The following is a 72,089-nucleotide window of genomic DNA, read 5'->3' as shown; positions in this document are numbered from 1 at the left end:
TCCGGGATGTGAGACAGCTGGAGTGATCCTTGAGATTGCTGGAATCTAGAGACATAGTGCTAATTGGGCAGAGAAAATGCAGAGCCAAGCAGAGACTGTTTGAGAGCTGAAATTAACCCGTTGATGCCTTGGAAATAGCATTAAGACCATACATGTATCCAAATGCCAAAGTAGTTCATTAAAACCATTTGCCACCAATTAATTCTAGTATCAAAACCATTCTATTTGCCCCACCAAGCTGCATGCATGTATATGTGCATATAGAAGCAAATTTTCTCATTTCTAGATCTATCATATAGATTTCACTTAAAAAGGATATACTTCATATTATTAAAAAGTAGTACAAAATAATTTGGTAATGAAAATAAGCCTAAATCTAATTTCATTGATAATTATTGGAACAATAACCCAACCTCAGAAAAAATTCAACAATTTTATCAAACAAATTAATTTTCAGCTTAATATAATTAGCAATGTCTGTCTTACTGAAAGTGGACTTTGATAGGGTACAATATATTGCAGAAACATCATTCGATCAACATGTAAGAAACACAAGATGAAACTGGTATACTCTAGCACCAAGGAAAGATAATTTACTGAAAAATGTGAAAGAAATCAAGGTAAGCTGTGGGTAATGATGAGCTTCATTCTAAGCAATAGTGCAGCTAAGTTAAGTGTGTGTTGGCTGTAACAGTATTTGTTAACCCGAGAGATGTTGCTATTGTTCCCTGGAGCTTCGGCCATAATGACTGCTGATGTTATGATGCTCACTTGGACATTATTTTTCTTTTAACCCTTTCAAATTATACTATCCCACATTCTAGTATCACAAACTGTTTCACAAGACAGTGATGACACCACTCTAGGTAAATGTGGGAGTAAAAAAATGTACTCTTATTTGAGGGGACATCTGATGAATGGAAATGGACAAAAATAGCTCAACCATTAACATATCACAGGAAACATCATCAGAAGTACTTGGTGCTTGCTATTATGCTACTGTATATATATGAAATGGTGGATGCTTGACTGTAAATAATTTCAGACTTCACAAGCATATACAAATTCCCAGTGGGTTAATAAAACAAAAGTGAATTTCTTACCCCTGTAACTGTCTAAGGCTGGAAGGAAGGAAGTTGGGGACTTGTTTGTGATGTCATCCAGTGACAAATTTTCTCCCTTATCACCTTTCCAATCCCTTTGTCCTGCACAGTGTTCTACTGAATACTCTCCAATTAGAGAAAAATGATTTCACTCAATTCTAAACTGGCAAACCAATGTGTTTATTTGAACTGCTTACAGGAGCATGGATGAGTCAGAGGCTACTGCATCCTCAAAAAGGTCATCACGGCATAGGTGATGATTCACAGAAGTTGCATTCTGGAGCTCCCTGCTCACCTTGGAGACAACTCCACTAAAGATAGCTTTCTCTTCTCAGCAATTGTTCCCTACTCATGTAGACTCAAGGAGAAGGTTTCATGCTTTCATCCTTTCTGAGCTTCCCAAGTATTCTAAGCTTCCTTAGCTTCCCCAGTCTCTAAGTTGCATTAGTACCTGGGTCTTATGAGACCTCTACATATATGAAGAAAGCTGTAATTCAGAGAAAATAGCTGTGATATTGCACCCATTCTCCAGCTTATACATTCTTCCACATCCTCTTCTGTGATATTCCCTGAACCTTGAGGGGTTAACATACATGTCTATTTCCTTCCATTTATGTCTGGGCATTGGGCCACCATGTCTCAGGAGGAATAATGTATTCTCTAAAGTTTAAATACTTATGAATACCAAGCAGTAACTGCCATCCACTCCAATTTATTTTTCTTTCCATGACCTTTGCTGACAACCATAATATTCTATGGACAGAAACACAAATGTTCAGAATGCAGTTTGACAGGCACATTGCATCTGTTTAACAAAATAATAGCAGTTGCTTCTCCTAGCCATAGGTTTGAATTCAAGAAGTGAATTCTTTCCTGTAGAGGGGGCTTTGAATCCAATAGGAAAGTCGTAGAGTGTACCTGTGAAAGTCATATCACAGTTGCATGGAGAGTCATCTTTGTCTGACATGTTGGCACTATAGTATACAGGGTCTATAACTGAACAAGACTGTCAGTGAGTGACAAGTTTCCTCCATCAGCCTATTCAGTGCCTCCACTATAGAAGCCAAGGAACAAGAGCTTTGCATTCAGTCCAGGATTGATTTCTCCATGTCCTACAACCAAAACATGGGATGTCTTCAGAAATTCAGTACTACATTGTAGTTCTGGTGCCCAGACAATAGTTTCAATGTGTGGGTCCTTAAAGACCCCCCTGCTCAACAGATTGTATAGAGGTAACTTGCTTTGATTGTGGGATTTTGCAGCAAGGATCCTTTACATTCTGGAACTGCCTTTTTAGATGTATGCAGGGTGTCTTCACTGAAGTTCTTTACCTGATGTTTTTGCTCTCTTGCCAGGAGCTTTCCCACTTCCATGAGACATTAGAAGCTAAGCATTAGATGACGAAGCCTGATCACAGAAGGTGTATGACCTCTGAAAGTCTTTCTATCTTTCCCAAGCAAATGCCAATTAATCTTGGATTGCTAAGGAGATAATAATAAAAAAATGTTAGCAAGGCCCACTTCAGCACGTAAGATTCCCGTTCAATAGTTCAAATCCAGAATTTTCCATGCTTATTGTACTTTTCTGTGCCAGGTTATGACTAAAACAGACATTTGGAGTCACTGATTTTTTTCCTTCTTCTGTATTAAAGTGTGCATCTTAGAGATGTATTTTATCACTCATACCTCACTCCCAACTTACTGTCTGATTCTTCTTATGTATTTTAAGATTCTAGAAAAGGCTTTATGTTATAGTTCTAACCTATATTCTTTCTTTGGAACCACACAAGCTGAAACACAATCCCATATCTTTATCTCATTCTCCATTATTTCCAGGCTTCCAACCAAGTCCTTTTCTGATTGAGGGGACAGCATCTCCATGCCTCCCACCCCCACTGTAGTTCTTTCCTTAAGTAGACAAGGTCTTTCTCACCAGACAGTTGAGCATCAGTTGTATCTCCTCATGCTCACAGCAAAGGCCAGTTTACAAGCCATCCCATGCTCACTTCCTTTACACACTGAAATATATCGTCATAATCTGTATTCCATTAGCTGTTGGAGAACTATCTCTATACTTGCATTTTTCATTATGGATGCTCTACCCTCATGCTGATCAGCCTCAGTTGCTTGTCTTATCACTCATCGCAGGAACCAGGTGACTGCTCCTCTCTAACTCACTTTTATCAATTCTCATCAGACTGCCAATTATTTTGTATGACTTTTTCTGAGAAAATGAGTATATGCCAACCAATTAAAGAAACTATTCCATTCAGGTCTACCATGGTGAACCAATTAGTCTATTGTGGCTACCTTCAGAAGCACCAATAAAATAATTCTTACAATAACATAAGTAACTCAAAGGTAGCTTTTTCAAGAAAAAAGCCCAGCCCAGTGTAGTTAAGGCCTCCAGAAAGCAGCATCCCTGGAATTCTTTGGCCAGTTTGCAGGCAGCTGCTCTGGAGTGTGCCCCTCTTCCTTCCAGATGCTGTTCTTTGCTTGTGTAACTTTGTGAAAGGGAGCAGCAAATTTGATAACTTTCTGAGCTTCTTGAGTTATGTAAGTTTCAAGAGTTCCCTGACCTCTATCTTGCAGCGTCCTGTCTCTTAGGAGCTCCCCTCTTCTCTAAAGAAGGAATGTTCAACTGGGAGGAGATAGCCATACATCTACATGTATTGCATCAGCCAGAACTCAGTTCCCAAGTTCCATGTAGTCACAAAGGAGTCTGAGAAACAAACTATGTCTGAGATAAGAGAAAACATTAAGATGGTATGGGATATGGTGAGCCCTTTGTGGTATATCTATTTTTGAAGGGAAGATGTTTCTTTTGCAATACTGAGAGATCAGATAGGCAGAGTAGGGCTCATTTCTTTCTGTCCTGACTGGAGTTGTTCTAAGTTATGGCTAGCATCCTTTAAAAGGAAGACTAGAAATACTCAGAATAGGTCATCCTAAGAAAATCTTCCAGGTTGTTGAGAGCAAAGTAAAGCAAAAATGTATAGGATGAAGAACTTAATGGTCTAAGGACTCATGTTGATGAGAAGATAAGATTTAAGGGCTGGAGTTGTAGCTCAGTGAGAGCTCTTGTCTATCTTCAACAAGAATTTGGTTCAACTGCCAAAACTGCAAAAAATAAACAAATCAATACATGGGTCAAGGGAGAAAGCCCAGCATGTAGAAGAATATAATGAGATTTTAATTTATAAAATTTTGTACATTGAATAAAAGTTCCATGTGGTGATATTGTAATCCCCAAAATATTGTGCACCCTAATAAACTTATCTGGGGTCAGAGAACAGAACAGCCACTAGATACAGAGGCCAGAAAATGGTGGCACACATACCTTTTATCCTAGCATTCCAGAGGCAGAGATCCATCTGGATCTTTGTGAGTTCAAAGCCACACTGGAAACATCCAGACATGGTGACACATGCCTTTAATCCCAGGAAGTGATGGCAGGAAGCAGAAAGGTATATAAAGCATGCGGACCAAGAACTAGAACTGGTTAAGCTTCTAGGCTTTTGAGCAGCAGTTCAGCTGAGATCCATTCCGGATGAGGACTCAGAGGCTTCTAGTTTGAGGAAACAGGATCAGCTGAGGAACTGGTAAGGTGAGGTAGCTGTGGCGTGTTCTGCTTCTCTGATCTTCCAGTGTTCACCCCAATACCTGGCTCCAGGTTTGTTTTTATTAATAAGACCTTTTAAGATTTGTGCTACAGTTCCATAACAATGTATTTAATTTTAGCTTCAAAGGAAGTGGAGCCCTCTGTCACGACAGGGTGAAATTTGCCATCAGTTCATGGTGGTTCTATGCTGTGAGTGGGTATCAGGAAGACTATTTAACCAGTCAATCTTTCAACTTATTTCTGGTCCTGAACTTTACGTTGTGGGTGAACCAATGAAGTTTGCTTCAGATATCATTTCTGACTCATTAAATCTGAAAACTATTTAAGTACATTATCCTCTATCAAAGACCATTCATTTAACATCACCATAAAGAGGTCTGATTTTATTTGAAACATTTTAAAGTTGTTTTAAAATGCCAGCCAAATCATTGTCCTTTCTGTGAATTTATATTTGGAACCACAGAAGGAATAACTTAGCTTTCTGTAATAAAAAATGGCCCTGTGTTCACGTGTAGGCTGGCTGTCAGTATTCTGAAGCTTTATGTGGCACCTCTAATATAATGGTAGAAATGACGGAGCCCACACTGACCTGCCAACAATCACAGAATCAACTATTTCAAGTAGTTTCATTTCTTTTAAGATTTAATTCCACATTCCAAAATTTTATACTTTGGAAAGTTCCTGATAAACATGATTTTTTTCCTTCCAAATATTGCATTATTGAAATTGAATATTATTGCTTTTACTCACTTGTTGCTGCCCCTGATGCCTTTGAACACAAGGGTATGGCTGATAGAGTCCATAATTTTACATGACTCTTATCCATGATCACTTTCAAGATAATTTGAGTGTTAGAGTTAGTGTAAGTATTTTGAAATTTAATATGAAGATGCTGGTGTGATATATACTATTTAAACAAAATTTTATGGGTTAAATAGCTTCTTTAAGATAAATTGAATGAATTGGAATCTTAAACATTTACTAAGGTCTAAGAAATTCTTAGACTGTCACTGGCCCCCTGCTTCTCACTGAGCATCATATGTTTCCTTTGACAATATTAGGTCCTCATAATTAGAACAAACTTGACTGTACTGGTCCTTTTCTAACATAAAATGATTTTAATATTGGATACCATTTTTCATTAGTGAGGAAACTGTACAGTGACTAACTGTGAGATATTAGGGTAAATGCTGCATTTTAAATGTAAGCATGATAGAATTATGGCATTTTTCTGAATTTTTATTACAATCATAAATTATTGACTTGGGAGGTTGTAAAGGAGAGATGCTTGCTGCCTTTTGCAGAAAGTCCTCCAACAAGCTTTCATAAAGCAAGTATTCTGTCTGTATACATAACTTTCATTGGAAGGTCTAACAATTTCTAATTTAGATCAATTCCTATGTCAGAGAACTAAAATGTCTTTGAAGGTTACTCAACATAGTAAGATAAATTATATTTTATATATTAATTATATATATATTAATTATAATATATATATTAATTATATGTATATATTAATTATCTTCATATTATATGAAGCTCTGTTGCTTAGGCCACTCAATTCAGTCCATAATTTTGTATCCAGGTAACATTTTTTTTAGGAACCAGAACATTATAAGATAATGGGATCATTCTACTTTGAAAATCACCAATCTAATATAAATTCCCATAGAGAGTCCTGAACAAAAACCAGGTATGTAGTTTAGATATTGAATGTTGCTAAAGAAGTGCATTTGAAGATTTGGTCTCCAATCCTCTGAAATGTTAAGAGATGGTCAACCATTTAGCAGCTGAGGGTCAATGGCAACAACTTGAAGTCACTGGGGGCATGGTCTTCAAGGAGACATTTATACCTTGACCCTCCTTTTCCTGCTTCATTTGTAATCTGGCCTGTGTGATGTGGGCAGCATGCTCTGTCATACACTGACCTCTAGGATGTGCTAAATAGGCTAACCAACCAACCATTGAAAACTCCAAAACTATGTGCCCAAATAAAGCTCTCTCTGTTCTAATTCTCTTAGGTTTCTGTTGTCTCTCTATTGTGACTAAGCTGGACTAATGATGCATGAAGCCAGGAAGTTCCTAAAGCTGAAACTCTCTAGATTACAACTTTGATATTTTTGCATGCTGGCCTCAGTCCAGAATCAGCTTCTCTAGACATTGAATATTGTGTTTTATTTTGTGATGAAAATAGTAAATTTGTGATTTGTAAAGCAATTAAATTATGTAAAGACTCAATTACCCTCAAGAATTTTGCTTAATTTTCCAAAATTGACAATAGTGCATCCACTATCTGCCACAATACAAGATAGTACCTCTTTCTGTAGGGAAAATAAAAAGATTATTAACCTAAGGTTTCTCACAATAAATATTCTTAATAGAAGGTGGTATGCCTTAATTTCTACTAGACTACTTTATTTCTGAATAAAATTTTTGCCAAAAATATTGAACTTAGCACTTTTATTTATAAATTTATGTATCTATGTATTTAACAAATGAGAATGAGTGGAGGCCATAAAACAAATTTGAGTCAATAAAGGTATGAGGAAATGATGTAAATATAATACCCACATAAAATCCTCAAAAATTAAAATATTTTAAAGCGATTGTTATATGAATGTGATGATGTTCCAGAAGTGTCTCTCTGTGATGGTGTGTCACTGAGAAGCTTTTACCTACTGTCTTGCTCACACTACCCTACATGATAGTCACATCTGAGTCTTCTTCCTGAAGACATCTCCCAGGGTATCTTATACATCACGTCAAGATGGCCAAGCACTCACAATCCTATTTCCCTTGAAGAGTGAGTCTTCCATTTCTGCTTATTCTTTTACTTGAGGATTTATTACAGCACATGGAAGACAAGATTGTCATCAAACATCTAAACACAGGATTGATGTGAGCTTAGAGGAGAAGGACACAGTGAAAGATGGATCAATGTGACTGTGAAAAACAAGACTATGAAAACAGCACCTGTCAAAATTCTCAATATCTTTAACAAAATAAAAGTATGTTTTTAGAACTCTTTACATTACTTTTGCAAAGGAAATGTCTTAAAATGAAGATGAGATATTATTAAAATTCCAAGCCCAAATCCACTCCTCAGGTATCCTGATCCATCAGTAACTTAAATTATATGACTTTTATTTATTTATGTATTTTGAGAAACAGAGGCTTCAAGTAGCCAATATTTAGTAGCCTCCTGGATCTAGAAGTAAAAAATTATATATACCTCCACATACTGAAACAAAGGTAGACCACAGATCAAAGGGATTTCTGAACTGAAAGATGTAGATGGAATATTGGCTGTCATCCTTTAAAGTGCTAATTATAGACAAGATTTTCTTGATTATTTATCAAATCACTAAAAAGTTAAGATTTCCCAACTTCATGTGACTTCAAACTGCTAAGAGCTTTTCCATGTTGACAAATGGGCACAGGCATTCTTCAGATTATATATTCATTATCCATGATAGCATCAATGTTCTCTTTGAGAGTACATACATTTCATTACAAAATGCATGTATCTATTATCTGTTATGGAAAAAATTTAAAAACATGGGCAATCCATAACCTGTCATTTTAATTACCAACTCCTAGACATTCTTGCTTCAGTTTTGACTTACTTTCTCTGGCCAATTTTCAGTGGTGTTTCACTCTGCCAGTTGGAATATTTTGAAGCAAAACCTTTTACAAGGATAGTTGTTTTGTTTTTCTAGTTGTGGAAGCTGATTTTGCTGTTGCTACTTAGTTAAGGAAAAGATGCATCATATAAATAGTCAGATCCATATAAATGTTTAGAATACATGGTTTAGGGGGTGGAAATGAAAGTATAAAACATCAACAACAAAGGTTTACTATCATTGCACCGTTTTAAAGTACTTCTCCCAGTTAACATAGCAGGTATCCATGATGCCTTTTACTTCCTAACAAAAAGTAAATTCAGAAACATGTGACCGATGCTAGATATGGTGTCAGGGTATCTCAGTGGCACATTATAATGAGACTTGAATGCTGGGTCTAGGGAGAGCAAAACACTGAGTACAAAATGTGCATTTTGGCACTTGCTTGTGATTTTAGTTAAGGTTTCTATTGTTGGATAAAACACCATGACCAAAAGCAACTTGGGAATGAAATGGTTTATTTCAGATTATAGTTTGTAGTCCATCATTCAGGGACGTCAGGACAGGAATCTGGGGGCAGAAACTGATGTAGACAGAGGCCATGGAGCAACTGGATTACTGGGTTGCCCTTCATGCTTTGCTCAGCCTTTCTCTATTTGTACCCAGAGCCACCAGACCAGAGGTGTGACTATCCACAATGAATGGTGCCCTCTCACATCAATCGCCAACCAAGAAATTTTACCACAGACTTGACACAGGCAAATGTGGTGGAGACATTTTTTTTTCAGTTGAGGTTCCTACTTCCCAAATAATTCTATTTTGTGTCAATCTGGCATAAAACTAGCCAGTACATCTGTGATCTTAATACTTGTGAGGATGAGATAGGAGAATCACTGTGAATGCCAGACAGGCTTGAGTTATAAACTGAGACTGTCTCTCAAAGCAACAACAAAAACAAAAAGGAGAAAAAAGTGTACTTTAATAAAAGACTTCATTTTTTTTTTTTGTAAATATGAAAGCCTCTAAAAATCTTCCATTTAATTATAAGAAAAAGCAGAGAAGTACAATTAAGGTGAGCGTCATGTCCCACGGGCGGTGGTGGTGTAGAGGAACTGTCCAGTGTGGGCAGCAGTGGGAACTAATAGATCAGATGGTAATCACATCCTATTGAATTGTAACCACTGTGCTGCAGTTAATCGGCTGCTTGAAGTCAAGCCGGGCATGGAGCCAACCTGTTCTTCATGTTGCTTTGTAAATCGTGGGATGATGATGATGTTGATGATGATCGTATATTTATGCATATTTATGACAGACTAGGTTTTTTGTTTTTGTTTTTTTTTTTTTTTTTTTTTTTGGTTTTTCGAGACAGGGTTTCTCTATGTAGCTTTGCGCCTTTCCTGGAACTCACTTGGTAGCCCAGGCTGGCCTCGAACTCACAGAGATCCGCCTGCCTCTGCCTCCCAAGTGCTGGGATTAAAGGCGTGTGCCACCACCGCCCGGCTCCAGACTAGTTTATTATTTTGAAAAAAAATTCACGTCAGCCCTATAGACTCACAAAATAGATTCGTTGTATTTTCAAAACAGTCCCAGGTGAGCGCAGTTCGCATCTTTGACAGGGAGGTTGTTGAGGCTCAGGGGTTATGTAGTTTTCTAAGGTCACCAATGGAAAGCACTGAAGAGCTGGTGTCCACGTTGCTAATTCTGATGCTGGCTCCACATTTCTGCCCTCCTGTTTGGACCTGTCTCAACTGAGTGTACCAGGCTCTGCTGACTCCCCATGGGAGACCTTGCCTGGGAGGAGGTGGGAACGGAGGAGGTTTGGGTGAGGGCTGGGGAGTGGGAGGAGGGAGGACAGGGGAATCTGTGGTTGGTATGGAAAATGAATAGAAAAATCTCTTAATTAAAAAAAAGGAAAATAAAAGAAAGCAGATGTAGGAATAGCCTTCTGTGATGCCACTATTCCTTATTAGCCTGTTTTGTTCAGTTCCAAACAGCCAGCTTGTTCTGAATTTGGAAGGTTTATGGTTATCAGTAGAATCTCTCCACCACAAGAGGAAATTTTCTTCCGCAATGTACAAATAGGTTCTCAGCAGGAAGACAACTAAAAAGGAAAATAAAAAAGCCTTTAGGCTAACGGCAGATTGTTAAATTAAAGTGGATATGAGAAATGCATGGAGCACTGATAGTGTGTGAATCTCAGTACTACTGAAGCATTTAATAGGAAAGGGTATCAGATTCTTCAGTCCAGATTAAAAATGCCACTTAAAAAAACATTATATAAGCCTATATTTTCATTGACTGGAAAAAACAAAACACATTTCTTTAAAATGTGTGAAATTAAAGACTGTGGAAAATCTCTTATTTGGGGGCAAACAATTCAGGTGGGATCCTCAAGGGGAAAAGTGTTATATCCAAGCTCCCTGTTGTGCTCTGACTCTCCACATTTCTCAGAAAAAAATCCATACAGCTGTGATTAGCATTTTTATGTGCAAATAAAACATTCTTTTTGTGTAAACAGCCTGAAATAAAGAAGGAAGCCACATGCAAATGCTTCTTGCAAAGAATATGCCTCTCTCTTCTAAGTCTGGCTCTGGATATCCCTGCCTTTACTCACTGAGAACCTGGGATTTCCAAATCAGCTTGTCCAGTCTCTTAGAACCTGGGGTTTTCCAAATCAAGTCATCCAGGCTCCATAGTATCCCTGCTCTACTAGTAATGAAATAAGTAAAATTTACTGATAGATTTAAGAAAGATGCTGCATAAATAAGAAAATCAAGACGTGTGCGTGCATGATGTGACCTTGGTGAAGTAAGGAAAGAGCTCTGTGTTCTAAGGCATAGGAACTAAAACTGCCTCTGAGGAAATGCTTTGTGATAGGCAGAGGTTTAATATTCCCAGGACCTTCAACCTCAATGTCCTACTCAGTAATATTTTGTATTTCATGAATATAAAATTCTGTGAAAATGTAATTAAGGTTTCTGTTGTCAGTGAAAGAAACACAACTCTCACCTCAAAGGGGATAGGAAATCATTTATTCTGGAGCCAAATATGAGTGACCACAGCCAAAGTACACAGATTCAGGTCACTCCAGAGTTTGTGTCCTACTGTGATTGCACTTTCATGAAATTTTTATAAGAACGGAACAAAGGAAGTCATAATTCAGCACGATTTTCAAGTATACTGATGGAAATATCAGGCAGGTAGGTTTTAGCAAAGCAGAGTAGTTAAACTGAATTTTTGATATTCTATCAATTGTGTTTCATGATGCTTATCTAATAAAAAGTAAGTATGGTACTGAAAAACTGCTGTTCAGAACGGGTGGTGCCAGTGTTGTGGTGCTGCTCAGGGCAAGACTAAAGATTTTAGTCTTTATGCTCTTATGCTCTTCTCTTGAAGTGTTTTGGGGGTGAAGTTCAGGCTCAAGGACAGGATGACCTTGACTGACTGAAGCTTCCCTGTCTCCACATGCTTTTCTAAGTCATTTGACATCATTGTCACAGACATTCTGCTCAAATGGGGAAGCCAACAGAGAATCCCTTGTAAGAACATCCGTAGTCCTGCCCAGGACAAATACGTATAGTGTCTCTTCTCACTTCCTTTCAGAATACTGAATCACAAAACAGAACTGGGGTAAAACAGGCAGACACCAAACGACAGGCCCCTGTGGACAGAGTAGGGGATGAAGGTTTTTGACAGTTAACTGTCTGCCTCAGGGTAATGTGAAAAAGAAAAAGCCTCTAAGATATACCAGAAATAACATTGCAGTTAAAATAATGCCACAATGCTGTGGGGAAAGGTGTATAGGTGGAGAAGATGGAATGCAAGAAGACCGGTATATTTTACCTTCTCCTTTGTATTTAATGAGAACCTCATGGGTCCCACTTGCAACCAGATTTTGTAAGATTTTGCAGCAGAGGAATATATAAGCATACAAATATCTGTATAAACCCTAGATCCTTGTGTGGAAACAGAATTAGGACTTGAAGTTGTATGTATCAATGTAGTTGTATGCCCCTGGAAAGAATGGCAGAGTGAAAATGTGAAATTCACACACACTGTTAACATGAGCCTGGGAAATCTGTATCATTATGAAGGATGTAAAGGGCAGTGAGGTATAAAATGTGATTTGAAGAACAACAAAAAAAGTGTTTTTAAAGTCATATACACAAAGTAAGTTAATTTTTTTACATGGTCTTTGCTCTGGCATAAGCATGTAGTTTTGGTTCCTTGCCAAGAGTGTGGTCAAGATGTGCCCAGATCTAAATGAGGAGTTCGACCCAGCTCTAGATCACCTGTAACTCACAAAATAATAAAAATTAAAAATTAAGAGTCTCTTTGTAACCTTTGGGTGAATATTGGTTAAAACAATCCAAAACACAAACAAAAACCCATAGGCATTAAAGGGGAAAGAATCAGTATTAAAAAAAAAAAGGGAGAAAGAAAATTTAAAAAAAAAAACACTATCAGATATGAAAAGAGCGTCAGTGACTAATGTGGAAAAGAACATACAAGCTGTGCTTTTGACAACCTGGAAACTCTCATGAAAGACAGGAGTTACATTATTTTTTCTTTTGACTGTCAGGGAAACAGACATCAAGAAATAGCACAAACAGGGGGAATTGGGTATGTTGTTTTTACAAACGACTTTCTGTTTGTGCATCAAAGAAGGAGGAGAAAGCACAGAAGGAGCACTTCACCTCAGTGGAAGTCCTGAAGAAAGGCACAGGCATGGGCCGGTGCAGGGTGGGTGTCAGGCGCCAAGCTTAAAGTTGAGGTTTCCTTTCACTATATGAATGCAGTGGGAGTAAAACTCATTCAGACCTTAGGAAGAATGTCCTGGGATATATTTCTCTGTTGTGTGATTTGACTTTTCTTCCATTTTTTGAGAATTTTATACAAAGGTAATACAATTCAAGGGATCCTGCAATGTCACAAGACGCTGCAAATGTATTGCTCATATTCTAAACTTAGAACAAGAGAACGTTATTTCTGATGGAGAGGAGATATTACTCAGGTCTATAAATCCCAAGATATCAAGGCAAGGGCAAATGTTTTAATAAGTCTACTTTGTGGACAGAGGACATACAGCCTAACACTATGTGCTTAAGGCAAGAGTTCCCCACCAGCGGAGGGGCAGAAGAGGGCAGGACTCGTGATTTCCCTTCAGGACCTTGGTCTTTATTGCAGCTGTGTCCTTAAATCTCAGCTTTCATGTGGATTAATGTTATTTTAAACATTCCATTGAGATTTCAAAATTATTGGCCTGAAGCTTCAAGTGGAGTAAATAAAATATAAAGTCACCTTTCACTGCCCAGAGAGAGTATTAATAAAGAAATCCAAAGGCAATTGGAAACTACAAAAAAAAGTGTTGAAGTATATATCAAATCAATTAAGGACACGATAACATCAAATCTGTTAAATAAGGTTTTTATTTTAAAATTCTAGAAAGCTTGGTCAGCTATTTTATTCTAATGCTACAAGATTAATTCATGTTGGATTTTTACTTTTTGTTGTGGGGCTTTTTTTTTCAGACAAGGTTTCCTCTGTGTAATAGCTCTGGCTGTCCTGGAACTCACCTTGTAGACCAGGCTGACCTTGAACTCACAGAGATGCACCTGCCTCTGCCTCCTGAGTGTTGGGACTAAAGGCGTGTGCCACCTTTTTTACGTTTTAGTTAACTAGGCCAGCTGCAACTAACCTGGTTTTGGCCATCATGTGTCTTCTAGACCTGCCTCAACACTGTCATAAACAAACTCTGAATGCCCTGCTCTTCATCTTCATATCCATTAGCACAGCCTAGTAAACACTGTCCATACACACTGTGTTATGTGAGTCATTGCTCAGAAGCCTTCAAGGCCTTCTGCCAAATGCAAGCTCAAATGCCTTAGCCCAGAATTGCTACAGGAATTTGAAGGTGCCACATGTTTTCTCACTTCTGAAAACTACTTTGACTGCATGCTACAAATGTTATAGACTCTTAATAAATGTCTTCGCAATGCTTCAAGACAGTTCAAATCTAAGGTTTTTTTTAAAATTTAATTTTAATTTTACCTGAAACAGATTCTCACTATGTAACTCTAACCCTGGCTGCCCTGGAACTCACTGAAATCCACCTACCTCTGCCTCTCTTGCTCTTTGTGGGCTGCTTAGCATCGGGGTTCATGCAATCCTCATGCTTCTATGTCCAGTAATGCATAACACCTATGCATGCTGTGCTTTCTGCTAACAACGAGGGTCCGATCAAAAGAATATGATTTCATTTAGCCAAAAGTATGTCAATAGTTGGTTAAAAAGTGGCATGACACTGAAAAGGCAAACTGAGAAACACTGAGCTAGCATGCACGCTGGTTCCGTGGTTCTCACAATCATTCTACCTCTTTTCTGTGGTGTTCCGTGAGCCTTACTTATAAGGACGACATTTGAATGTTTCAATGGGGATTTGGCATCCTGTAGACATGTTTTCTCTGCATTTGGGCCAGTTGTGGATTTCTGTCATAATCTCCATCTGTTACAAAAACAAACTTCTTTGATGAGGGTCAATAGCTACACTTATCAGAATTTTTTTACAAAGCACCACTGACTATGAAAAAACATGTGATATATTTGCAATCCTAGGCATTCAGAAGAAATACAGACATGAGAGCAGTGTGTGTGTGTGCGCGCGCGCGTGCATGCGTGCGTGCGTGCGTGTGTGTGTGTGTGTGTGTGTGTGTGTGTTTTCAATATACTTAGTTAAAAGGTACTATAATGTTACATCACTGTCCTTAAATTCTTCTGGAAAGACAGTACAAAAAAACAGTGCTGTTTCGCTGTACCAGACTTCCATAATCTTCAATAAATACATTCCTTCTATAAAAATAACTCATGGCCGGGCGGTGGTGGCGCACGCCTTTAATCCCAGCACTCGGGAGGCAGAGGCAGGCGGATCTCTGTGAGTTCGAGGCCAGCCTGGGCTACCAAGTGAGTCCCAGGAAAGGCGCAAAGCTACACAGAGAAACCCTGTCTCGAAAAAAACAAACAAACAAACAAAAAAAACTCATGATAAACCTATCATGACTATGCACCTTGATTATGTGATAGTCACTGGTATATGTATTTCACAATTTTACACCCCTCTAGAACACAGTGAAAGCACTGTCAGTTATTACTAAATTACTTGGTGCATAAAGTTACTCTCATTATTTGTGACATTTAATAAGTGAAATAATGTAAGTTACTAAATGCACATTTGGCAAATAAAATCCTGAACAGAGAACAAAAAGTCATATGGGGTGTTTTGTGCTAAAAAAAAAAAAAAATCGGTGTGAGGAGTATGATTCAATGCAGGCATGAGGACCTGAGTTAGGACTCGCAGGGCCCAAGGAAGGCTAGGCATACTGGTAGGTGTCTGTAACTCCAGCACTGGTCAAGGCTGCACCAGGGACGGGTAGATCTAAGAGCCTTGCTGGTTGTTCAGTCCAGCAAAACAACTGTCTATAGGTTTGTCATGATACCCTATCCCCAAAAGAAGATAGATAGAGGAAGAGACTGATGTGGACCTGTCTTCCATGTGTCCATACTTAGGTTTACAAACCTGCTTGCATGGTATACACATGCATAAACACAAAAATAAATTTTTGAAAGTCAGTTTTTGAGATGAAGTACATACAATTAAAATAGTTGGCATTTTAAATTTATTTAGCATATATACTGCTTAGAAGAAAGTAAGTTTCCATCTCTGGGAATAGTAGCAGAAATCTTTAAATTAAAGTAGCTATATTTTAAAGTATCCTGCGTAGAGGAAAGAATAACCAGAAAAGCATTATGTTTTATTTCTCATTTTATTACACCAAATCTCTTTCCAGGGATGATCTCAGCGTGTCTACTGAAAGAGAAGAGTGCTGATCTGAAGCGTGTTTCTGTGGGTTGGAGTGCAGTCAGTCAGCCTCAACCATGTGTAAAGTCACTTCTCTGACTAGCTCTCTCACCACGACGAGCTTCTTCTTCTGAGTCATGTGTGTCAAACTCCTAACTGTTCTTACATGTTCAGATCAAATACCACATCTGTCAGGAATATTGCCATCTTCATCTTAAAACAGGAACATCTTTTTCAAATGTTATGACTTCTCAGTGGTCGAGTTGGGGGCTCACATTTCATCATCTTCCCTCCATGATGACCATTGCTGTTAAAGCTCTCATATATTCCTGTTCAATTGCTGTTGGCTTAAGCTGTCTCCCAGAAAAAAAAGTAAATTACACTTGGAGGAAGACAACGTGACCCAAAGCCTCAGTGTAGCTGCCTGGTTTCCTGAAAAGTGCCTGTATTCTACTTTTAAAATGTCATAGAGATGATAACTAACTAAAATTCAACAGGAAATGGTAAAAAAAAAATGAAAAGAAATACATACTTTTAAATATCAATACTTTTAAAATACATACTTTTAAAATACAATATTTTAAAATGTTAAAATGCTTAATACATGATAAATATCCTGTGCTATAGAAAAGATGGTGAAATGTGCACGGGAAATAAAAGTCAAAAACTCAAATAAACCCACATGACTCTAAATTTTCAAATTATGCATTACTTAAAATACCTTCTATTTCAATGTAGAACTTTCCCATTAGTTATTTTCTTACACAGTAGCTCAGGCTGTCCTGAAATTCATTATGTAGTTTGGACTGGCCTGTGCTTACACCAATCCTGCTACTTCAGCCTTTCAAGTATTAGGATTACAAGTGTGAGCCACCAGACTGGGCTCAACATATTTTAAGAGAATTTTAAGGCCCAGATAAACACAGAACTTTTATGTTGTTTCTGACTGTGCACTGGGGCTTGTACTTCTGGAATAGCTAGTTAATTGAGTCTTTTTTTAATGTTATAATTAATTTAATTTTACATATCAGCCACAGATTCCCTTGTCCTCCCTCCTCCTGCCCCCCTTACCTCCCCAATCTATCCCACATTCCCACCTCCTCCAAGGCAAGGACTTCCCTGGGGATTGGATGTTTTCCCATGTCCCTGCCTGCTGATGGTCAGGACAAATCTCTCCCACTTGCGTCTCCCAAATAAACATATAGAGGCTTATATTATTTATAACTGCTTGGCCATTAGCTCAGGCTTATTACTGATTACCTCTTACACTTTAAATTAACCCATAATTCTTATCTATGTTTAGCCACATAGCTTGGTACCTTTTCTCAGTTCTACCTTGTCATCTTGTCTTCTCTGTGTCTGGCTGGTGAATCCTCACTCAGCCCTCCTCTTCCCAGAATTATCCTCATCTGCTTGCCCCACCTACAGTTCCTACCTGATTGCTGGCCAGTCAGCATTTTATTTATCAACCAATCAGAGCAACACATATTCACAGCATACAGAACGACATCCTACAACAGAGTCTTTCTCTCTCTCTCCTCCCAATCTTACCTTTCTTTCCTTTATTCATTCAAATAATCTTTTTGTTTCAATGGAGACATTTAGAATGTTCAAGAGGACCCCAACTTAGTGAGTACAGTGGATCAATCAAAAAAAACACCTCATATCAATCTGTCTTCCACATACAAATATCTTCAAACACACATGGGCCTACTGACATGCAAACATGAGTACCATATATACATATTATACACATACACAAAAAATAACACATGAGGAAAAACTAAAACTCAGAGAAACAGTACAGATTTACAGAAAATGCAAAAACAATCAAAAGATACATGAGAAACAAGCAAGAGTTATGACAATGCAATCAGACTTTTTGAAAGAGAAAGGGGAAAGAGAAAGAAGGTCAGAAACCAAGATTTTAACACTGAAAAAATACACATCAAGGCAACAAGGGAGGTAGGAAAATCCACAGGACAACCCATGGGAGCCTACAAGGACTCTGGCTTTGTGGCTTGATTTCCATCTTGACTCAAGGTCAGAGAATCTGAGTTTGTTTTTCTCCAGAAGGCTGTATAACAAGAGGTATGGCCAAAGGTGTGGTTACCAGGGAGGGGTCTATTCTGTGTCTCTGCATTTTTCTTCATCTATGTCTCTATTTTTCATATCTGTTATTTCTTAATCCTCACTCCTCCATTCAAGACTGTTTGACAGATCAGGCAGATCCCAGCAACAAACACAGAGATAATCAACTCGAGGTGCTTCCCAGAAAAACTTCTGAAAACCAAACACAGAGAGAAAAACTTTCCAGCAGCCAGAGAGAAAAGATCCTGCCATGACAACCCCAAGGAATTTACAAGAGATTTCTAAAAAAAAAAGTAATGAAAATGAAAAGACAATGAAATGGTATCTCTAATAACAAAAAAGAAATGCCTGCTGACTCCTAACTCCTTGGTAAATAGAAACAGCAAGTAAAAGATGAATGCAATATCAAAAATATTTTTTGAGACAAGCAATAGTTGATCACCAAAAATCAAACTTAAAGAAATAGCAGTAGGCATCATAAATTGCCATGAAAATGATAGATTAGTCAATAAGTGGTATTATTTGCTATTCATCCAATAAATAATGGAGAGGTACCTACCAAATAAACTTTATGATTAAAAACCTGCTGTGAAAAACATAAATTTATCTTTTAGGAAAGGTATTTGGTAGAACATCTCTATGACTGTATGGCAAGGAGAATACCTTAAGCACAGAAATTTTTTAAATGATAATATTAACAATATTAGACATCTCTGAATAAAAGGCCCCATAACTGAAATTAGTTTAAACTATACAATGGAAGGAAAGATTTTCATTACATATAACAGACAAAAGCTTCTTACCCAAAGCATATACACTCCTTGGATAATAGAAAGACAAATTTTCCTAAACAAAGATGTTTGTGGTAAACCCAAGCAGTTAATACAAACACAAGCGACTAAAAGACTGACAGTTATAAACAAAACAGAATCAAAATGACCTCCTTCAAACCTCCCACTGCACAAAAATTAATTTAATATTGACCACAGAGGACTGAGGATGTCAATGGTAGGGTGCTGGGGTAATATAACTGAGAGTCTGTGGTCTGTCTCCAGTAATACAGAAAAGAATAAAAACAAAGCAAAAATAATAAAAATAAACCAGGACCACAGAATCAAATGTGAAACTGTAAAATTTCTCAAGAAGACATAAGAACATTTCTATTTTGGGGCTAGATTTTTATCTATGATATGCAATACACATTCCATAAAAACACAAACTAAGGAATCTGAGCTTACCAGAATTATACACTCCCACAATCTTTAAGTTACTGATAAATGAGAAAAAGCAAAACAAAACAAAACAAGAAAACACTACAAGAAAATATGAAGAGTTTGTACTTTTGATGATTGTTCAGAATAAATGAAGAATGGTCAAAACTTTCTTCTTGGTCAGGTTGTAAGTTGATACATGGTATCTGAGAAATGAAACCAAACACACTCCGTCAATGATCAGAATTTCACTTCCTATTTCTACTCAAGAAGAATAAAGGCATATATCCACACAAATTCATGTACATAGTAATTTTATTACCAATATCTTAAAATTGGAAATTACCTAGATATCTGCCAATAGATAAACAAATTGTGAAATCCAGCCGGGGGAGGTATGTTAGAAATGAATTGTAAGTGCAAAAGGCAGTCAACAATCACAACAAAACTTTCCCAGACACAGAAAGATAGTTGTGCATGTACACTCTTGGCAGTTGTGATGACATGCACAAGATCAGCAGAGCTCAAGCCAGACCAAACCCTAGCATGGAGAGGGGAGATAAATCCACCATAGCCGAGGAGCTAAGGACAATTGGAGGCTACTGGGAGGGGGAACGTCAGTTTTCTTTAAGGGTATGGCTCCATGTATGTCCATCACTCTCCTGAAGAAGACCATGTGTCCATGATCATATGGGCAGTGCAAACTGAAACTGAAAACTTAAGAGAGAGAGAGAGAACAAAAGCTGGGTGGACAGCAAAGTGGGGTATCTTGGAGAAGAAGGAGAAGGAGGGGAATATGATTGAAATTCTAGGTATGAAATTAATAAAAATATATTTTTTTAAAAATTATCTTTAGAACTTTCATTCCAAAATGAAGTTTGGAGGCCCTTAGATGAGCAGGGCTTGTGTGTGTTGCAAGGCCTAGTTAAATGCACTTCTGAACTGGATATGAGAAAATAACAAGAAATGCTCACCTTTACCCCACAAAACCATTAATATCTCTTATTGGTAGTTACAGCAAAGGAAGTGTCACCAATGACCAACAAACTTTGCCCTTAGGAAGAGCCCTCGTCATCCATCATGGCAGCCCAGTGAAGTACAGCGTAGTGTTCAGAGGCTTTCCACACTGGTGAATGCCTGTTGTACCTTGTAGAAATCCCATTGTCCTGCCTTCCCTTTTCAATTAGAAGCCCTGTAAAATTTCAGTTTCTTCAGAGCATACATTCAGAAATGCCCCTATATGTCCTGAGTTGTAAATATCACAAGTTCAGTTATTTTGCTTTTTTTGGTTTCTAAATTTGTTGCTAATCAACAAGATAAACCAAGAGGGGGTTACTCATTCAGTGAGATATCCATAAATGTTAAAAACAAAAAGTAGTGTTGAGAACAAGTGACTGATCAGTGCTCAGTTAGAAACACAATATGTAAACCATCCCCTGTAAGGCTCAGGGAACATTGCAAAAGATGTATATATATATGTGTGTGTGTGTGTGTGTGTGTGTGAGAGAGAGAGAGAGAGAGAGAGAGAGAGAGAGAGAGAGAGAGAGAGAGAGAGAGAGAGAGAGAGAGAGAGAAGGCAGGAGAAAGGGCTGTAAATGCTATTTTCTGGGCATTACATGGCCATTGAAGTCATAAACTCACAGCTATTGTGGATGCCTGCACAGAGTCTGGATAAAACTGTTGGACTATTAGTGACTGAGAAACCCAGGAAAAAGAGGTATTGCCTCCAGCTGAATACCCATTGGTGACTCCACCAGGGTTTAATGTATAATTTCAATCAGATGCTTTAACTAAATGACCCACAAAACCAAACCAAGAATTACAAATCTGGCAGTGATAGAGAGGGGATAGTAGGGATTGGAGAGCCATAAAAGAGATGGTGGGGGGAAAGATTAATCAGAATAATCAGAATACATTGTACATGTGGATTAATTTGTCAAAGAACAAACATCATTGTTTAAAAGAATGTAGTGAGAGCCTGGGAGAATATCTCAGCAGTTAAGAGCTCTGGCTGCTCTTGCAAAGGATCTGGCTTGGTTTCTAGCAACTGTATGGTGGCTCATGAACAACTATAGGTCCAAAGAACCCAATGTTCTTTTGGGGCTCCATTGGCACCAAGGATGCATGTAGTACATATACATATATGTAGTACATATATGTAGGCAAAATATGCATATGCATTTTTAATATATGAACTATTCAAACAGATGAGCCTTCAAATAATCAGAATAAATGAAATAATATAGAGCAAAGACAAAAAAGCATACCCTGTTTCATAAATCATTTGTTCAAAATGTTAGGAATTGTTAACTAATCCATAGCATTATATGACATCAGTAAGTATCAGGACAGTGATAAAGAGTGATAATAAAATAGGAAGTCTCACGTAGAGTCATAGAGAAATGTTGGGGCTTACTACATATCATGATGTTTCTTCCATCTTCATGTTGAAAAGAGCTAAGAAATTGCTTGCATATTTGACCACAGAAAAGATGGTAGTTTAAACATTTTTTATCACTAAAGTTAGCAAATACCTAATTATGAGCAAAATGTAAAATGAATAAAAGAGCACCATAGTATTCTCTGGAGCTCAAGCATTGTATTAATTTTTTAAAAAATGAAATAGTTGAATCTGTGGAAATTTGAGCTAACAGGAGCTTATGGGACCTGGAAGAGGGAATACCAGGAAACGTAGGTAATTATAAGATATTTGATTTTTAAAAATGCAAGCTAAACAAACAACTATGTAAAGGAGACTGACATGTCACTCTGTAGCTTTTGAAGGAATATTTAAATAGATAAACTCTTGTTAAGAACGTTTCATGTCTGAGGTTGTGTCACGGGTATATACTGATGCTCAAATGCAAAACCATGTACATATTACCTCTGCTGTCTTCTCCATGTGTCCCTTACACAGCAATAAGGTGGATTTAAGGCACTCTTATGAGTGTGTAGCAGAAGTGATTTGGGATTGGACTGGATCTGAGAAAAGAGAAGAGGCCACTGGAATTAACTAAAGCTTTTAAAACTTCACTTCCAATAATGCCTAGGAAAGTATTTTCCAACAGTATGAATATACAACATTTAAGAAATTATTGTTATTATAAATTATCCCATCTCAGCCCTCAGTAAACAGGACATTTCACAGCATGGTGGAGCTTTGCACATGTAAAGCTTTCAGAACATGTCACAGACTGCCAAGGCCTGTCATCCTTTCAAACAATTTTTTTTCTTCATAAGTAAACATTTTACCCGCAAGGGACAATAAAGTATATTTGGTATTCTACCAAGGCCAGTGTCTGACCAAACCCTGACTTGACTGATGTATCTTTTTTTTTCCCCTATATTATGTGGTATGCTGAACTCTGGTCTGCCAAAGACAGTGACATTAGGCACTAGAGCCCAAAATATGTAAAGTTGTATGTCAAAGAATAATTAAGGCAGCTAATGAGATTGTTATTAGCTCATGTTGAAATAGGAAGATTATTTATATTATCTGGGTGGACTCAGTGAAATCCCATAGCCCTTTGCCTGTTTTATTTTGTAGAGCTATGGAAAGAACCCAGAATCTTGCACATACTACATAAACACCTCAGAGATGAGCCACAGCCCAGGTCTCCACACAATCTCTTAATTGTGGAAGAAGCAGAGAGAAGTATCAGTAGGAATGATACAATATGGGGAAAGTTTATATGAGAGTCATTCTCATTCAAAACACTCTAGTCTCCATCTGATTCAAGGAGAAATGTATTTGAAGAGGGGTGGGAGCTACGGTTATCCGTGGGTATAAAGATATTTTAGAGAGAGAAACTATGCTGCTTTAATTGTGGTAGTATCAGACTCTCTTGCAATACCCATGACCTACTAGCACCAGATGGTTGGGTAGGTTTCCAACCCTCGGCATAGTCTCACTCATGATGAGAGGGCCTTAAGTCCAATTCGACTCCATATCTTCTTGGCTGTAATATAAATAGTATAAGCATTATAGAAATATTACGGTTGTTTCTCAAAAATTAAGATTAGTATTGAGGTGGCAATATAGGAATCCATCTCACATGTCTACAACCCAAAGGATTAAAATTACTATCACAAATGACTCTCAGCAGTCCATGCTCACATAGAGCCAAAATACAGAAGCAACCAGTGTGTTTTTCATTTTTTCTCCCTGTGGTATTAAGGTGTGAATAGAGGGCTTTGTGCTTAGACATTCTAGACATGTCCTCAATTCCTTTTTTTTTTTTTTTTTTTTGAGACTGAGTCTCACTAAGCTGTTCAGACTGGCCTTGATCTCACTGGACATTCCAGGAATCCCTAGAAATAAGACTCTTCCTGCCTCACAAGTAGCTGTACCACAACCTCATGTGTCTCTCTGTGGATGTATCAATGAATAAATAAATTCATGCAACAAAAACTCTTTTACTATTTAAAAATAAAGAAATCTTTGCTACTTATGACAAGAGAATGAACCTGGATATTCAAATAAGTTTAACCAGTCACAAAAAGACATATGCGTGTAATTTTGCTTTTGTGTAGAATTTAAGACAATAAAAAAAGAACTTAATTCACAGAAGCAGGGTTCAATAGTGGCTAGCAAGAAGAGTGGAAGAAATAAGTTTTAAAAGTTATTAGAATGGAAGTTCTACAGCTCTGTGATGCCATGAGGGATTATAGCTAGAGATAATGTATAACAATCTCAGAATCAGTATGAGAGAAATCTGAACGATTTTGACCCAAAACGAACAAACAAATAACAAAAAGAACAAAGCCAAAAGACAGTGTTGGGTGTTAATACTTTCAGAGAGTGATTGTGTTTGTAAGATTCTTTCAGGAAACTTCATTGTGGAAGTTTGGAAGTGAAGCATAAATAAATAAATAAATAAATAAATAAATAAATAAATAAATAAATAAATAAATAAACTAACAAAAAAATTTCCCATGCCAGAAGCTGCAAAGGTGGCCATAGGTGGCTCTCAGATTTACTTTATGAAAATGATTCATATTTTTTATTTGAAATATATACTCTGCAGTTCTAGTAAGAAATTGTGATTAAGTAAGTCTAGGAATGAAAAGTATAAGAACTCTCAATAATTTGTTAGTGAAATGCTCAAAGGGAATTCTGAAACATAATGGTAAATCATAAATATTTGTATCATTGTTCTTTAGTCAATGACACTTTGCAAAGAAAAGCAAAGAAGATGAGTTGATAGTTTCCACATCGATACACACATGAATCTCAGCATCTTAATTGCTCTGTGATCCCAAGGAAGTTATTAAAACTTTCCCTGGCTCAGAAAGCTCATCTGCAGCACTGCTGTAATTAATAAAATTATGGTAGGGATTTGCATTTTAGCATCTTAAGTTATTATTATTGCCATCCTCGCAATGATGCCTTTAGATTTCCTGGCATCAAGGGCACAACTTACTCTTTTGAGCACCTCTAAACTCAATGATTAGACAGCTCTTCCTGGATCCCTATGGTACACTCTTAACAAAACCCCCTTTTATATTGTAATGATATACAGCCTAGAAGCATTAAAACAATGCAATAGTGAAAGAAGAAATTCAATCAAAGCCCTGTGATAGGGCAATAACATCTGCTGAGCAGTATCGATCATCATCACTAGTACAATGTCTCTACTGGGGACATGGAGACAGTGTGGCTGCAGAGACAAAGACACATCATTTAAAAATGCACAATAGGATTTTATGGATTGTTTCTCAGGTTACTAACTCAGAGGTAGAAAGAGAGAGAATTTACAAATTTTTCGTATTCCAACATTACCATTTTGTATCTCAAAAATATACTTCTCATTGAGGTGTTTTGTATTATGTATTGGGTTCTTTACATACATTAGACAATTTATTAATAAGCAAATGAAAAGCCATACACTAATGAATTCTTAAATCTGATGACCATTGCCAGTAGTCCAAGGTGGGGTCATCCTTGTGGATTTTTGGGAACTTCCCCAGCACCCTGCCTCCTCCTATTCCCATGATGTCTTCATTTATCATGGTATCTCTTTCCTTGCTCTCCCACTCAATCCCTGTACCAGCTTTAACCTCCCATTTCCTTATGTTCTCATCCTTCATTCTTTGCCCTTCATTACCTGCCCCCAACTTCCAGTTTGCACATGTAGATCTCATCTATTTCTCCTTCACTGTGCTATCTATGTGTCCCTCTTAGGGTCCTCCTTGTTAGCTAGCTTCTCAGGAGCTGTGGGTTGCAGTCTGGTTATCCTTTGCCTTACATCTAGTGTCCACATATGAGTGAGTACATGCCATGTTGGTCCTTCTGAGTCTGGGTTACCTCACTCAGGATGATATTTTCTAGTTCCATCCATTTGCCTGCAAATTTCATGATATCATTGTATTTTACTGCTGAGTAGTTACTCCATTGTGTATGTGTGACACACTTTCTTTATCTATTCTTCAGTTGAGGGGCATCTAGGTTGTTTCCAGGTTCTGGCTATTACAAATAATGCTGCTATGAACACAGCAGCATTATTGAGCATGTGTCCTTAGGTATATGCCCAGGAGTGGTATAGCTGGGTCCTGAGGTAGATTGATTCCCAATTTTCTGAGAAATTACCATACTGATTTCCAAAGTAACTGTACAAGTTTGCATTCCCACCAACAGTGGAGGAATGTTCCACTTGTTCCACATCCTCTCCAACATAAGCTGTCTTCAGTGTTTTTTATCTTAGCCATTCTGACAGGTGTAAGATGGTATCTCAGTCATTTGACTGGATTAGTGAATACCCTAACTGTCATCATAGAGCCTCATTCACTTACTGATAGAAGCAGATGCAAAGGTCCATAGCTGGGTGCCAGACCAAGCTCTGGGAATCCAATCAATGAGAGAGAGGAGGGATTCTGTGGGCAAGAGACTTCGAGATCATGATGGGAAAACATGCAGAGACGATTAGCCACACTAGTGGAAACCCACAAACTGTGGACCAATAGCTGTGGAGCCCCCATTGGACTGGACTAGGCTCTCTAGATAGGTGAGAGAGTTGTTTAGCTTTTACTGTTTGGGGGCCCCACAGGCAGGGAGATCAGGATCCATCCCTGGTGCATGGGCAGGCTTTTTGGAGCCCAGTGCCTGTGGTGTGACACCTTGCACAGACTTGGTGCAGGGGGGAGGGGCTTGGACCTGCTTCAGTTGAGTGTGCCAGGCTCTGCTGACTCCCCATGGGAGATCTTGACTTGGGGAAGTGGGAATGGGGGGTGGGTTGGGGGAGAAGGCTAGGGGGCAGGAAGAGGGAGGAGGTGGGGTTCTGTGGTTGGTATGCAAAATGAATAGAAAATTTCTTAAATAATAAAAAAAGAAATTATTATTCAAAAATAAAGTAACAAGTAATCCAAAATAGCTCCACTTACACTAAAATAAAATGGCAAAGATTCTGAGGCAAAAAAAATCTGATAACTGTAGTAAGTAGGAGACCACACTGTCCCAGGCATGGTCTTTTCCTGGTCTCTTCCTGTGGTGCCAAGGTTGTTCTATAACCCATGGCAACAGAGTTTGGTCCTTTCCTCAAAAGCTTCATACATTCATCCTATAGGGAAGACAACTCCTTAGTCTCTTGCCCTCACTGCTGCTGAACCTCAATCCCAAGCCCTAGGGAGCTTTGTATGATTTGAGCTGGGCCCTCAGTCTTCCATATGAGAATCTACTGAAGTGCTAGGAAAATAGTTTTCTTTGTTGTCACAGTTTCCTGTGTCCACAGCTTCTAGTCACTTCCTGTCTCACTCTAGATCTCATTTGGATTTCAGAAACTTGTGAGTTTTTTTTATATAATTTTTTTTTTTAATTTTATGTGCATTGGTGTTTTGCCTACATGTATGTCTGTGTGAAGGTGACTGATTACTAGAACTGAGTTATTGACAGGTGTGAGCTGCCATGTGGATGCTGGGAATTGAACCTGGGTCCTCTAGAAGAACAGCCTTCCCTCTGAGAGGACACAGCAGATGCTATAACAAGTTTCTCAGTCTTCTTTTAGAGATCAGGCCTCAATTTCAGTTTCCTGAGGTTGAACAAGCAGCTTCTGAAAGAGCCACAAACAAATGACACTTAATCACTGGTGCCCCTGACCACACGGACAAGGGAGTTAGGATGCACCAAAGCTGGACCACTGAGACAGGCCCCACAGTTAGTGCATACTAGGCCAGCCAGCCTCCACAGAAGCCTCAAGGACAAAGCTTGGGACTTGCCCAGGCCTGCCTGAAAATGGAAAACTGTGGACCTGACCCTGACTAGCCCTAGCCAATTAAAACATACTGATATGATTGCCACTTGCTCGAGCCAATCATAACTAAAGTGACCCAACTGCCTTAGGACCTCCCCTTGGCTATGCATAAAAGGAGCCCACACATCCCTCTTGGAGTCTTTGCCATTTTGCCTTTGTATAGGATGGAGGTCCCAGCATGCTGGAATAAAAAGGCTCTTGTTGATTGCATACATGGATTGTGGTCTTCTTCAGGACCCTAACACTTTCCAGTCCTGTGACTGAACTAGTCTTTCTTTCTTTCTTTCTTTCTTTCTTTCTTTCTTTCTTTCTTTCTTTCTTTCTTTCTTTCTTTCTTTCTTTCTTTCTTTCTTTCTTTCTTTCTCTCTTTCTCTCTCTCTCTCTCTCTCTCTCTCTCTCCCTCTCTCTCTCCCTCCCTCCCTCCCTCCCTCCCTCCCTCCCTTCCTTCCTTCCTTCCTTCCTTTTTTTCTTCTTTTGAGAAAGGGATTCTTTATGTAGCACTGGCTATCCTGGAACTCACTCTTTAGACCAGGCTTGCCTCAAACTCACAGAAATCCAACTGCCTCTGCCTCCTGAGTGCTGGCATTAAAGGCCTGTGCCACCATGCCTGACATTTGTTGAGACTTTCATTGGAATTATTTCTAGCTTATATGATACAGACCCAGAGAAGAGAGTGATCTTTTAATACCCATCCAAGTAAGATGATCTTTCTTTCTCTCAGACACATGGGCTTCTTCCCAACTCCAGCCTCTTACTTATCTTTTCTTAGAACATTCACATTAAAATGCTTGTAATTATAAATACTTTTACATATGAGGATGAATCTGTTTGGAAAGGCTGTTTGTTGCCATCTACAAACCAGGAATATCTTTCTCCAGGACCTGGGAGTTGTACATATTAAATATAATCTCCAAAGGAGAACATGTCTCTGCCTTCCAGAACTTTCCTATATAAAAATCATTACTAGTAGATACCTTGATGTGAGACAACTGAAATCATGTTTAGTGTGATATTATTCACAATAGCTATTAGAACAATAGCCTAGATTCCCATGTATATATGTTTCTGCCTTCTGTTTCATAGGAACAAAGGTCTGATTTCCTTAATTGCTTCAACACTGTTTAATCTTGCTTGCCTTGTATATTTCTCTATAGCAATTTTTGCTGTTATCCATCTTTCTTTAAAATAAATCTAAATCCATCCTTATATTTGTTGGCTGGAAGACTATTCACCCACATCATCTCTCTGATGCATCAAATAGAAGTTGGTTTGGGCAAATATCTCCATCTTTGTGGTTGTTATAAGGCTGGTGGAAGCAACATTTCTATCTTCTTGTATCAGAGGAAAGGCAGATCTTTATAACCTGATCACTCTATTTATTCATTTTTAATTTCATATAGGCTCTGCAATAAAGGCAGTACATTCAAATACTAGTAACATAACCACAAAAATAAATGTGCTTAAATAAGCTAGTAGAGTGCCTCCAGTTACCAAAGAAGCAACAGAGTCAAAAGTGCCCAAATAAGCAGAAAATATATTAAAGGAATATTGAACAAGCTATACATCAGGAAATTTATCAATAAATTATTTTCATTGTCTGAGGATAACATTGTGTGGTATTTCTACCAGAAAAAAAAAAGAAAATTTAGACAGAGTGCCTGGAAAGAGAGAGAAGAACCCTGATGAAGAAAAGTATAAATATAAGCCTCATATTTACCCCAAATTTCTTCCCAAAGTATTTACTAAAACCAAAAACAGGGAGGAGAAAGTCTACTAGAGTCTAAAATGTGGAAGGAAATGAAAGTTTAAGGAAAATATCTGTGCTTAAGTGAAACCTTTAAGAAAACTAAGAAACTAAAACTAAAAAAGAAGTCATGGAATCACAGCATAAGGAAAAAATGAATAATTTCTGTATTACTGGGGCATTTGAAATGAAAAACTAAAGCTAGGAACAGTGGTACCTGTTTTAAAACTCTTATCAAAGATAGACATAAAGACTTTAAAAAGCATGCTAAAAGCATCTCAGAGTCCTCGGCTAAAACGACAGATTTACTATCTCTGAAACAAAGTCCCATGAAATGACTGTAGTTCAGAGAAAGGTAAGATACCCAGGACATGGCAGGCATGGTGGATTATGCCTGTAAGCCCAGCTCTTGGGAGACTGAGACTGAAGGCTACCATGTAGGCTGCCCAGTCTACAGAAGGAGACCTTATACATTTTTTAACCTTATACATTTAAACCCTGTTTAACCCTACTCCTAATATCCTCACGATATCCAGGGAAATAAATTATAAAGGCAATAAAATGACATCAGAATTTTCAAATTAACTTTTTAAAGAAAAGTAACTTTTTTCCCCCCCAGAATTGTTAGGGGAAAAAAACTCAAAAACAAGCAAACAAAAAACCTTCCATGAAGTGTCTTGACATAAAATGTACAAAATACCAGGAAGAATAAGAAAGGGACTGGGCGGTGGTGGTGGTGCACGCTTTTAACACCAGCACTCAGGAGGCAGAGCCAGGTGGATCTCTGTGAGTTCAAGGCCAGCCTGGTCTACAGAACGAGATCCAGGACCGTCACCAAAATTACACATGGTAGAAATATACTACAAAGTGGCTTCTTTACATGTGCCCATGTTAAGTTGTTTATCTTTCTTGGCCACCATAACTGAAATAACTACAACTCTTCCAGCAGGTCTTTGAATGGAGGAAATGCGTTTCACTTTGCTTGAGTAAATACTTACTTGTAGAGTTGCTAGGATGTGTGGTGGGTGTATGCTTAATCTTTTGAGAAGCTGAAGGTCTTCCATAATTATTGAATGGCATCATCTCTATCCCTTGGAATCCCCAGTCTTTATTGGTTTAACTCATTTAATATTGCTAGAAAACTAAGTTTTAAATTAAGTTTTGGAAGGGTCAAATTTTGTACCTCTATTACATTAACAATTGTATTTTGTGGCTTGCAAATCTGTGTCACAAGGCAGAGCTCGTGCCTTTTCTAACTCACTTTATTTCTGTTGCCTTCTGTGTTTCTTCCCTATTTTTTTTTTTTTTTTTTTTTTTTGGTTTTTCGAGACAGGGTTTCTCTGTGTAGCTTTGCGCCTTTCCTGGAACTCACTTTGGAGACCAGGCTGGCCTCGAACTCACAGAGATCCGCCTGGCTCTGCCTCCCGAGTGCTGAGATTAAAGGCGTGAGCCACCACCGCCCGGCTAAAATGTTTTTTTTTTTTTTTTTAAGACAGGGTTTCTCTGTGTAGCCCCGGCTGTCCTGGAACTCCCTTTGTAGACCAGGCTGGCCTCGAACTCACAGATTCATCTGCCTCTGCCTCCCCAGCGCTGTGATTAAAGGTGTGCACCACCACAACCAGGGCGCCTTCTGTGTTTCTTAAGGCTATTTCCTGACTAACATTTTCTGTTTTTCATTGTTTCACACTTTCAACAATCACTTATTGATGCATTTTAATGATGTCATCTTTAAAATCTGTGTCCATAAAGTTTGCTATTTCCATTATTTTGTGTTAGTGCAGTGGTTCTCAACCTTCCTAATGCTGCGACCCTTTAATACATTTCCTCATGCTTTGGTGGCCCCCAATCATAAAATTATTTTTGTTGCTACTTCGTAATTGTAATTTTGCTACTGTTATGAATTGTAATGTCAGAATCTGTGTTTCCGATGGTCTTAGATGACCCTTGTGCAAAGATCATTCAACCCCCCAAAGGGTCATGACCCACAGGTTGAGAACTTCTGTGTTAGTGGCTAACATGATTTTCTTGTTGACTTTCTTGTTTCTCGGTATAAGTAATGCTTGCAAGAAACGTGGATGCTTATTTCATCTAAACTTCTATTCCAGTTATTTTCCAAAAAAGCCCTGAAAGGTACTTGGAAGGCCTTATCACTGCGATGTGGAAGAGTAAGTTCAGGTTCCTTATTCCAACAAGTTTCCTCCTCCTTCCCCCTGAATCAGGGGTGAGCACCTCACTCCTGGGAGGTGGTGGGGAACTCATGCTCCTCCTAGTCTCCTTTGACATCCTATGTGTGCAGAAGCCCTTTACTGCGTGTCCCCGACGATAAGGGTGGCCCTCACAGAGCTTCTTGGTCAATACCTTACAAGTGGCAGGTTAGTGGTTTCTTCCATCAGGGCTCTTAACTGGTGTTTTCTTAGAGATGCATTGCTCCTTCTTTTCAGAGATGTTTGGCTGGAGGAGAGTGGCTCTTGCCCAAAAGAGCTCTGTTTTTCTAAGCTGTCCATTTTTTTATTTTATTGTTTTCTGTCTAGAGAGAATTGACTCATGCTGTGGTGACCCTCAGTCATAAAATTATTTTTGGGAAAATCTTCCTTTTGGGGACAAAAGGGTGTCTGTGACCCATCCTTAAGAACTTGAATATCTGTTGACAAGGTTTGGGATATGTGAGGACATAAAGAAACTCGGGAAACAGTCCATCATGTAATTCCTGGAGTTGTAAGGCAGTAGGCAGTCACTCTTAACTTTTCTTTCTGCAGTGTGTCCCATTGCTTGTTTTATATATAACATCCAGAATTGCTACATATATATATAATGAGAACAGAGAAAAAATGTCTACTCAATTGTCCCAAAAGCAGAAATTCTGGGCAGAATTAAAAAGGTGAATGTGTGATCCTGGTGTTTTATATTTAACCATGGTGAATTCAATGTATTACAGCACATGCCACTAATCTCAATGTACTTATAGACATTGTAGTTGCACTCTTTATGAATTTAGTTTTGAAGGTTTTTGCAGTCTTCATGACTCTAGGACATCACCATTTCTTCTCTCTTTCCTTGAACACATGGTTCATGGTTCTAAGATGTTTGTTGCCTAATCTATACTTTACATCAGTTGGGTGTCTGTAGGGAGCACCTTCTTACTTCTTTTCATACTTGATGTTCTTATCATATTCCAAATATTGTAAATATTACATGTTGGATGTTAGACATTTACAAATTCCAATAAATATTCATGACTTGTGTTCTGCACCATCCCTACATTGCTTTCAGAACTGTTTGATTTTCAATTTTGTGCTTTTGTGTTTTGTGAGGTGGCATTAGAATAGCATTTGGTATAGGCTTCATTTTCCCTTTTCCAAAAGTGATTTCTCCCAACTATCCCATCTCATCACCTGTGACAATTGATGATGGCTAAATTATCTAGTTGAACAGCAATGTCTTGGGTCCTTTGATTATTGTAGCGATTGTCTTCCTTGGTCCCTTTGATCCTCCCGATGTCTTGGGATAAACATATACATAAACATTCAGGAGGAAGACATTAGCTCCTCCCGGGAGACCTGATGCAGATCTCAGGAGTTTTGTCTCCCCACTGCTAGTTCCTAGTCATCACTCGACAAACAAGTATCACTGACGACAGTTGCTAGAGGAATAGACTAAGTTTTTGCATATTATCTTGATTTTTTTTTAGTCTAAAGCCATCTTAAAATTCTTTTAGACTTTTACAACTTTTGTTTTTAAAATGTATGACTACTTCAGAATGCATTTGCTCAGGCATTGGCAAGACCAATATATTAAATCAACAAAATATTGCTAAGAAGACTTGCAGAAAGCATAAATATAACCCTCAACGTACAAGCCAGACTCAGCATGAATATAATTATTTCAAAATGTGTTAATCCAATAAAACTGAAAACATTGAACATTATATTTAAGTTAATATTGTGAGGCTTATTTTAATTTTTCTTCATTTAAACTACAATTTAATTTCATTATGCATACATACATAACAAAAGGATACACTAGTTAGATATTTTGGCTCAGGAAACTTATCTTTTACAATGTAAATAAGAAAATTTAGAAAAAATAATAGTGAATATGTAGAAATTTAAAAGTGTCTTGTTGAATTTTAATTTTGAAGTTATATATTGAACATATACACCACTATGACTTGAAAGGTATCAGCTGAATGCAATTCTTTTCCTAAAGCATCTTATTCTTTGACTTCAAGAGTGATTAAGATTCCTTCCTTCAGATAATGATATTGTTTTTCCAAAAGTTGGCAATAAAAGGAAAAAAAATGTAAGGGAATATCTTCCACCATATACTGATCTTTCTTGGGGATACTGATTCCTCATAAGTGAATCATGCAGCAGAGTTATGAAAATAAATGATGTGTTGTTGCCAACATCTATAAGCCACTCTTCTTACATAATGGAAATGCTTCGCCCCTGAAAAACAGTATCTCTTTCCTTTCTCTTACTCCTCAGACTCTGACAACTCCCATCCTGTTCTTCTTTCTTTGGATTTATCAGTTTAGTCAATTTACAATCATGCACCATATTTTCTTTTACAACTGAACAATTTCACTTAGTAAAAACATATAAACAGGACTCTCTTATTTTACAGGAATGAATAATATTGTATTCATTAATGATCCCATATTTTTCCTCCATCTTAATGCTCATGGACATTGACGTTATTTCCATAGCATAGCTTTTCATATGTGCTACAGTCATCCTGGGGGTACATAATTGATTTATGATATGTAAAACCATTACAGGCTAGAAGAACAAATATGGGAGCATAACACTTTTTGATTTTGAAATATAATACAAGGATACGGTGCTTTAAAAAGCATGGCATTAGCAAAATGGCAGGTGTATAGACAAACAGAATACATAGCTAACTGATCTTAGATATATGGGCCCAAAACACAAACTAGAGAAAAGATATTATTTTGAAAAAATAGTTTTGGGCAAACTGTGTAACTTTATTTGAAAGACTAAGACTGGTTTTTTATATACAATATACAAAACAAATTCCAAATAGGTAAATAATTTAAACACAAGTCTTCAATTCATAGAAGAGAGCAATTTAAAATAAGCATAATGGCACTGTATTTTAGTATGTAGATTTGTTAACAGTATATAAATATAATATCAAAATCATAAATAACAAATGCAATATTAGAAAAATGGAACTTCATGAAACTAAAAAGCTGCTACACAGCAAAAAAAAAAAAGAAGCAACTATATTTAGGACAGAGTTAATAGCTAAATAATTCAATAGGACATGAAGGCCAAATAGTCTTACCAACAATGGACAAAAAAAAAAAACTTGAATAGACATCTTTTGAAAAAAGGCCAGTTAAGTATATATAATATGCCAACAATCACCAATCATTAGCCAAATGAGCATAAAAGTCCAGGGAAAAACCAAATGTATCAGGGTGGCATCTACCAAGAAAACAAGAAGTGAAATAGTACATGTGTTAGAAAGGATGTGGGAAAGCTAGAACCCTTGTAACTTGTTTCAGAAGATGTGAAAGTAGAGCCACTGCAGAAAACACAGTATGGCATTACTCCAAAACAAAATAAATAAATAAATAAAATAGAATGACTATGAATGGAAATGAGGAAGAGGAGGAGGACATAAGAAAGAAGGGAGGGAGGTTATATGATTTTTTTGTAAATATGGTTAAGCTGATTCTAAATGAACATGGATATGAAGGAGCTAAGACAGTAACTGCAATGGTAACTATCATCAACTCAATGGAGTCTAGCGCCATGCAGAATGCAAACCTCCAACGGTTATCTAGATCTGGGTAACGAAGGTCTGAAGACTCACCTTAACTGTGGGCTGGGGTCCTGAATTTAATATACAGGCTGAGTCCCACATTACTGCCTTGGCTTCCTTACTAGGTATGAGATGACTCGCTGCCTTCTCTTGCTTTTGCTACCAGGATTTCCTACATCATGGACTGTACTCTTGAACTGTGAGCCAAAGCAAATCCCTTCTCACTCAGTTTACTCTTTGAACAAATAATTAAAACAATTATTAAGTTTTTGAGCAAAAAGTCCTCTTTTGGTTTTTTCGAAACAGGGTTTCTCTGTGTAGCTTTGAGCCTTTCCTGGAACTCACTTGGTAGCTCAGGCTGGCCTCGAACTCACCGAGATCCACCTGGCTCTGCCTCCCGAGTGCTGGGATTAAAGGCGTGCGCCACCACCGCCCGGCTGAGCAAAAAGTCTTAAAGTGACAAACCTATCATTGTTTAATTCTAATATTTACTTCAAAGCTATAAGAATCAAAGCAAACTGGTATTTTTATGGCAAATACAGAGAGCAACAAAATTAAATATTAGGCGCCAAATATCATTATGTGTATTAATAAGTTTTTTTAGAAACATAAAGTAATCAATGAGAAAAGAAAGAATCTTTGAGAAAATATTATTATTTCATCAATATAAAAAGCTAAACACCAGCTCTATCTCACCCAAACCCAAAATAACCTACTATAGAAAATAAAGATACTCCTGAAAATAAAGAAAGTAGAGAGCAAATTTAGGTGACAATAAAAAAATCATCAGTAAAGTCAAGGAAAAATATCCTAGGTAGAACATACGAACAAACTTTAAAAGAAGAAAATAGTCTTCATTAAAATGAAAATCTATTTTTAAAATAGGAATCATTTGGAACATAAAAATGGAAGTCACAATCTGGGAAAAATAATTGGATTGTACATATACATATATGTTACTACATATATCTACAAGATTTGTATCCACATGAATTCTTATGTTTTAAATATAAAAACCAATAAAATATAAGCAATTCTTTTTTGATAGATGATATCTAAATATCTAAGATTAAAAACTCCAAAACATACTCAAAAATATCTATACTCATCTGACATATTTGAATTAAACTTAGAGTGAGATAGTATGAACACAAATAAGAATGGTTAAAATTAAATATTTAAAACACCAACTGCTAAAATGAATATGTAACAACTGGAAATTTTATACATTCATAGTAGAGATATAAATAATGTCCCTATTTGAGGGAATCATTTAGCAGCTTCTTATCCAGTTATGTGTGCATTTATCACAACTCTCTGTAATTCACTACTCGATAGCTGCTCTTAAAGAAATTAAAACCTATAACTACAAAAAAACTGCAAACAATTTGAAAAGAATTTTGCCATAACTTTATCTATAAATGTCAAGTATTTCAGTTCTCAATAGCTCAAGTGTTCATCAACATATGAATGCATCCTGAATAGTCATAAACAGAATCATTGCTGGAGAAAAAGGCAATAAACTGTAGAAAATATATCAATTTAATGACTCACAAGTCACTAAAATTTTATATTCAGAGAAAGCAACCATACCCCAAACAGCTCACATCATTTGGTTCTATTTTTGTGAAATTCTGTACTGGGCAAAATTAGTGTATAGAGAAAGAAAGGAAATCAGCCATTGCCTGAAACTCGGATTGGAGAAATGACCAACAAACGGTCCAGGGAAGCACTCCATGGTGGTGTAAATGCTGGTTGCATTGGTGGTTATGTGAGTAAATACATGCATCAAAATCTAACTCTGAACTTAAAATCGGATCATATATTATATGTAAGTCACACCACAATAAAGTCATTTAAAATTTATGCCACTTCTTCTGGTTGGTTTCCAACTAACTTGACCCAAATCTAGAGTTATTTGGGAAGAGGAACTCAGTTGAGAAAATGTCTCCATCAGATTGTCAGTAGGCAAATCTCTGGGAATTTTCTTGATTAGTGATGAATGTGTGAGGCTCCAGCCCAGTGAAGATGCTAGCCATGGGTAGCTAGGTGGTCCTTGGTGGTATATGAAAAACTGGCTGAGCAAGACATGTGGAGTAAGCCAATAAACAATTGTTGAGTTAAAGAGAAAAATTCAACAAAAGCTTTCCCATAACAAAATGCAAATAGAATTTGAAAACAGACATGTATAAAAATAATTCTAAGTCAAATACAAAGAAGTAATAAAAAATAATAAAGAAATATTCTGGGTAATGAAATATTTCAGAAAGTACGACATTTGTGATGCAGATGAAACTTCCACAGCCGTCTCAACAGGCACGCTTTGCAGAAATATGATGTTAAAAAGATACCATCAATCTAAGCTCTTTTAAAACCATAAAAGTAAGAGCATTCTTTTTGTCAGTATCTGCAAATATCTCCCTTCAAAGAAGTTTAAATAGTATGTGGAATTATCAGTAGCATACAGTTCCAAATTAGTATTGAAACAAAGGGTCAGAACCTAAGGAACCACCTTCAGATGAGAACACCAGAGAATAATTTAGTCATCATATTTTTATTTAAATGAAATTACATAACTCGTTTTAATAAGTTTTGCCTTAAATGTCCCTTAAGGTCTGCAACAAAATAACCCAAAATTACCATGCTTTCAATTAAACACTCTCTGGATGCTCTTAAAAAATTGGATTTGAATACAATGTTTACTAATATGTAAAGCTGTGGGGAAGGCAACATCAATGCCCCATTTAGGGCTGAGCACACACAGTCACTTGTTCTCACCAGTTAGGAGTCTCTGCATTAAATATTGCCTACCACACAAAAAAAGAGATTTTTGACCAAGGTAGTGGCCAGGAGATGAGACCAAATATTCTCTTCTTCCTGCACTGACTTTAACCAATATAGATCTCATTCATTGCCAAGAGAAATTTCTCTGATTAAGACTAAGACAAGTGTTTTTCTAAGTATCTGTAGACAAACATTTGCATTTAGAAGGCACCTTGGACTGTGTCAGTTTAGCTAAGCAACAATAGTAAGATCCTCCCATGGTCTAGGACCTCCTTACCCATGTTTTAAAAAGTCAGATTTACACTACCAAGCGTGGATTCTTTCATGTAGGAGGTACCTCAAAACCAACCACGGAGTACTTGGTTGCTCTCTAAACAGTGGTACCACCATTGTATTGGTGGGAACATCTTGCCTGGCAGGCTGGTATTGTAGTTCACAGGGATCTCAGCTCAGTCATTATGACTTTTGGCATCTTTTCCTCCCTAGTGGCCTCCATTGGACAGTATGATGAAAGCTGACTGCCAGGAAGGAATCTCCCAGCTCAGTTCCAGTTGATTTCTCTATATCTTGCAGTGAAAGCATCTGGTATCTTCAGCAATAGTGCGTCATTTACTTTAATAAGCATCCAAGAATAATAGCAAGAGTCTGTATTGTCTGAGCTCTATGGCGTCTATCCTACACCTGGCACTGGTAATTTGATTTAATTACTCTTGGCTCTTGGGTTCTTTATCATCAAACCACGTAGGAAATCGCAATTCCAGCTCTTATATTTTTGTGGATTTGAAAGCAATAGGTTTCCATATAGCTTTGTGTTGCATCCTTCATTTGGGTTAAATCTTTCTCTGTTCACACTCACCTCTCCACTTTATGGGCACCATCCATGCTTAATACCTCCTCAGTATCCCTCTCTCTATTTTCATATTATCCCTGCTCTACTATGACCCCTCTATGGAGCCATCTTCTACTCCAATGAGCATTTAGCTTCCTGACTTTTATAGATATTCCAGGTTGAAAACACAGATACTAAGATTTGAAGCTATGATCCAAATATGAGAGAAAGTATTTTTTGTGTTTCTGGGCCTGGGTTATCCCACTTAGTATAATTCCTTTTAATTCTATTAATTTACCTGAAAGTTTCATAATTTCATTTTTCATAGCTGAATAACACTCTATTGTATATAGGTAACACATTTTTTACTATTTATTCATTTGTTGATGGACAGCTAGGTCAATTCCATTTTCTGATTACTGTGAATAGAGCAACCATGAACACGACTGAGCAAGTATCTGTATAGTAGGGCTAAGAGTTCTTTGGGTATATGCCAAGGAGTGATATACCTGGGTCATATCGTTTTTCTTTTTCTTTCTTCCTTAGGAAAAACCACACTAATTTCTATAATGGCTTTGCCATAAACAGTGAATGTTTTCCTCTCCCCACACCCTAGCTGGCATTTGTTGCCATTTGGTATTTTTTTTTTTGTGATAATAGTATTCTGATTGGAGTGTTGTAGAATCTCAAAGTAGTTTCAATTTGCATTCCCCTGAAAGCTGGTAATGTTGAACACTTCTAAACTATAATTAGCAGTGATTTGAATATATCACTCACAGTGGTGTTCAGGGAGCGTCAAGAGACAGTGGAAGCAACCTAAGCACAAAAGGATGGGGAGAAATGGTCTGAAATAGTGTGCTCTGTGCATGGCATGGCTTGTGCACCAAGCTTACTTTAGTTTCAATGGGGACATTGAAAGAAGTGCACTTCACTTTCAATTATGATAGTGATTCTCATCTTCATGGACTACAGATTCTATACAACTTAATTTGTACCCTTCATTTTATTTTTTAAAAGCACATCTATTGAGGTAAAATTTCCATATTATGCAGTTGAGACTTTTAAATTATGGGATCTAACAATCCTGAGTAATCAAAAAGTTATGGAACCACCACCACCACAGTCCATTCTAGAACATTTTGTTACATAAAAAAGAAACACCATACTCATATCCATGATTAGTTTCTCTCCCACTGGCCAAATTCTTGTCACCATACACCCTGTGAGCTCAGGTAGTTACCTACTTTCTGGCTATATGTATTTGCACTCTGATTTTTCTGTAAGCAAGATGATCCAATTTTTAAAGGCACTACTTCTGAGTAGCATATGTGATTTCCTGATAAGAAAGAAATACCTCCCTTTGAATCTCTTTACCATCTCTTCATCCTCTATTCTTGAATATTGCCTATTGCAGTCATAAATTTAAGGAATCATAGCCCACTTTACTGGATTTCAAATTCTTTCACTCAAAGATACATACCATGGTAAAGCGTTATCTTAGTGTACTTGATAATTGTGCCCAGCAAAGAAACAATCAGATAGCATAGCAATGAAAAGTCTGTCTGTGAAAAATGAGTTCTACATAAAAATTTAGTATAATTACTATCATTATAATTTCATTTGAAAGGAAATTTTGGCCCTAGTAAAGAGGGCCAAGACATAAAATTATGCCTTGGCATTCTCAAATAGTTCTTTCATAATTTAATGATTTCTTTTAAAGACTCAAAAATCTTGAAGGAAGAAAGCCACAGGAAGTAGAAAGTACAACCTGGGAAACAGAGCAACACCAGTCACACGGTGGAGGCAGAACATACAAAAGCAGTTTAGAGTAGCAATAATACAAGTGCATTCTTTTATACACATGCTCTGTTCTTACCGAGTTACATACTCAAGCAAGATGAGAACTAATAAAATTACCTCTGTGTCTGAAATATTGGGTGAATTTCATCAAAGAAGATGAAAGTGCTTCATGAGAAGTAGGGCCCCAAAGGATGATGCTCACCCTTAAAGGGAAAATGATCGCAGAAACATAGTTGACTGACAGCCTCTATCTCACTATGGAATCTAACTGGGCAAGGACATGCGGGAGCTATTGACTCTGACTGTTCCTCACCAGCGACTGATGTTTGTAGTTGGTTCATTTCTTTTTAAATGTATGATTTTGCTTGAGAACTCCCCTGGTAGCTGAGTTTTAGCATGTTAGGACATTGCTAAAAATCTCAAGTGTAGGAAAAGCCCAAGTCTTCACCTCTTTTTTCTTTCACTGGTTTCTGAAGAGCATCATTATCTAAGATCAGAGACTACTGTTCCAGATGTAGGCACTACAGCTAGAGAATTTGGTATTTTCCCTTGTGTTTTGGTTTTGTTTGGTATGCTCTCTCCTGGCTACCCTGCTTTCCATCCCATTTAGAATGGAGTGATTTACTCAATGCCACTCTAGAGTGGATATAATTTGGTTCCATCACCACCAAAGCTGTTCCAAGTTAAGAGTTTGCATTGTCTTAAAACAGACTTTGGAATTTTGAGTAATGTTGGGTTTCTATAGATCTGGTGGGGGGGAATGTATTTGAAGTTGGACTGAATGCATTTTACCTTACAAAATGGCAAATGTGCTATGGAAGAAGCCAGGAACACAACATCACAATTTGGCTGTGAAACATACCATATAATATGTTTCAATAATTGGTCTCAAATTGGTGATTTGTATTTTTGAGGCTTGGAATATTTAATATATAGTGGCTGGGTTATAGAAATGGCAGACTGAGCACCAGCCTTGGAAGGTTAAAATATACCCATGTTTCCAGTCTGAGCCCTGCTTTCTAGTCAACTACAAGGCTGCAACCATACTTCTCTTGAACCACTATCATCTCACACTTTCACTGCAGTGATAAACTGTATCCATGAACTGTGAGCCAGAACAGACCACTCCACCCTTAACATGTTTCTGTCGGGTATTTGGTTCCAACAATATAAAATTATCACTACATAGAATTTTTACATACATATCTACCCCAATGTGCATTGCTAGTCCTAAATATGTTTATACATGTTCTAAATGTATCTGTGGAAATAATATTTAGCAATAATATATTTATAAACAGAATTGTACCAGAAAATCATGTAAATTTATAGAAACATCTATACAATATACAGAAGATTAATGCAAACAACATAATATTCAAGTAAACTTGATGAAAACCATTTTTAAATACATGGCTTCTTAATGTACACATCCACTAGCAGTATGGCTTGGTGACAGAGGCACGTGGTCTTCTTTACTACACATAGAATTATTGTTATGCATTTGTAAGTTCCATGGCTCTAGAAATATTCCAGTAGAAAATGCAACCAAGTATTAATGGACCTTGCAAATACATGTACTTGATTTTTCCTTTTCTTAAGTTTCAAGTTGTCTTAATAAGGATGCATTACTTTTTTAAATGCAAAATATTTTCAATTATTTTAAATTCTAAATTCCACACTTGCTTTTGTTCAGTGTCAGTGACTAAAATGTGCTCTGAGAACTACATAGAGCTATACTATGGAAAGAACTGTGACTCTTTGGTGTATCAACAAGAGCTGGCTTTTAAGGGGCAGAGTCTGTTTGGATAGATGGATTTGACAGCAGCATCCAATGCTGTCAGATGGCTGTGAAATCAAAGATGAAACACTGGAAGATCCCTGAGCAAAATGAGAATGACAAATATGTAGGCAGTCACCATTCAAACTCTTGGTCTATTCCTGAGGTTTAACTCAGCATGCTCAGGATAAGAGCACATCAAAACCTGAAGTAGCAAGGAGAAATGTGAGTAGTACCTGTGCTTCTCGGGAAAGAGCAGGAAGCTTAGGTACTGACATGTCAGAGCAGGTGGTTAATCTTCCCAATTTCTGAGAAACCACAAAAAGAGCAGTGACTGTGTCCTGGAATGAAACACATCTACCTAGGACAAAGAACAAAATCAAGATGGGCATACCCTCATAATGTCTGAAATGAGTATTTTTGAATGAACTATATAATTTTTCAGTAATTTAGATGCTCATTAGAGTAAAACCCATACAATTCAGCTCATAGACAGAATTCAGTTTCTATTTATGTCTCTACCTTCAATGTGTAGCATAAAAGTACGCTTCATGTGGAAGACAAAAGTCTGAAAGAATATGTCAAAGAACTATCTACCTCTCTTTCATTCTCTTTCTTTTTCTATTTTTAAGAGTATGTGTACATGCATGTTCACATTCATGTGTGTGAGAGTACATAAATGTGTGTGTGTGTGTGTGTGTGTGTGTGTGTGTGTGTGTGTGTGTGTGTAATGCCAGAGAACCTCTTAAGGTATCATTAATCAGGAGCTATCCATCTTATTTTGTGAGATGGGCTGTCTCATTAACCTGGAGCTTGCCAATTAGGCTGACTGGGCAAGCCTTTCAAATCCTCCAATATTCTCCTCTGAATGCTGGGATTACAAGCCTGCACTGCCACATGAATTTATTTTTCACATGGTTTCTGAGGGATTGAATTTAGGTCCCCAAGCGTGCCCAGAAACTGAGCTATTACTCCGACCCCAAAAGCCTTTCAAAATCTTTGCATATTATACTCCATTTTCTAAGTACCATAATGTATGTGATATATTTAAATGTGTATCAAATATGCAGGGGAATAATTTGTTTAGCTCACTATTTCAAAAATAATTTCATGATGGAAAATTTTGTCATGAGAGCCTAAGGTTCTTCAAACAAGATTATTCTGGGAACAAAACTTTTCCCACTCTAATGTGCAATTACAATTTCCAGCTGGATAGATTGGTTCTGAAAGTTTAGGTTTAAAGTCTTTGCAAAAGATTTGAAAATCCATCCAGCTATTGACCTAACATTTCTCAGAATCATTATAAATTTTCTTTGTATTTAATATTTCAGCTATCAACTGGCTACCCAGAGTTTTGGTTTTGGCATCAAATAAACTTGGCAAAATTATAAACACCACCCACTACTACATATTTATAATGGATTATTTTATTATTATTATTATTATTATTATTATTATTATTATTATTACTAGAGAGAGAGAGTTGCATATGTGTAAGTATGGGCCTGAGCATGCCAAGATGTGGAAAAACTGTAGTGGTCTGTTCTTTCCTTCCACAGTGAAATTCAGTAATTGAACTATCATGGTCAGACTTGCACAGCAGGCATTTTCATCCACTGAGACACCTCTTTGCTCCCTATATAATAAAATTAGAAACAAAATGATGTTTACTTTTTAGTTATGAGAGATTCAAGAGAGTTTCTGTTTGCTCTTCTTGCATTTTTACACTTAATCTCCTTAATTACTTCCCCCATTGTAGTCCTAAGATAGCTTTACGTCCCGTGTGTGTGTGTGTGTGTGTGTGTGTGTGTGTGTGTGTGTGTGTGTACACAGATGTGCTCAACTGTTTGTGCATGTGTGGCATCCCGAAGTTGACATCATGAAACATTCTCAGTTTCTACCCACCTTTTTTTATTTTTTTTTCAGGCCAAGTCTCTCACTAAACTTGGAGGTCCCCATTCTCGCTACACTGAGGAACCAGAGAGCCCAAAATCCACTTACCTCAGTATCCCCACCTCATCTGGAGTTTCTGCCACATCTGACTCTAATCTAAGTGCAGGAATCCACACTTGGATCCTAATGCTTTAGTATCAAGTGTGTTGTGAGCCATCTCTTCAGCTCCAAACATGGCATTTAGAAATTTTAAAGTGTTTGCTATTGCTCATAAAATGTTGGAGGCTTACTAATTGAACTATGCTGATTAATTCTTCTGGGTACCTCTCTGAGCTTCAAAAGTATAAATAGGGACAAATAAATAATCAGAATTTGTTTCTATTGGGGGAGAAAGTACTTCATTAAAGGTAGAAAATGTACTTTTACTAGTTCTCATTAAGAAAGGAGGAAATGAGAGGGTTATTATTGACTCAGCAAATCCCAAAGTAGAACAGATAATTTTCTATTTATATAATTTCTGAGTAGGTTGGATAACTTCCCTACACAATTTGTAATTACCTGTATTGAGTGTTTGGGGGTCTATATTTTTCATGTCAGAATTGTGTCTTTCTTCTTCTTTCTAGGGGAATAAAATTTTAAAATACATTTTTTGAATAAATATACCGAAATTCCTTAGCCCTAGTCTTATTCTGATAATAGTTTGCCCTCATCGCCCTGCTTGATTCCAAAATTAAAGCCATATATGGCCACATCCTGCAAACTTAGATAGAAACTCTAAGCAGTGCTTTGTTCAAGGAAGAAATACTTCAATATAAAGAGTCTGCCAAAGAAGCTATTCTAAGTTATGTGGATAGGTGATTATGACTTCAGAGAAAGAAAAATAGTTCAAAAGAGAAGGACTGAAGTAAGGAAACAGACAACTATTAGTGCATTTTAACTGACATTACTTTTCCCTAACTGTATTCGTCCACTTGAGGCACAATGAAACAGAAAAGACCACTATGAGAAGTGTATGAGAAAACAAATTACTTCTGACAGTACAGTAATCCTTAGTGTCCATAGAGATGCATACAAGATTCAGTGGATGCCAGAAATAATGTATTGTATTGTACTATGCTGCACTATATTGCATTGAGTTTTTCTGTACATCCACACTCAAATTTCATGCCTTTTGCATTTTAGCTAGGCACTTGCTGTCCACCCTGTAACCATGCCTTTTGTAGACTAAGCTGTGAGTGACAGGAAAAGCACCATGCATTTCTCTCCTTCATCACAAGTTCCCAGGTAGAAGTATTTTCTTTCCATGGAACTTAGAAGCTTTGGCATGAATTTCATTTATCTCCTTAAAAAACAACTTAGTTTTGCATGTACAGAAAAGCACTTTAACTTTATTGTGGTGGTATTGTGTTCCCCAAAATATTGTGCACCCTAATAAACTTATCTGGGGTCAGAGACAGAACAGCCACTAGATACAAAGGCTAGAAAATGGTGGCACTCACATCTTTAATCCTAGCATTCCAGAGATAGAAATTCCTCTGGATCTCTGTGAGTTCAAGGCCACATTGGAAATAGCCAGGCATGGTGACACTTGCCTTTAATCCCAAGAAGTGAGCCTTTATTCCCAGGGAGTGATGGCAAAAACAGAAAGATATATAAGGCGTGAAGACCAGAAACTAGAAGCTTTTAGCTGGTTAAGGTTTCAGACTTTGGAGCAGCAGTTCAGCTGAGATTCATTCTAGATGAGGACTCAGAGGCTTCTTGTCTAAGGAAACAGGATCAGCTGAGGAACTGGCAAGGTGAGGAAGCTGTGGCTTGTTCTGCTTCTCTGATCTTCCAGCATTCACCCCAATAACTGGCACCAGGTTTGATTTTATTAATAAGTAACTTTAAGATTCATGCTATACTTTCTCTTTAACATATATAAATTTCCAGCATCACTACAAGTTCATTTGTGGCCATTATTAAACAAAATAATGATCACTTTAACACAAGCATGATGATAACAAAATAATAGACACAATAACTGAGACAATTAGTAAAGGATTAATGTTGTAGGACAGTGTTCACAGAATAGATATGTTAGAGAAAGAAATGATTTACATACTTTTTACAATAGTGCTCAGAACAAAAATAATTATTAGCATATTGTGAATTATGGCTGGAACATTTCATTTATTATATTTTTACTGCAGTCAATCACACTTAACTAAAATATGGAAGACAAATTGTGGTGATATATTGTGTACCCTAATAAAATTGCCTGAGGATCAGAAAACATAACAAGTCACTAGATTAAACATAGATGCCAGGCAGTGGTGGCACACACATTTAATACTAGCACTTGGGAGGCAGACATCCATCCGGACTTTTGTGAGTCCAAGGCAACCCTGAACTACATGAGATTGATTCAGACCAGGAAAGAAACAGAGCCAGACAGTGGTGGCACACACCTTTAACCCAAGTAATTGAAACCACACACAGTTAATCCCAGCAAGAAAGGTATATAAGGCATGAAGAGACAGGAATTGCGGGGTTTTTTTTGTTTTTGTTTTTGTTTTTTTGTTTGTTTGTTTTTTTCAGCTGGAGAGGTTTTCAGGTGAGGACTCAGAGGATTTTGGTCAGAGGATTCGCGGAGTTGGTTAGGTGATATGTAGCAGTGGCTTATTCCTTTGTCTCTCTGATCTTTCAGCATTTTACCTCAATATCTAGTCCCAGGATTTTTTATTATAAGACCATTTTAGATTTCATGTTACAACAAATTGGTGAACAAATGTGACTATTATAGAACTACAAACTATGCTCTCTTTGTTATGATACAGTACAAAGTCAATAATTCCAGCTCTGAAATTAACACTGAAACTATTATACCTGGACCTAGCCAACTTTTATCTATGTATTCAAATGGTACAGGCAGACAGAAAAAAAATTTAAAAGAAGCTATAGGAAGTGAAAAGACAAATCCTGAATGTGAACTTTCTTGGTGATAATTTATACAGTGTCTTCAAAAAGTCAAGGAGCAGAGAGGAGATTACTGAACACATGTTTTTTTCTGGAGTTGGACTGGGGACACGTGGGTATAGGAATAGGAAGCATTGGGCAGATGGTAAGAAAGAGAGAGTACTTGTAGAGATAACTGGAATTGGGGGACATTTGGGGAATGACATGGAAAACTAGTGCAGTTAAATCTCCCTGGAATCTAAGACAGTGACCTTAGCAAAGTCTCCTAGTAATGGAGCCTAAACCGTCCACCTTCTGAAACCAGGCAAGACTTTCAGTGGTGGCACTGGGACATCAATCTAGCCACAAAACCTTCAACCTATAATCTGTCCTGCCTGTAAGATGTGTTGGGGTAAATATGGCCCAGAACTTGTGGGAGTAGTCAATCAATGACTGGTCCAACTTGAGGTCCATGCCACTAGAGAGAGTCCATGCCCCACACTGCCTGGAGGGCTGGAATCAGAGGCAGGACAGACCAGAGACCCAGGACTCACAAAAAGAGAGAGAGAGAGAGAGAGAGAGAGAGAGAGAGAGAGAGAGAGAGAGAGAGAGAGAGAGAGAAATTGAGAAAGCAAGCAAGCAAGAAGGAAGGCAGGAATGAAGGAGAGAGAGAAAGAAAGGAAGGGAGGGAGAGAGGGAGGGAGGGAGGGAGGGATGAAGGAAGGAAGGAAGGAAGGAAGGAAGGAAGGAAGGAAGGAAGGAAGGAAGGAAGGAAGGAAGGAAGGAAGGAGAGAAAGAGAAATTATTCCTAATGACACTCTGCTATGGTATTCTGATATACTCACAGATCGTTGACTAGCCCAGTTGTCATCAGAGGGGCAGTCATCCAGGAACTGATGGGAACACATGCAGAGACCCACAGATAATCACTAGGCCGAGTCAGGAGAATCTGGCAGAAGATTGGGAAGAAGGATTATAGGATCAAGATAGGTAGAGGACACCAGAGAGCAAGGCCCACAGAATCATCAGAGCAGGGCCCAAGGAGCCTCAAAGAGACTGAAGTAACAAAGACAGACACAGACTCTAAATGGGTCTGAGCTAGGATCTCTGCATATGCCTTATGGTTGTGTAGCTTGGTGTTTTTTGAACTGCCAACAGTGTGGTGTGTGTGTGTGTGTGTGTGTGTGTGTGTGTGTGTGTGTGTGTGTGTGAGAGAGAGAGAGAGAGAGAGAGAGAGAGAGAGAGAGAGAGAGAGAGAGGACTCATTTGCCTCTGCTTGGGACCCTTTTCCTCCTGTTGGGTTGCCTTGTCCATCCGTGTTGTGAGGGTTTGTGCCCTGTCTTATTGCATCTTGTTTGGTCATGTTCAGTGGATATCGCTGGATTCCTGACCTATTTTTTTTTTTTGAAGGAAAACAGAGGAGTGGATCTGGGGAAGAGTCAACATGGAGGAGAGACTTGGAAGAGTAGAAGGAGGGTTAAACTACTGTAGGGATGTAATGTATGAGAGAAGGATAAAAGTTGTAAAAAATAAATTTTATTCAAAGAAAATATAACATTTAACTCGAAGAAAACTGGAAAGCAATTAAATTGAGTTTCTAAATGCTTCTGTATATTAGTTAGTAGATCAATAAAGGAGTAGTTATGTAATAAAATCTAAGTTTTAGGTACAAGATACATACATTTAAGATTGATGCAATAAAGTTATTAAAATATAGGCATTTCACAATAATTGTATAAAAACAAAGCAAATTCAATGAGACGATGATTGAAGCATCTTGAAGTTTATCACTGTTTAATTTTATGTTCCCCCAACTTTGGTATTTTGTATTGTCAAGTTACTAATTTGTATTTGCAATTCATATTGTCACATCTTGAATGCTAGTTCATTTACCACTAAAGAGGAAAAGGAGCCAAAAATTAAGCTATGAGACACTTTAGCTATGAATAATTTCAACCCGAGACATGAAGAGCTGGAAAGATGTGCATGCTGTAGAATCGTTGACAGTGCCATGTTCTTATGTTTCACAAGGAATGCAAGGAAGTTGAAGACATAAGTTTTCTGTTAGGAAGTACACATGTAGTGAGAGGTGAAATCGAATCAGGAGTTAGAAATCTATGTGTCCCATTTGTAAAAAGAAAGGTTATCTGGTAAAAGAGATGATTATTCCTACTTCCTGATGAGAAAATGGGATAATGCATCTACTATTGCAGTTTCTGTATCTGAGGAGAGAAGAGAAAGTTCACTGCAGTTTCTGGTAAATTGTGGTGTCAGGAAGGCACATAGGAATTACTATGTTGATAAGAAGAACTACGAAGTGTCCTCACACCTATATTTTTGGAGAGAAAAACCTCCAATATAAAAATAACTCTTTGTAAGGATGCAAAAATACAGCTCAAGATAAAAGGAACATGGTGACTTAAAACAGGAACATAATTTCCCCTCTTTCTTTCTTTTTTATATCTCTAAGAACATTCTCTGACAAGATACTCCAAAGCAAAGACAGTGTCAAGAAACCGGTTTCTCACACCTAATTCAATCACATAATAACTGTGAAAAATTCTAGTCATGAAATGATGCTTACATTTTTAAAAATAAGAACCATAAATCTGGGAGTTAAGAGAAATGAGAGGGGAGGGCATTTGGTTCTTACTGACAAGAGGAAACTCGTGGACAGACTAAATAAGAAGACCCGGCACAGGCCAAACTTAGAGCTCTGCTTTGTTGCTGGTTCTCACCCCAAACACTTGGTAGCTACAGACCTCACCCAATGGATAGTCACAGACATTTGTCAGAGAGAAAAGTCTGGATACTTAAATTGTTGGTAGTCCCAGATGAATTGTGCCTGAATTGTCACTTCAAGTGAATATAGCCTGGGCTATGACATCTTCCCAGGAGATCTTGGGACCAAGCAAAAGGCTAACCACTCTGGTAGCAGTTCCATGCAAGTCCAATTATATCAGAATTGACCTGCTTATCTAGAGGTTGCTGGACAAGGAATGCAGAATTAGAAGCTAGTCATAGTCCTGTCTAATGGATATGTCACGTGAGTCTAGAAGACCTAAATAAGAACAAATTTCTCATATATTTCCAGTTACAGAAGGAGCAAAGTAGTGCCAGGAAGATAGAGGTACCTGGGGACTGAAGCAGCAAAGCCATCAAGAATGCTAGAAAAGACATTCAAATGTTCCAGGAGAAAAAGAACCACTGCAAACAACTGGCATTCTGAAAGAATTCAAAAGTAGCATGCATGTTAGTACAGGCTCCTAAAAGAGCTCATTCCTCTGTCTTCTTTCCATTTTAATACTCATAAAAAAGGTAAACAGTAACCATTGAGTTGTAGAAGCAATAATATGACAGAAGAGGAGAATTCACATTTGCATTGATTTCCTATCCCAAAGGACCACTGTGGAAAGAATATTTAATATACCCAGGAAATCTTGAAGTAGGATTATCTGCTGTCTAAAATTAGGTAAAAACTCATGCTTGCTAGAGTTTTTAATTTAAAGACAGGAACACATGATCCTTACTGAATGAAATGTTAAGTTCTATAAACAAACAAAATTAAGACTACTTCCTTTATCAAGGATCATTTTTTAATATAATGCAAAAGATAAGTTCTGGTTTTCTTAATCTGGAGGAAGTTCCAGTTCTGCAATACATCCTAAGGCATCCTACACACAGATAAGTGGTTATTCATAGGCCAAAAGTTGTAGGTTTTGGCTCAGAGACATCAAATAGGATCCCAATGGAGCTGAGTTTTCTCTGTCTATTGTCCCTCTCTAGACAGTCAATCCTAGGTTATTAATTTTGCCTAGAAATGTTGCAGAGCTACAGATCTATTACTAAATATGGTAGTATTGAATTAATGCCCCAGTAAGCTTGTGTGTCATGGGAACATTCCAGACTTTTGACAAAATGAATCATGTTGGGCTCTAGACATTGAATTAACACATTTATTGAGAACCTAAGAGGTAGCCCCATTATGTCTGCTAAAGGAACTTTCCTCAGGCCTCAAGGATATTTCTAGATGATACAGAATATTATTATCATGTCTGTGAAAACTTTCAACTGAAATCTCTTTAGTCATTAATGCAGTTGAAAAAATAATGATATTACAGAACATCAATAATTTTAGATTTGATGCCTTTTACTAACTCTTTAACTGTTAGATAACTTTAATCTGTAGACTTTTATTTCACATATGAAATTAAAAATTTGGATTTCTCTGTATTTATTTGGTTAATTTTTGGAATCTTCATGGAAGTAAAAATATAACTGATAATTATAAATTCAACAGAGTATATTGGAAAGTACATAGAGTTAAAATGAATTGAGAGAGAGATTCAGATATGCCTAATTACAGGTTGGGTTTTAGAAGTAGAATATGAAGGGTAGGGAGGACTAGATTAGTCCTCATATCCCAAGCTTGTAGATGGTGGAGTTACTCACTGAGATGCAAACTACTATCCGACAGACTTATTTGGGTGAGGAGAACATTACTCCAATTTATGTTTTATTAAATTTGACTTTTCTGAAACTGTAACAAATAAGTGGGAAATGGCCTTACTGCAATATATATTTCAATTCATGATTGAAATTTTAATTAACTGAAAATATATAATAAAAGAGTAAAGTTAAGTCTGAAAACATAACAAAAGAGGCATCTCAGGGTTATGAGGATGCAAATACTTATGGAAAGGTAGTGAATCTTGTCAAAAGGAAAACTCAGGAAATGTAAGCAGAAAGGAATATTTTTCTCCTGTTTTTTTTTAATAGTAATCTTCATCCCAGATTCCCCCTACTCCACTATGCTAGCAAAGAGCCCATTCTAGAGTTTTCTCTCATCAGTGTAATATTTCACCTGCTTTTCCAAAGACTGTAATTGAGCCTAAAATATTACTGCTTTGCTCTTTTCTTGACCCATTCTCTGATTAACTTGGGTGCCTCCTCCCACCCACATTTCAAAGAGTAGTAACTGAGTCTTAGTCACCATCACCAGACCTTTGCTGTCTTGTAATTTAGAATCTATGTACTTAGTCAGTCTCATTGTTTAATCTGACAGACTCCCAAGCACATGTGAGTCAGAGGTAGAGTGATGCAGATTATGTTACAGCAAATGTTTATTTCATATGACACCATATGAGTCATGATCTAATCATACTGGTGAGATTTTTCATGTCTAGGATGAAAGATAATACGTAACTATCTAATGTCTTTTAATTGAATAGAAAATTCCTATACCTGAGTCCTTCCCCATCAAGGGTCATGGAGTCTAAAAGATGGTAGTTCAACCTCTTGAAGTACTGATAGAGAAAGAAAAACTCCACTCATTCCATATATAAAAAAATGCTTTTCAGAAATAGCAAAGTAGAATTTTTTATTGCTAAGTGATGTACTTATTCACTCATTACCAGCAGTTTCACACAATAGGAAATATGGAAAGTGCTTCATCAAGTGTAACAGAAACAGAGGGAGAGGACCCAAAGTAACAAATGTTACTCTTAATTTAACAATAACTGCCCCTTGGACAACATGGTCACAATATATTATATGCATTATAATGTAGCTACATTCTATCTCATTACTTGCACTAGGTCTGTTCAAGCTATTCATATCTTACAGCTTTAATTTTAGTATTTCCTCTAGGTTTTCCAACATTTTTTTGTGTGTAAGTTTTCAAAATATTCTCTAATAATGTCTGGATTTCAATAGAGTCTGAGGCAATGATAAACTTTGCTATCTAATTTCATTCATTTGTTTTCTACCTCTTCCTCTCAGACTGGCTTAAGGATTTGTCAGTCTACTGATTTTCTTTTCGAAAAACAAACTCTTTTGTTGATTTGATTTACTGTTCTTTTAGTCTCTATTCTATTGATTCATTCCCTAATTTTTTTATTTATGATCATCTCAGTACTTTTTTTAAGTTTGCCCACTTTCCTTTTTTTCATTTCATACAGTATTTTTTCATCACCTTTTCCCTTCCTGAGCTTCTCTGAGATCCTCTCTAGCTTCCATATCTACTGAACTTCATGTTACTTCTTTCAAAATCACAAAGCAATACCAATAAACCTGTCAAAGTAGAAAGGGAAAAGCTCACTGGGCCTACACAAAGAAGTATGGAAAACTAAGGAAAGTTGAGAATCAGAAAAACAGTCTTCCCAAGAGAAGAAGAGATCAATTGGTTGTCTAATGTCAAATGGTCAGCCCTGAAAACATATACATAAGTAGCATTATATGTACTGAGCAGAAATATATATATATATGTATATATATATATATATATATATATATATATATATATATATATATGTATAAGTAATTAGTTTTTTGCAGGGATCAAAGCTAATGAAGAATTGTATTTATGCTATAATCTCATAAAAAAGTAAAAATCAAAACAACAAAAAGACAAAAATGCAAAAACAAAACAAAACGAAACAATAAGACACAAACAATACTATGGAGAGTGTTTTGTGTTGGCCAGCCACACCTACAATTCAATAAGAGTTTGGAATTTGCTGTTTGTTTTTCAAGACCCTTGATATGCATCACTAGATTGTTTGTTTGGGGCCTCTCAGATTTTGTTTTTATTCCTTATTGTATGAAACTTTCCTCTTAGGACTGCCTTATATGTGTCCCACGATTCTGGAAAATTGTGATTTCATTTTCATTCGATGCTATTGTTCTTTCTGATTTCTTGGAGTACTTACTGTTCCTTTAAATATGTACTATTTAGTTTCCAGATATTTTCGTAGGATCTCTTACTCTTGAATTCTACTTTTATCACATCACTGTTTGACAGGATATTCAGAATATCTTTTAAAAAATATTTCTAGAAAAATTATTTCTGTTATTTGTTGAGATTATAATATAATTAAACAAATTCCTCCTTTCCTTTCATCTCTCCAAGCCCTGCCATATTCCCCTCCTTGCTCTTTTTCAAAGCCTTTTTCTTCATTAGTTCTTGTTAGGTGTACATATATGTGTAATCAAAAATGTGTAAGTACAATCCACTCAGTCTGTGTAATGGTACTTGTGTGCACATTTTCAGGGCTGATTGTACCCAGAAAGACAGACATTGCTTGCCCTCTGTCATCTGAGGCTCCTAGCTCCAAATCTTCAAATGTGAGCACATCTCCCAGAGTAACCTCAGAAACCAGGGAAGAAAAAAGGGACCATTGCCAGGTTGGTGGGTGGAGAGGCGATGGAATATTTAGGTAACTCACTTTTATGTATTTATTGAAGCTTTGTCTCTTACATAATTAATTTTAGAGAAGGTTCTATGTACCCCTGAGAAAAAGTATATTACCTATCTGTTGGGTGAAATATTTTATACCTAATTATTGATTCTGGTTGATCTGTGTTTTAGCTCTGAAGTTTCTTAGTTTATTTTAAGTTTGGAAGACCTAACTAAATATGAGAGCAGGGTACTAAAATTCCCCACTATTATTGTGTCTGGATCTATGTGTTCTTTTTGTACCTTTTAGCATTTTAAAAATAGACTTCAGTACTCCAATATTCAGTGCAAGAATGTTTGCAATGTCTATGACTGGTTTTCCCCCTTTATTAATACATAGAATCCTTCTTTATCTCTTCTAATTAGTTTTGGTTTGAAATCTGCTTCATAAGCTATAAAGACAGCTAAACTGCTATTTTTCTTGGTAGCTTGTTTTCCTCATTTAATAGTGATGTGTGTGTGTGTGTCTGTGTGTGTGTGAAAGAGAGAGAGAGAGAGAGAGAGAGAGAGAGAGAGAGAGAGAGACTTTGCTAAGTTATTGTATTTCTTAGAGACAATGTGTAGTTCTTTTTTAAATCTATTCCATTAGTCTGCATCTCCTTTAATTGAAAATAGAATCTTCCCTCATACAATACACCTTCACCACAGTTTTCCCTCCCTCCACTCCTCCCAGCTTCCCTCAACTTCCCCTCTCCCCAGGATCCATTAGCCTTCTGTCTCCCTTCAGTAAAGAGCAGGCCTCCAAGAGACAACACCCAAACAGGACAAAACAAAATACAATAAGACAAGTCAAAAACTCTCACACTGAAGTTTGACAAGACAGCCCAACAGCAGAAAAAGTATCTCAAGAGCAGGAAGAAGAGTCAAAGACACACCCACTCCCATAGTTAGAAATCCCAGAAAAACACCAAACTGATAGTATTGTGAGGGTTAAATGAGGACATTTATATCTAATGTTACTACAGGAGGGGGGTTTCCATTTCTAACAAATTTATTAGTAAAATGTTCTTTTTTTTCTTGGATTGTTGTTATTTCTTCTTCTCCTTCTCCTACATTAGTTTTGGGAGGTTGCTGGTTTATTGTGTTAGGTGAAGTTGTTTCTTTCTCAAGCCACATTGTCCATCTGCTCCTTTCAGGGAGTGTGTAGTTTTATATGTTCTCAAAAGTCTTAAGTCGCGCACGCCTTTAATCCCAGCACTCGGGAGGCAGAGCCAGGCGGATCTTTGTGAGTTCGAGGCCAGCCTGGGCTACCAAGTGAGCTCCAGGAAAGGCACAAAACTACGCAGAGAAATCCTGTCTCGAAAAACCAAAAAAAAAAAAAATAAAAAAAAAAAGTCTTAAGTCTAAGAAGAATAGGACCAGATGGATGTACTGATGAATTCTATCAATATTTTAAGAATAATTTTTTTTTTGGTTTTTGTCCTAACATTTTCCATGAAATAGAAATGGAGGCATACTTGCAAATTCATTCTATAATGTCAGCATTATTCTGATATCAAAGCCACATAATGACACAAAAATAAATGACACAAAGGTCAATATCTTTGGTGAAAATGGTGGCAAAAATTCTTAGTGAAATAGGTTGAAAATAAATTTACGAAATTCACTAAGATGTTCATACATTATGATCAAGTGGGTTTCATCCTGGAGATACAAATTGGCTCAAGAGACATAAATCATTGGTGTATGATGTTATGTCTACGTCTTCAATTCTATTCCATTGATTAACAGGTCTGCTTTTATGCCAATACCATGCTGCTATTATTACTATAATTCTGTAGCACAGCATGACATAGGGGATGGTGATACCTCTGGTAATCCTTTTGTTATTTGGGATTGTTTGGACTATAGTGTGTGTGTGTGTGTGTGTGTGTGTGTGTGTGTGTGTGTGTGTGTGTATGTGTGCGCGCACGTGTGTGTGCATGTGTGTTTTCATATGAAGTTTAAGATTAAGATTGTTTTTCAATTTCTGTGAAAAATAGTGTAATTGTGATGAGGATCACAGTGAATCTGTGACTGCATTTTGTGGGACAGTTTTTTTTTCATAGTATTAATCCTATCAATTTATAAGCATGGAATATCTTCCATCCTTGAATATCATTTTCAATTTCTTTCTTCGGTGTCTTAAAGGTTTTATTAAACAAGTCTTTCTCTTGCTTGGCTGGAGTTATTCCAAGATATTTAATTATTTGGCTGCTGTTGCTTCCTGATGTTTTTCTTAGCCTGTTTGTTATTTGTATACAAGAAGGCTACTGTTTTTGTGTGTTAATTTTGTATCCTGCTGCTTTGTTGAAAGTATTTACCAGTTCTAGAAATTTCCTGGTGGAGTTTTTAGGGTTGTTTCCATATAAAATCATATCATCTTCAAATAAAGATATTTCAACTTCTTACTTTCCTATTTCTACCCCTTAATCTCCTTCAGTTGTCTTGTTATTGTAGCTAAGACTTCTAGAACTACATTGGACAAATGTGGAGAAAGTATACATTCTGCCTTTTCCCTGGCTTTAATAGGAATGCTTTGAGTTTCTCTCCATTTAAAATTATGTTGATGTTGGTTGCAATAAACTGTCTATATCATTTTGAGTTGTCTTTCATATCTCTTGGGGCCTTTATCATGAAGAAGTGTTGGGTTATTTTTGTATCTAGTGAGATGACTAACTGTTGTCTGTATTTTAGTCTGTTTATGTTATAGTTTACCTTTATTGATTTACATATAATGACCCATCCTTGCATGTATGGGCTGAAGTCAACTTAGTCAACTTGATCATATTGAACAACATTTTTGGTGTGTTCTTGGATTCAGTTTATATTTTATTGAAAATTTTTCATATATGTTCAAAGGGATATTGGTCAATAATTTTCTTTTTGTTAAGTCTGTGTATGGATGTGTAAGATAAAAGTGATTTCAAAGAATTTAGAAATGTCTCTTCAGTTTCTGTTTTGCAGAATAATTTGAAGATAATTGTCATTATTTCTTTTTTGTCAACCTGACAGTATTCTGCAACACGCCTACCTGGCCCTGGGCTTCTTTTGTTGTTGTGGGAACACCTATAATTGCTGATTATATTTCACTAGGGTTGTGGGTCTGTTTAAATTGTTCCTTTTATCTCAATTTAAGTTTTATAGGTTGTTTATGTGTCAAGGAATCAACCTATTTTTTTAAATTTATTTCTATATTGTTTTTGAGACTATAATTTATTTATAACATTTCTTCTTTCCCTTCCCTCTATCCAAACTTTCTCATCATCATTCCTCACTCTCCTTCAACTATATGACCTTTTTTTTCTTTTTTACAGTTGAGCTCATTTCTTTGGTTTTCCATTAGCAGAACACAGATTTTTAAAATAAGTCATTATGATGCTCTAAATTTTATTGGTATCTGTTTTAATGCCTCCCTTCTCATTCCCTGTTTTATTGCTTTGGATCATCTCTTTCTCTTGATTAACTTGGCTAAAGGTTAGTAAATATTGCTAGTTTTTTTTCAAAGAAGCAATACTTCCTTTAAATGATACTTTATGCATTTTGTTTGTTTCTAATTTGTTTTCAGCCTATGCTTTATTTTTTGTCCTGTATAGTCTTGAGAGTATTCTTTCTTCTTCCTTTTCATTCTTGTTTTTTTCTTGTTAAATATTTCCTTGCATTTGATGCATAAATGTCTAGAATTGTAATATCCTCTTGGTGGATTTTTCCAATAATGAATAGACAGTGCTTTTTCCTAGCTCTTCTGATTGGGTTTGGCTTGAAGTCTAGGTGTCCAGACATTAAAATAGCTTTGCCTGTTGTAGGATATTATTTTAAAATGTGTTACACTTGTTTATGATGTGGAACATTTGTTTTAATAATGCAGAGCTGTATTGCATTTTTTTATTTGGGAGTTGCGTGGTGGGCCACCCAAAAGAGCCAAAAGAGTAAAGAAGACAACCAACTACAGTTTGGCACCCAACTTGGGGCTTAAATTTCCATGTGGGGCTTGATAAAGCTATAAAAAAAAAGTATATCTGGCTACTTTAGGATTTTCTGCCTGCTAGTGAGCCCTTGAGTAGCCAGTAAGTTAAATAGGAACAACAACAACAAAAAAAAAAAAAGCAAAAAATATCTGCCACAGTGTGAACATTGGCATTCTAGAGCCCTGGGAAGGTTGAATGAAGTTCTTGGTCACACACCTCTGACCAAATGGGCTCCGAGCATTAGTCTTGGCTTTCATGACCTGAGAGCAGGAAGAGCCACACAGAGTGATCCAGGTATAGCTTAACAGTCTAAAGTTTGCTCATGCAGTCAAAAAAGGCTAAAAGATATGCAGTAAAAGAGGTCTAGGCAGAAAAAAACTAAACAGGTTCCAGTGGTGTTTTACAATTTGTGTAGGCTTAAGAAAGAAAGAAAAAAGGTATGGACAGTTGTGGAAAGAAAGAAATAGTTTAAAAATAAAATAAAGTCTTTAAATATACAGTAAAAAAAAAAGAAAAAAAAGCCATGTAGAGATGGGAAATACACAAGGAGTCTGAGTCCTGTGTGTTATTGTACTGATTTTGAATTTTTTGATTGTTGATAAGCAGACAACAGCTGGTATGAGACATGGAACTGAAAGAACTGATGAAATAAACCAATCTAGATATTTTAAGAATACTTTAACTTTAAAATAAAAGTCAAAAATTACATTTGTGAAATGGAAATAAAAAACACTTTTGAGTTTTGTTTCCACAGGAAACAAGAAGCTGTGGGTTTGTTCCATGTTAATATGGATCAGGTTAAATCAAGGAAGATCTCCTGAACCTTGAGAGGTAATATCTATCAGCAAAGATTATAGCTGGCCTTCCCAGGACTTGGCCATTATCTCAAATTTTCTCAGGGACCCTAAAGACACTTCTTTCAGAGACAACAGGAAGCAGTTTGGAGAACATGATGCCTACATTCCCAAGAATGGTGTGGGAGGTTTTGGGTTATTTGGTGGATTATAGATGCTTGTTGTAATTTAGGGGACTATAGGAACAGGGGAAAGAGACTGATTCTCAGGGTCCCATAAGTGGGGTTTAGTATCCAGCTCCATGTGGTTAGTCTAGGGAATATCCTTTAAGGTATTAGCTAGGTAAAAACTTTCTGAACAAAAATTTAGTAGCACAGAATCTAGCCCCAAATACTAACAGACAGAATTACATGAAATGAAGAAGGTTTTGCATACAAAAGGAAATTATCAATAGAGCAAACAAACCGCATAAAATGAGAATAAAAAAATCCCAGTTATATCCAGACAGGCTAATATCCAGAATTTCCAAGAACTACAGAAGTTAAATACCCAGAAAATGAAACTACCAATCAATAAGTGACCTAATGGAATAAATAACTAATTTACAAAAGAAAAACATGGATAGTAACCATCTTAAAAGGTGTCCAAAATCCCTGATCATCAGGAAAATGCAGATTAACATTGAGACACTACCTCAGGCCAGTCAGAAAAGCTATCATTAACACATTTGTCAACAAATGTTGGAGAGGATGTTGGAAAGAGGTCTCCTTAATTGATGCTGGTAGGAGGGCAATGTTTTGAAGACAGGGTTTTCCTATGTAGTCCCAGCTATCCTGAAACTCACCAAGTAGACCAGGCTCACCTAGTACTTCCCAGCATTTCAGCTGCCCCTGCCTACCAAATTCTGAGATGAAAGCTGTGTGCTACCATAGCCATGGTCACTTGTTTGTTAATTATTTGTAGTATAAACATTTAAATGTCATTTATGATAGCTTCAGAGTCACACATACTTAAGGATGAATATGAGAAAATAAGTAACAAATTTTCATGGTGAAAACTAAAGATGTGGTGGAATTCTCATTTTAAAATCATATATCATTGCAGACATATACTTGACCAAAGACTAGAAAAATGGTTAAATTTGCAGTTCTCCCTCAACCATCTATTATTATCCCAATAATAACCCCAATGTCTTCTTTTACTTTTTAGTTAAAATTAAACAAGCTTCATATAAAATTTATGTGGAAAAGCTAATTATCATGAATGTCAATATACAATTTAAGAAGAGAGTACATTAACTAATGCCAAGACTAAGCATAACCTAGGTACATGTATGTGAAATGTACCTAGAATATGTGAAAATACTTGCAATTGGAACAGAGCAGGTAGCATAGGAACACACACACACACACACACACACACACACACACACACACACATACGCACATGCACACGCGCGTGCGCGCACGCACACACACACATTTGCCTTTTCTTGATAGGAACAAAATCATTCAATGAAGAAAAGATAATTTTGTTATCGAAGACCTTGAAAGAAATTTTGATGTTTTAAATACAGTACTCTGATTTTGAATTATTTCTCTCTCCATATTCAAAACAACCTCAAATAGGTTATAGACCTAAATATAAAACCTAACATTATAAAACTTCTAGAAAACAGGAGGAAAGGTTGCTAAATAGTGAAATTTCTTCAGAACAAAATACATGAATCACAGTATATACAGAAATTGTTTCATACAAAATATAATTACACACTGTTCAAAAGGTTTAGAAATACATAGTTAAATCTTGTCAGAATATTTCTAAGACCTGTATCTTACGAACAACATAGGACATAACACAAAAGTAACTTTTGTAAATCAAGGCTAACATTTTAACTACCTAACATACAAACATCAGTTTAAGGTATGAACAAATGTTGAAGCATTGACACACATGGGTGACATTTAATGTTCACATGTGAACATTTAAGAGATTCAGTATACTTTGTCAGGGAAATACAAAGAAACCATAAAGTCTAATGACTTTCCAGCAAAAAGCTAAACTGAAAACTGAAAGTCACTGTGTATCCTTGATGGAGATAAAGAGAGTAAGGGTCAAGATGTGAGAGATCATTCAGAAAAGGGATTTCTAGGCTTTTTTTTTCAGAGTTAATAATTTTAAACTTTATTTTGTGATGAATTTACATTCACAGAAAAAATTTTTTTATATTACAATTATTTTTTTTCCTTTTATTTTACAATACCATTCAGTTCTACATATCAGCCACGGATTCCCTTGTTCTCCCCCCTCCTGCCCCCTCCCTCCCCACAGCCCACCCCCCATTCTCACCTGCTCCAGGGCAAAGCCTCCCCCATCACGGAGATCAACCTGGTAGACTCAGTTCAGGCAGGTCCAGTCCCCTCCTCCCAGACTGAGCCAAGCATCCCTGCATAAGCTCCAGGTTTCAAAAAGCCAACTCATGCAATGAGCACAGGACCCGGTACCACTGCCTAGATAGATGCCTCCCAAACAGATCAAGCCAATCAACTGTCTCACCTATTCAGAGGACCTGATCCAGCTGGGGGCCCCTCAGCCTTTGGTTCATAGTTCATGTGTTTCCATTCCTTTGGCTATTTGTCCCTGTGCTTTATCCAACCTTGGTTTCAACAATTCTCGCTCATATAAACCCTCCTCTTTCTCGCCAATCAGACTTCCGGCTCTCCACCCGGGGCCTAGCCATGGATCTCTGCATCCAGATTCCTCAGTCCTTGGATGGGGTTTCTGGCACAACCATTAGGGTGCTTGGCCATCCCATCACCAGAGTAGGTCAGTTCCAGCTGTCTCTCGACCATTGCCAGAAGTCTATTGTGGGGCTATCTTTGTGGATTTCTGTGGGCCTCTCTAGCACTTTGTTTCTTCCTTTTCTCATGTGGTCTTCATTTACCATGGTCCCCTATTCCTTGTTCTCCCTCTCCGTTCTTGATCCAGCTGGGATCTCCCGCTCCCAAAATCTCTCCTTCCCTCTTATGATGCAACTATCCTGTTCCTCAAGATGTACTCAGGACACGTAGGCTTTCATAGACACATCACTCTTCAGAACATTTACACCCATTTCATTTATAACAGCCCAATTATGGAAAGTAAAGATAAAATAAAACCAATCAATCAACGAACAAAAAATTCAGAAAATCAACTGGTAAGTGGATAAAGCATGGAATTGTGGTGCAGCCTTAATGAACAATTCTGGACATCATTAAAAAGGAGTGAACTACAGATATGTACAATAAATTCAGTAATAGATAATAATTTTGAAATGATCCTAGAAACAAAAACCTAGTATAATGTATGATTCCATTTATATGGTATTTTCAAAAAGGCAGAAAATACCCATAGAATTAAGATCAGGTGTCATATACTCGAAGTGGGAAACATAGTATTGATATAAAAAAATGAAATAATGAAGATGTACAAAAGTGTGAATATTTTATCTTTTATTGTGATGTTTTACACAGCTGGGTAGGTTTGCCTGAACTTCTTGATCTTCTGAATATTTACCTGAGAATGAAGGAATTTTAATGCATGAAAATTTTACCTCTACACACATGACATATTTATTAACGCTTTATTTCATTTAGTGTATGTGTGCATGTGTATGTGGCATGTTTTAAGGGTGTGTTTGATGTGTTTGGGGGAATACAGGTACTACAGTATTCAAATGGAGGTCATAGGAGAACATTATGGAATAAGCCCTCTCTTTAGAAGTTTACAGGAATCAAACCTGCACCCTCAGGATTACACAGAAATTGCCTTTACCCTCTGAGACATATCACCAATACAACACACACACACACACACACACACACACACACACGTGCATATGTGTGTACATACATGTGACATGTGTTCAGATTGTTTTCCTTTATCTAGCTGTCTGATGAGGAAATCTAATTTTTAACAATGTCCAAATCTTATTTTCCTCACTAGCATTATAATGATTTTAAGCTCTTAAATAACAAATGTTCTCTCTCTTCGATAGTAGTAATTATAATAATTTAATGAATAAACTAAATCAGTTAGATATATTTTTCCTGTTTTTGAACTCATTAGTTGAAGTTATCTGTCTAAAATTTCTATAGCCCCTTTAAAGTTCAAAAATATTCTTTAGAAGAAATATCTTGATGGAACATTCCAAATTGCTCAGTTATTGGCAATAGCTATGTTTGAAAAGCTCCTATCTTAAGATCCAGTTCCAATAACTGGCTTTTTCTGTAAAGATGTAGTATTCCAGAGATTGAATCACATCCCTATCATGAACAGAAGGTGCCGAGAACTCAGCTAAGTCCAATTCTTAACAGTTTTATTCAGGCTCCACAAAAATATAGTATGAGAGTGAGAAACTATAAATAAAGAAGATGTGCAAGTGTTACACATGCTACTAGCAGGGATAGATTCTACTGACATGAAATAGTATGCCAGGTCACATTAAAACTTGAAAAATTGATCATTTTATGAAAACATAAGACTAATTAAAAAAAATCAAGGGCTAATTACTGACAACTGAACAGCTGCAGATTATTTCCAAAAGACTATTTGTATTTTATGATTATTGATGAGTTGAGGCCTAGTGTGGGGGCTCAAATTACTCAAGGCCAGAGAATCTGGGCTTGCTTTACCCCAGCAGGGCTGCATAATGGAATGATTTGGCTACGGGTATGGTTGCCAGGTATTTTGAAGGGTCTACTCTTCACTGTACATTGTGCTTCAATCTGGAAAGGGGGAGGTCTTTTTCTTGCCCATTAACATTGTATAAAGAGCTCTTTGGAATAAACCTCAAAGTCACCGTGAATTGGTCCAGAGCCCTCTTGAAGCTATCCTGTGTCTCTTTCTTATTGTCTCCTTCTAACTTTCTATCTGTCATTTCCTCATTCCTCTCTCCTTCCCACAAGAACCCTTCAACAGGTTGGAGCTGGACTCCAGCAGACTCCTACAACCTAGCATATTCTGAGAGGAGCAAAATCATTGTATTTCCTTAAATCATTTCTAATGTAGAAAACAATCTCTAAAACCATCTTTTAACTTAAACAAATACTTGTGATCAAGGATAGCATGCCTGAGTGCACAGTCCAGTGTCCAACACATATGGCATACACAACAATCTTCTATGTGTGTAATGTGTATAAAATATGAGCATTTGAACATTTTTTAATCATTTGCTGGATTTGCACCCTCTCATCTTAAGAATAAGGCAACAAATATTTAAAGACATCAAAAAGTACACTTTCAGATACATTTGAAAATGTGCTTTCAATGTATTAGAATTTATGGTTGTGACAAAGGAAATAATTGGTGAGTGCTAAAACTCTTGGGTATTAAAACTCTACCTACGTAAAGAATCTGAAACTTTGTTGTGACTTTAAGGTGTTCATATTGTGATTCTTTTGATGTCTGGAAGCAGCAAGAGATGTTTTCACCTGTAGACATCACTGTCTAAATGTTTGTATTATATTTGGAGTGAAGCAGAAAACTCATCAGATCCACTCATGTACCTCTACAATGTCAATGTAAGACTCATCCTGTTCCCTTTCTCTCTGAAGCGTCATGTAGTTCTGATTGTAGTAGCAAATATTCCTCAAACCTCATTCTTCCTTTCAGTTCCTATCAGAATTTTTGATACTTTTTACATTACTGAAAATATTCTGTTTTTTTCTGGTCATGCTAGTTTCAAAGTAGATGATTCCATAGTCCTTCCAGAATTAATTGTCTGTAATCAAAAATCTATCACTTGAGCCTTCCACTAACTACGTATCAGTGGCTCCAAATTGCCTACATGTTTAATAAAAACTTGTCGATACATTTGTTGCTTTTCCCATCTAAGCTTTCTTGTTGCTCTAACTATTCTTGGCTTCTCTCTGCTTTGAGTATCTATATATGCTTTATACTGCGTTTCTCACCTCTTAGCCACAAATCACACTATTCTTCCTGGAATGTGCCTATAGCTGCATCCTTGTCTGTGTTCCTGATGCACATGGAACTGTAACATTCAAGCATTATCTACCCCGAAATCCTCCTTCTGACCTCTAAGTTTAGATTAGCCTTTGACGGTCACCTTCTGTGAGTCACACTCCTGCCAATGTGCATCCTTATTATTTCCATGTCGTTGTCCAGTTCCCTTAGCTTTTGCCTCTCTTGTCTTCTTTATGTTGTTGGAGCCTCAAGTTATAGACTATATTGTTTCTAGCAAACTCACAGAGACTGGAGTGGCATTGTGTACATAACAAGTACTCAAATGTTTATTGAGGAAGAAACTAATAAGCAGACATTGAAAGTGCCAATGAACAGCTTTAAATTTAAATTTAATTTAATAATTAATAAGCTTTTAATTTCACTTTGTGAGATCTTCGCTAGAGTTTTGGAAGGTAGCATTCTATTATCTAGAACATCACCATAGAATATGCTGATTCACAACTCTTAAAATGACTCCTACTATAACATAAGGTAGGAATTAAATTTGAACATCTGTGATATGACAGGCATAAAGGAATCATCTATATTTATATAAGAAATTATTTTTTCTAAGCTGAGCCATGTGACATATGCCTATAGTTCCAGCACCTAGAAGGTGGATGCAAGAGTTCAGTAGTTCAACGATGACCTCTAGTACATTGGGAGTTTCAGACCAGCCTGTGCTACATGAGGCCTCCTGTTAATTTTTTCCAAAAGCAATGTAATAATTTTACCAAACATACTAAAAGATCACTCAGAATATCAACCATGTAACTTCATATCTAACACATCTGAAACACTGTCAACCTTACATTTCTGTTACCCTGATTTCTGAAAACAGCTCTTTTGCAAAACATAAAACAGACAGAGGAAATTTTCATAGAGAAACTGAAGACAAACCATCCACTGATGCAGAGGAGTTTGTGCCTACCTCCTGCAACCTGTGCTCTCCAAGGTCAGATGATTTATAAAGCAGAAAACTCCTGAAAGCAATGTTTAAAGGTACAAATTAGCTATAACATGTGCTGTGTTAATTACATCTAAAAATATTCCAAACATCTTTTTTCTTTTAGCACTTAAACATCTGTTGGTATATTCAAAGATCCTATTGGATTCCATGATAAATTAAATGATGTTTTTCTTGAAGGGAGTCTATAATATGGCAATAGTCTATCATTTAAGTTAGTCTAAATAGAGCTACTGTCAGTCAGAGATTTACATTGGAATAGGCATATTTTGGAATATGTAAAATTTGTTTCTTTTAGCAGCAATACATATTTTTAAAAGTCCTATAAGTGGAAATTTAAGTTTATAAAAAAAAACACATTCAAACTCGCATCTTAATATAACCAACAGAACTGAGTACCTCAGATTCCTTGACACAGCACTAGACGGTAACCTTTCTAAGAGTTCTGAGGAAGAATGCATCATTGTTTCCTGATGTCTTTTGCAAAGGAGTTTACTAAGGGACCCAGCATCCACACACTAGACTACCCTACATTCAACCATCGAAAATCAAACTTACTCTTTCATTTTTTTTATTCTTGACCTCTTTCCTTTCCCTGAGAGAGCTTATATTTTATTGAGTTATATAAACTATAAAAGCAAAAACAAGTAGATAGGGAAATGAAGACATTTGCTGTGAGAAGATTCTTAGTAAAGTATCTTCTAGTAGGGTGGTCCTGTGCTAGACTTTCACTCCAGTCTTTCTTTCTTTCTTTCTTTCTTTCTTTCTTTCTTTCTTTCTTTCTTTCTTTCTTTCTTTCTTTCTTCCTTCCTTCCTTCCTTCCTTCCTTCCTTCCTTCCTTCCTTCCTTCCTTCCTTCCTTTCTTTCTTTCTTTCTTTCTTTCTTTCTTTCTTTCTTTCTTTCTTTCCTTCTTTCCTTCCTTCCTCCCTTCCTCCCTTCCTTCTCTCTCTCTCTCTCTCTCTCTCTCTCTCTCTCTCTCTCTCTCTCTCTCTCTCTCTCTCAGTAGCAAATGTCATTAGACACTAGTATGAAAATTAATCATCAGAAATTATTCCAATGTGCCTGCTTTGTGAAGAAATCCAGCTTCTAGACAGACTGGTATAAGGAAGAATTGTATAAATCATTAATTTATGCCATCTTATATAACAAATATTTGGAGGGATTTCAGTGATAAAGATACTTATATAAAAATAGGAAATAAAATTTAAAAAGCTATGCAATAGTTTGTTTCTTTTTTAAGTAAAAACAATTTCAAAACTTAACTATTAGAGAAATATGTGAAACAGTGACCAATATCAGGATGTGTCAGTTTGCTGGGAGTAGACTTTGTTTTTCTGAGGCAGAGATCCTTAAATTTCAGTGGCATAAGGGCATTTTTACTTGAAATGCCCCCAAAAGACCCTGATTCCTATTGCTGGGCCCGAGATCATGACTTTCTGATACATTCCCCAGGATAAACACATTATATGTATCCTACAATAGCCACCAATGTAGCCTAACACAAAAGCATAAGCCACCTAAAATAACATGGTTGGTTTTGACAATATACATGCATAACACACTTCATAGTTCTTGAGCATAAACCTTTTAGATACAAATGCTAGACCACAATTTCAAAATGTTAAACACACCTAGAACATAAATTGCAATGTATTTTGCGAAACTGATGGAGGCATTTTACAAATGTTGCCAGGTTAATATCACAATTCTCTTCACCACTTAAGTTTGTAGACATACATTTTAACTTAAATAAATATTAAATTATTAAGAACATTATGCTTTTCAGTACTTAGTCTTGCTGAATTTTTTTTTGCTTGTTTTTAGTTCTGTTCTGTTTTTGTGTTTGAATTTCCACTGCCCTTTGCTACTAGTTACCTTCTGAGGTGCTCTCTGGATAGTTTTCTATCATGAACAGCCCACTTTGGTTTTAATTTAATGTAGGGTTGTCCAGGGAAATGTTCCCTTAGTATGTGCCTAGACATGTTTGTTTTATTGTCTTAGGACTTTTCTGGTTTCTTTTAAAGTATTTTAATTCTATATGCTTTTAAGAATTTTCCTTATATTCGATTATCACGATTTTTTAAGATGAAGTGCCCAGATTTTTCTTGCCAAGGTCTATCATAACTTAAACATTATTTAAATAAGATTTTGGAATTTTTTAGCCATTATTCGATCATGCAAAGTTTTGGCACTGCTTCTTCCTACTTCTGCTGAAATATTGAATCACAGATATTTCCATGCTTATTTTTGTTCCATATATACTTTTTATCTGTTTCCATTTACTTTTTCTACATTCATCATTATGATTTTTCCATAATTTTCTCTTCTAAATAATCCTACCAAATACAAATGTAGCATCTGGGACTGTAGTTAGTATGTGCTGAGCATGAGTAAGACTTTTGGTTAAATCCCCAGGGTAGGTTGGATAATGGGAGAGGGACAGGGACAAGTACTGGGAAATGGAGAGGGAGTGAACAAAAGAGAGTTCATAGAAAATTTCTAAAAAGTAAATAGACATAAGCCATGACTGGAGAGATCTTAGACACTTAGATCCTAAGCAAAACCCAAGACAGCTGCTCAGTGAATCAGCATCACCTTAAAAAATGAAAAGTGTCTTCCTCTTAGGGTAGTTTAGAGCAAGAGCCAGCCCAGATCTGAATTCTTCACTTTTCTCCTTGTGTCTTCAATCTGCCTATTGTCTGTGGTCTGTGGCCAGCCTGTCTACAGTCTGTCTGTTGTATATGTCTAATATCTGTCTGTCCCAAGATGGGATTTGTTCTATATTTAGTGAACAGCACAGAAAATATGGTATGAGAAAATAATGAAGAATTCTTTACAGGAATTTTCTCAGAGTTTTGCAAGGAAACAAGAACTTCAACTAACCCAGAATAATACTCAACCTGCCCCCCCCCACACAAATATCATCAACCCAGGTCAGGTCTACATGTTGTTCACAGTATTTATGGTGACTGTTTTCATTAAGGTTGTTTTCAACCTGTTAGCTGCTTTCAGCTAGTGATTAACACAACACACACACACACACACACACACACACACACACACACACACACACACACCATTATTCTTGCCAAGGGGCATGGAAAATTATATTGTTTAAGATGAAAGCTATGTAGTTTGCTTAGGCTGTAAAAGCTGATTACATGGAAAATCCAAGGCTAAGAAATGTTGGTCACATTGTTTTCTTAAGAACAGGTTACACTTAAAGAGGCTGAATACACAATAGGGAAACTGAATACATAGTTTTAAATAATCTTAAGGCATATTATTAACTTGGCTGCAAGGTCTACAAAGCACTGGTTTTCCAAGTCAAGAGATAGAAGCTTTTTCCCACAAGTAACTGAACTGACACAACTTCAAATCACTCCTAAGTTTCTGTTTATATTCGAAGACAAAGGATGCCCTCAACCTTAGAGAGAGAAGTTTTTCATGGTAGTTAACAAAGATGAAGGCAAAGACTCACAACTGCACGACATGTTAAGAATAAAACACAGCTAAGGGCTGATCCCTGAGAAGACCAACTTGTACCACTCCCTTTAAGGCTCAGGGAACATTGAGGAAGAGAGGACAGAGTGCCAGAGTTGCCAGATGGAGAGAGAGGGTGTGGCTTAGCATCTTCTATGCAGGACAGGAACATGGGGAACATATATTCACAGCAGCTGTATGTACTGGCCCTGGACCTATGGATGTCAGCCCTACAAACAGTCAGCTATGGAAGCCTGAGTGACCACCAGGGCCCTATCACATAAGGCAGATGTGTTGCAAACTGAGAAATTCTAGGAAAAAGGAAAGTATGTATACTCACTGGCAGACCCACAAGGCTCTGATGTTTCCAAACTCAGGGTCATCCAAATGGCCCTGATTAAACTCTGTGGAACACTAAACCAAACCAAACCAAACCAAACTATATATAGAGGAAAGATGTTTAAAGGGAGGAGAAGCTGGTTGAGGCAGAAAAAAACACGGAAAGAATAACGGTACAAATTACATGGTATACATGTATAAAACAGTGAAGAGACAAAATCTACTAATAAAAACAAAAATAGGAAACAGAGGAAATTGATTAGTATCATTTAATATGCAATCAATATAAAAGTAATTAAATAAATTTAAAAACACATTTGATCACTTTGAAATAGCCACTTTGCAAATATCACACATTCATGTGTCCAAATGTCTGACATGTAGACAATGCTGGTCTACATTAGTAATCATTCAGTACAACTCTACTATTGAATTTCTACATTTACTAATTAAGCTTGATATTTAATTCATATTTGAGTCTAATGACTTCAAACTTCCATGTCACAGTCTATTTTCTTGAATCAATTAATTATATCTACTTTATATATTTATCTGATGACTTCCACATGTCAGCAAATGACTTCCATGTATCAGTGAGTGGTTGTATCTATCACCTACTCTTCTTTCCTGAGATCCATTTTTTCAGCATGACTTTGATTTTCCTACTGAACCCCCAAAGATATGCATGAAAATCATAGTGACCTTCTCCACTACACATTTCCCCAACAACAAAGATGTTTTCCAGAACAGAAACATCTCTATTTATCTAAAAACGCAGAACAAGCAGGGATTGTGAGAGAATGTGACTGTTGACCAAAGTTCTCCACTTAGATAGCAACAGAATTCTACTGTGTCTTCATGGGCTAGCTAGAGATGATGCAGGTTCTGCTGTATTGGTTAGAACACTATACCCTGCACAGCCCTGCTTTGCTATGTAAGAAATTCCACATATCTGAGACTTCCAGGCTGGCAAAAACTCAGTCCGTGTGAACAGACATTTATGTGCATTTCTGTCCACTGATGGACAGCCTAGCTAAAGTGCTAGTCAACAGCCAACTGTGTTAGGTATTTCCAGATGATTCCTTGGCCCAAAATTCCAATTATGCCCTATCTGAAAGTCTTTTCTATTATGGTTTTCCACATTAGAGAGCAGCAACAACAACAACAACAACAAATCCAAAAGCCTAGCATAATGACTGTCCTGTTAATTTGTGGAAATAATAAAATAGTGACATCAAGTTGCTCAAGTGGTATGATCTAATATGCAAAGATAGTAAAAGGAACTGGCAGCAATCTGAGAATGACATGATTGTCCTTATCATACCCACAAATCTTCATCTTATTGATACTGAATTCCCCCAATAGCTTAGTTACTTTTCTAATGCTGTGATGAGATACCATGACCAAGGCAACTTACAAAAGAAAATGTTTAGTTTGGGGCTCACAGTTTCAGTATGTTATAGTCCATGCTGTGGGATAGTCCTTTTGTACACTAGTTTAAAAAAATGCTGATTGGCCAATAGCCAGGCAGGAAGTATAGGCGGGATAAGCAGACAAGGAGATTTCTGGGATTCTGGGAAAAGGAAGGCTGAGTGAAGAAGCCCTCCATCCAGGGAGCAGCATGTAATGGCACACTGGTAAAGCCATGGAACACATGGTAACATATAGATTAACAGAAATGGGCTGAGTTTAAGTCTAAGAGCTAGTCAGTGGTAGGCCTGAGCTAATGGCCAAACAATTTTAATTAATACAAGCTTCTGTGTATTTACTTGGGTCTGAGCAGCTGTGGACCAGGCTGGACACAGGAAAACTTCAGCTACAAGTCCATAACTATCAAGGTGGGGACCATAGCAATAGGCAAATAGGCTTGATTCTGGAACAGTGGCTGAGAGCTTACATCTTGATATGGAAGCATGGAGCAAAGAGGTAACTAGGAATGGTGTGGGCTTTTTAAACCTCAAAGCCGGCCCCCAGTGACACAGCTCCTCCAATAAGGCCACACCTCC

Source organism: Peromyscus maniculatus, chromosome 12, assembly GCF_049852395.1.
Source record: "Peromyscus maniculatus bairdii isolate BWxNUB_F1_BW_parent chromosome 12, HU_Pman_BW_mat_3.1, whole genome shotgun sequence".
Classification (NCBI taxonomy): Eukaryota; Metazoa; Chordata; class Mammalia; order Rodentia; family Cricetidae; genus Peromyscus; species Peromyscus maniculatus.
Note: the sequence above shows the minus strand (reverse complement) of the source record.